This window comes from Patella vulgata, chromosome 7, assembly GCF_932274485.2.
Source record: "Patella vulgata chromosome 7, xgPatVulg1.2, whole genome shotgun sequence".
NCBI lineage: Eukaryota > Metazoa > Mollusca > Gastropoda > Patellidae > Patella > Patella vulgata.
The window spans coordinates 7,363,224-7,434,944 of record NC_065885.2 but is presented as its reverse complement, the minus strand read 5'-3'; the positions used below and the strand labels follow the sequence as shown (position 1 = coordinate 7,434,944).

The window sequence follows — 71,721 nt, the reverse complement described above, 5'->3', positions numbered from 1 at the left end:
TTTCATGCACCAAGACTTAGGTCTATTTGCCGTGATAGAATATACTGGAATGTTTTGGGTTTTTTTTTATGAAATAACAGATCGGTTAGTTTAAGTTAAAAAATGAATTCAAGTATAATTTATTTCTTGCTAAAATCCGTAAAATTATATAAATATTAGTGTGTTTGTTATATTTCAGGCAATGTGGGGACGATATAACATCTGTTTCCACTTGTTGATCGCGATGTTGGCAGAGAACGTTCATCTCCCAGGCCAGGGAACGCTTCTACTGGTTCGGAAGGGACGAAAAACCGAGGTTCGTTGTACACAATAGCGTGTACGGCAAAGAACCATTGGCAGTTGGAATTCGATATTAGACTCTTAGAGTAGGCTGCTCGGACATTTCCCCCATATCACACTGTCATCATTATACCAATCGGAGCAGAGAGAGAGAGAGAGAGAGAGAGAGAGATAGAGAAAGATGGGGTTTAACGTCCACTCGACACAAACTAGGTCATTTCGGGACCAACACGTGGTTCAATTTTTTTTCAATAATTCGCTTGCGCGTATGGGTCTTTAGCAGTGGGAGGAAACCGGAGGATCCGGAGAAAACTCACGATGGTTGGACAGGCAACCCTACTCCTTGTCACGTACAACCGCGGAATCGAAACCCCGCCAGTTGACTCAATGACAGACCAACCGCTAACCATTCGACCATAAAACGCCCCCATTTGAAAACAAAATAAATATCGTTTAAGCCAATTCTACTGGAATGGTAGTTCCTGTTCCTGGCAATAAACGAGAATGAGCGGTGCATTTGTTGGCCCACCAAACATACAATTAAGTTGTACAACAGCTACATTTTATTTACAATTGAAAGTCCTGTATGTTTCGAAAATAAAACAAAAACACTTCTTTTTTCTTTTTTTTTACAAAAAAAAACATCTACATTTAACTGATTTATGCGTGATACGGATAAAAGTTTCGAAGTCTAAAATTTTTTTACCCGCTAATAAGTTTTTGGTAGACAAAGACTAACTAAACACGATCAATTAACAAGTCCTTTGTTCCTATTTGACCAGTTAAATATGTTGACGTGCTAATAAGTCACTGGTTGAAGGCGACTACACGTCAATTAACAAGTCATTTGTTCTAGAAAGTCCATTGTATTAAAACCAATTATCATTAAGTAACTGGTTGAACGAGTCTATATACGTTAATTAACAGGTCGATTGTTCCAATAAGACCATTGTGTTCATATCAATCAATTGGCAGATTAATCCTCGGGATATCGATGACCACATGCGGGTTAGATTAACAGATTAAACATCAAACAATAGCGATACCTGCCAGGTGAGAAGAGCCACCCAGGTAACGTCAACAGTCTGCTCTAGTTAAAACAAGGCTCGCAGTACGGTGAGAAAATAAATGATTACTTTAGATACGATATGTAAAGAAGTTGTAATAATAATTCAGGAAATGTATTTGGCAAATAAATGGCGGATGGGAACAAAGACCGATGACCTTGGATAATTTGATGTAAGGATTTGTCAGTATTAATCTGCTTATTTTTTAATTGCTAAAAAACAATTAAAACTGAAAGGTAGCCAGAATTTTGTTTTACGCTAGGATTTTGTGTTCCTTCCAGAGAGAGAGAGAGAGAGAGGGGGCGGGGAGGGAGAGAGAGGGGGTTTACCGTCCACTCGACACAAACCATGTCATTTCGGGACTAACATATTGTTCAGTTTTATCTCAATAATTCTCATGCACAGTGGGGGGACCGCAGGACCCGAAGAAAACCCACGAGGTTGGACAGGCGACCTTACTCCCTGTCACCTACAACCGGGGAATCAAAACCACGCCAGTTGACTCAATGACAGACCTTATGCTACAGAGTGCACGCGCTTTTTATTTCTTGTAAAAATGTTTATTTATGAAATATTTAGCATAATACATACACGCGCTAACCATTCGGCCATAAAACGCCCCCAGCGACAAAGGAAAACGGGAGTAGTAATTTATTTAAATAAAGTGGAATTATAACAAAATACAATAATATTAAAGATACATTATGGGAGATAAGATAAAGAGATGACAGTTCTCGCCAACATAGTTAAAAACTAGATAGTGTAAAGGTAATTTGCTGAAAATTTCAGTCAAATTGATCCACTATGAGCCGAGAACGAATCGGGTGAAATTTTCGCATAGTCTCGGTCATCATTACTAAAATCATTAATATTAAAAGCATCGTCTCGATTATCCACTGTTTTGATTCAATTATCAATGGCCGTTAAGCGGCATATAGGAATCTAATCCAGCCAACATCGAAGGCTAGCCTTGACATCGAGAGTTCATTATGGTCTGGATAAGTTAATTCATGTCTAATTGATAATTTAGATAACATTTCAGGCCTAAAAAAAGACTTGTAATAAGCAGATTTTGCTCTTGCATAATGTATGTTTAAGTTTCTGTACTTTTTGCTGTCTAATAGTTGCATTAGTTGCAACAGACCCTCTCTCTTCACGTGGTTCCCAGGTTGACTAGTCTCCATTCTACCCTCTCTCTTCACATGGTTCCCAGGTTGACTAGTCTCCACCCCACCACCTCTCTTCACATGGTTCCCAGGTTGACTAGTCTCCCCCCCACCACCTCTCTTCACATGGTTCCCAGGTTGATTAGTCTCCATTCTACCCTCTCTCTTCACATGGTTCCCAGGTTGACTAGTCTCCATTCTACCCTCTCTATTCACATGGTTCCCAAGTTGACTAGTCTCCACTCCACCGTCTCTCTTCACATGGTTCCCAGGTTGACTAGTCTCCACCCCACCACCTCTCTTCACATGGTTCCCAGGTTGATTAGTCTCCATTCTACCCTCTCTCTTCACATGGTTCCCAGGTTGACTAGTCTCCATTCTACCCTCTCTATTCACATGGTTCCCAAGTTGACTAGTCTCCACTCCACCGTCTCTCTTCACATGGTTCCCAGGTTGACTAGTCTCCACCCCACCACCTCTCTTCACATGGTTCCCAGGTTGATTAGTCTTCACTCCAACGTCTCTCTTCACGTGGTTCCTAGGTTGAATAGTCTCCACTCCACCCTCTCTCTTCACATGGTTCCCAGGTTGACTTGTCTTAACTCCAATCTCTCTCTTCACATGGTTCCCAAGTTGAATAGTCTCGACTCCACCCTCTCTCTTCACATGGTTCCCAGGTTGACTTGTCTTAACTCCAATCTCTCACTTCACATGGTTCCCAAGTTGACTAGTCTCCACTCCAATCTCTCCCTTCACATGGTTCCCAAGTTGACTAGTCTCCACTCCACCCTCTCCCAGGTTGACTAGTCTCCAGCTCATCATAATGGAAGTACGTGTACAGACAAATGTGAATATGGCGATGATTGATCTGCTATCTCTCACGGCATTCAGACATTGGAAGGAGGCAAGGGTGGCTAAGTGAGTAAGTCGTTGGCTTACTAACCTGGAGGCCGCGGGTTCGCTCCTGGTGCTGGTCGAGATTGTTCATCGGGATTTTCCGGCGTGGTCTCCCTTTGACTGTGGTGCATTACGGAGGGTCTGAACAGGACAACTGTCGAGTCTTTCGGATGGGACGAAAAACCACGGCCCCGTGTTCACATTGGCGTCTATATAAAAGATCCCTTGGCAGTTGTAATCCGAAATAAGAGTAGGCATGTAGTGCCGCTGCCCGGGTAAAATGTCCCTCACAGCACACTGTATAGCGCATGCCCGTCTTCATTATCCCAGTCGGACCAGAAAAGTAGGAAGTTAAACCCCATTTCATTTCATTTCCGCCATTAAGAACGATTAGTCAACAACACCTGTTGCTAATTGTAATCTTAACCCAATGATCTCCTTCAGGTGTATTATTACAGGTAAACTACTACAGAGCTAGAATTAGCCATTTACCTGTAAACGAAATACTAGCAGATGGAAGTTGAAATATATTACTTGTATGGTGTTTAATGAACGTTAAATCAAAATTTCTAATATAAAGTTTGGCAGCAAATGTTATATAAACAAAATGAAAATTCCTACTCTTCTATTTTTTTTCTTTACGACGTGGTTTCCCCTTGTCAGTGGTGCAGGACGGAGGGCATGGCAAGGACAGTTGTCTAGTCGTTCGGATGGAACGAAAAATCGAGGTCTCGTGCATACATTAGTATGCACGTAAATGATCCCTTGGCAGTTGGAATTCGATATAAGAGTAGGCCATAGTGCCGCTGCCCGGGCAAAATTTCCCTCATGGTGTACGCCCGTCTTCATTAGCCCAGTCCAAGCAGAACAGTAGGACGTTAAACCCCATTTCATTTCATTTCTTTTTTTTTTTCAATATACGAAATGAGATGAATGGGGTTTAACGTCCTACTGTTCTGCTCCTACTGGGATATTAAAGACAGACATACGCCATGCAATGTGCTATGAGAGGAAATATTGACTACTGTCTTATCGGATTCCATATGTCTTTGGTTCTTGTACGTGCATGCCAATGTATACACGGGATCTCTATTTGTCGTCCCAGTGTGCTAATTTGCCCGCACAGCGGATCTACGACGTGCGCTTGTGTATCGGATTCAAACTGTCAGGGTTCTTTACGTGCACGCGAATGTGTACACGGGACCTCCGTTTTTCGTGCCATCCGAACGACTAAACAGTTTCCCTTGCCAGGCCATGGGTCCTGCACCACTGACAACGAGGAACCACACCGGAAAACCTGATGAACGTTCTTGGCCAACCCAGCGATCGAACACGGCACCTCCAGGTTAGCGCGCCAGCGTCTTACTCACCGAGCCACTGTGGCCCCCTTTAATGCTGTGGGAGATAGCAGATCAATCATCGCAATATCTAAATCCAGACTTCTTTATCGACTACATTCGTGTTTGTCTGTACACGTACTTCCATTATGATAAGCTGGAGACTAGTCAACCTGGGCGAGGGTGGAGTGGAGACTAGTCAACCTGGGAATCATGTGAAGAGAGGGGGTGGGGTGGAGACTAGTCAACCTGGGAAGCTTGTACAATGTCTGTTGAGATTGTGTTGTTTAATGGTCGAGAGCAAATATATTGAAACAACACGATTGACGTAGTCACGAGTTGTTGATTCAATATATTACGCAACGTCTTAAGCTCGAGAGCATTAAACAACTTAAAATACAGACACTCGCTCATGCTTTGCAAAGAAATACATCACGCGGATCCACAATTTCAACTAGTCTAAATAATGTACGCTTGGCACATTGCCCGTACCATTATTTGCAATAATGGCACGCTAACATCAAATGGCACTGAAACGCATTATGGTACACGATTCGTGTACCAATGGTAAAATGTTTATTTTGTCTTAAATATTGGATATCAGAAGCCCATCTTTTCCAGGTAAGATCAAAACACCAATGCTGATTTAAATTGCAAAAAAAATCATGTTTTCAATGTCGAAGATTTTGGATGATATTGAGTTACGGACTTAGACATATTAGACATATTCCACAAGCTATTTCAAACGGTGACGTCATATTCTGATCTTAAGATTATGCTCAATAAATGCTATTGGTGTAAACTGGACTAACCAGACTCTAGAGATTGCCATTCGATTAAGACTTCTGACGTATTTCGCCGAACATAGCTAATTAGAAATTAGGGTATAAACAGAAACGATTGAATGTAAATCAGTTTATATACATCCATATTACATTATTATATGCATTGCGACCCATTTGTGTCATTTGCTAGATCCCAAATATTAGCTCCTTTATAAGTGGCTTGTTTTTCGTATAATTATGTCATATGATATTATTATTCAAGGGCGGGTAGATGGCCGAATGGTTAACGAGTGCTTGTTGGAGTCTAAGATCTGTCATTGAGTCAAGTGGCGTGGTTTCGATTACCTGCTTGTACGTGACAAGGAATATGATCACCTGTCCAACCTAGTGGGTTTTCTCAGCCCCCCCCCCCCCAGTTTCCTCCCAATGCTAAAGATGCCTACGCGCAAGCGTATTAATGAAATTAAATTGAACCATATGTCAGCCTCGAAATGACCTAGTTTAGATCGAATGGACATTAAACGTATTTATTTTATTTTATAAGAAAAGTATAAAGGATGTGGTTAATTTCTCTACAAGGTATATCTAGTTAGCTATTATAATTCCCTTTCTGATTGTTCAATTTCCGTTTACGTCAGTTAGGAAGCCACGTGAAGACAGTTATGGTTTCTGTGATTGGCTGACGATATAAAGTTAAATTAATCACTGTCTACGATCTAACTACATTGTGGATGTTTAAATTATCTGGTTATTATCTGACTGTTCCAACATAAAATACATCGATAACATGTTGACATGCAACGGAAACATATAATCCGTGTTTATCTCGCGGGTTTCAACACGACCAACTCTTTATAAGAGAGAGAGAAATTAAAGGGGGTTTAACGTCCTACTGGTCTGCTTCGGCTGGGCTAATGAAGACGGGCATACACTATACAGTGTGCTATGAGGGAAATTTGGCCCGGACAGCGGCGCAATGGCCTTCTCTTATATATCGAAGTCCAATTGACGAGAGATATTTTACGCGCACGTCAATGTGTACTCAGAACCTCGGGTTTTCGTCCCATCCGAGCGACTAGACAGCTGTTCTTGTCAGCCCCCCTCCCCCCGCTCATACTGCACCACTGACAAGGGGAAACAATGCCGGAAAATTCCGATGAACTTTCTCGGCCAACACCGAGAGTGTACCCGCGACCTCCAGGCTAGTGAGCCAGCGTCTTTCTCACTTAGCTACCATGGCTCAAGAGAGAGAGAGAGAGAGAGAGTTAGTTGTTGTACCCCTTGTTTACAACCAATCGTTATAAAGTTTACAAACAAACTTCCACTAGGTAATTTCGAGACTAACATTTGCGGGTATGAGTCTGTATGTATGTAGCAGTGTGTGTGTGTGTGTGTGTGGGGGGGGGGGGGTCCTGTAAAAGACATACCCGCTTGGGAATTCCTGAACAAGTTTTATGTCAAAATATAAAGTAATAATTATACTGTTTTATTTTTAATACGCTCTAGTAACCGCAGCACTTGTTTAGGTTGGTGTGAGGATTTAGCTCGGTGCTTAGTACCTTTCGTTTTCAAGAGATATAAACTTCGCCATTTTTTTTTCAAGTGAACTGACCGGTCTACATGTACTTACGATCAAACTAATCATAAACATTTGCAGTTGTAGGCAAGCTGTTTAGTAACGCGAAGCTTCGGTTGTCGAAGAAACTAAATAGATACGTAACTGATTCTCCATCATATGAGTCTTTATTATCTTGTGATGGCGGTTAATGACAATTCCATCATCACCATCATCATCATCATCATCGATTAACGTAGTCTTCTACAAGAGTGATATTCTGTATAATAGATTATGACAATTGCGACCCCGAATCAAATGTTCCATCATCATCATCATCATCATCATCATCAATCATTCGGCCATCCACCCCGCCCATATCCCGTGCACCATATACTTATTACATGTCGAGACAAGTGCGTAGCCTACCCGGTGCACCACACACTTATTACACGTCGATGGCAATAACATATAGCATACCCCACCCTGTGCACTATACAATTATTACACGTCGAGTCTACTGTAATAACATAAAGCATACCCCACCCCGTGCACTACACAATTATATCAAGTCTTGTGCAATAACATATAGATTACCGTACCCTGCGCACCACACAATTATTATACGTCAAGTGTAGTGCTAAAAAATATAGAATACCCTACCCCGTGCACCACACAATTATAACAAGTCTAGTGCAATAACATATAGTCTACCGTACCCTGTGCACCACACAATTATTATACGTCAAGTTTAGTGCTAAACTATAAAGCATACCCCACCCTGTGCACCACACAATTATTATACGTCAAGTTTAGTGCTAAAACATATAGCATACCCTACCCCGAGCACCACACAATTATAACAAGTCTAGTGCAATAACATATAGTCTACCGTACCCTGTGCACCACACAATTATTATACGTCAAGTTTAGTGCTAAACTATAAAGCATACCCCACCCTGTGCACCACACAATTATTATACGTCAAGTTTAGCGCTAAAACATATAGCATACCCTACCCCGTGCACCACACAATTATAACAAGTCTAGTGCAACCTGTGCACCACACAATTATTATACGTCAAGTTTAGTGCTAAACTATAAAGCATACCCCACCCTGTGCACCACACATATATATCTGAATGTTTTTTGCACGAGATACGACATATGTTCGTTATTGATTATATTTGACGACAGATAATGAAAACAGATGACTTGTATGTATGTAAATTAGACATTGTACATGTTAGTAAAATTAGCACGAATACATGACGTCATTAAATCAATAACACCTGTCATCCTTAATGAACGTATATAGGTTTGTGCTTCCAATTGAATTACGTCATCAGTTGACATGTAACAAATGTAATCCTACTCCATGTCTGATAAACATAAGAGATACAAGACTGACATATCTCACGTCAAATGTCAAGACCTAGTAACTCACTTTTTTATATCAAAATTGAGTTAGGGCCAAATTTGTAGTTAAAAACTAGGGTATGTGCTTCTGTTGTTGTACTAGATATTCCAATCTTTTGATTTTGTAAGCAGTAACACGTATGACACAACCTAGCAACTTCCTTCATTTGCCTAGTATGCTACAGAAAAACCTAGTAACTCAATAGTCAAATCAATGGATATATATATAATCTGGGGTTTAATATTCATTCATTATGTTTTCCTTTGTTTACTCAAAATAAGAAAAAGGTGAGTTACTAGGTGTTGCCTTTTGACGGGAGATATAGACATAAACTGGAGATATCCCTTGCGTTATATAAAGAGCACGAAATGAAATGAAATGAAATTGGATTTAGCTCCGACTGGTCTAATGTAGACTGGCGTACAGCATACAGTGTGCTATGAGGGATATTTTGCCCGGACAACGGCGCTAAAGCCTACTCTTATTTCGAATTCCAACTGCCAAGGGATCTTTTATGTGCACGCTAATATGTACACGGGATCTCGATTTGTCGTCCCATCCGAACGACTAGACACTGACACTGACACGACACACAAAGAGAGAGAGAGAGAGAGAGAGAGGGAGGGAGGGACCACACAAACTAGAGAGAGGAAAGAGAGAGGGGTTCTGGGCGGGGGGAACCACGATGAACTTTCTCGGCCTACGCCGGTAGCGAACCCCCGACCTCCACTCTTACCCACTTAGCAACTCAAAATCAGTGGTTATATTAATGATTTTAAGAAGGGTTGAAGATTAGGCTTTAAATTTAATGGTCTTTCTAACACCCTTCCCTTCATTGAAACTATAACACAAAAGATATAGCGTGATAACACACCATAAAAATTTACAATAGAGAGAAAAATAATACTAGAAAGTATGGATACATATAGATATAACATGTATTAACAAATATACAATATGTACATGCTTGTAATATGGAGATACACCAGAATATATTATAATAAGATATATTGAAGAAATGTTACAAAAAAGATACAAGGTAAGTTATTAGAGTAGATTTAAAGTAGAGAAGAAGTTTTTTTCGGAAAAGATTCAAGTTATTTAAAGTTTTTTAAATAGAGTGGCAATGAATTCCAGAGTTTGGGTCCTTTAAAGCGTATATAACTGCTTTTACTATATTGATATTTGGCTTGAGAGTGGTAAGTTTATTGTTACGATGTAAGGAGTTTGATAACAAGGTGAGAGGTCAAATAAGTAATCAGGGCTTTGTTTTAGCAGAATTTTATAGATAAATATACATTGATTAGAGATATGTCGATTTACTATTGTTAGACTTTTTAATTTCTCTAGTCATGTGTAAACGTCGGCGGAATGTTTAAAGCCATTAGAGAGAAATGTAGTTTAACGTCCACTCGACACAAACTAGGTCATTTCGGGACTAACACATGGCTCAATTTTATTTCAATAATTCGCTTGCGCGTAGAGGTCTTTAGCAGTGGGAGGAAACCGGAGGACCCGGAGAAAACCCACGTTGTCACGTACAACCGGGGAATCGAAACCACGCCAGTTGACTTAGTGACAGACCTTGTGATACAGCGCGCATGTGCTAATCATTCGCCACCCCCCCCCCCTATTTGCTGTCGAGAAAGACGGCCAAGAGATATGGATTCATAACGGTATCATATTGAGGAAGAATAATCTATATGTGGTTGAAAGTGAGCATTATAGAAAAGGATATTTTTTAATTAGTTGGAGTTGAAATAGTTTCTTGCTTGAAGTTTTAGAAATGGATTCGATATGATCTTTTCAAGTTAGATTAAGGTTGAGAAAAACACCAAATAGTTTTACCGGGGAAGTGGTTCATTACGTAATTTAATATTCAAAGCAGCAGGAACGATATTTCCGTTTTGTTGCTTCGTGATTAGCATAGTTTTTGTTTTCGATATATTTAATCTCATATTGTTTTTATCACACCAGGCTAATACTATATTGGCATTGTGTTCCAATAATTTAACATTAGACCCAGAAGTGTAAACTGTTGTGTCATCCACAAAGAGTCAGTTTTAGAGAATAGGTATAAAGGTGAACCATTTATAAAACTATTAAATAATATGGGCCCCAATATTGATCCTTGGGGTACACCGTGAAAAATAGGATCGCCTGTCCAACCTCGTGGGTTTTCTCTGGGTCCTACGGTTTCCTCGCACTGCCAAAGACCCATAAACCCTAACCGCCCTAAACGATTATTGAATTCAAATTGAACCATATGTTAGTCCCGAAATAACCTAGTTGGTATCGAGTAGACGTAAAACTCCATTTCCCTCTCTTTTGTTTTGCGTGTAGTGCGATTTTCCTGTAGTTACGTTTTGATGAAATCTAAAGTATTTAAAGATACATTATGTTAGATTTTGATAAAGAGCTCAAAGTTTGTGACGAGGGGACGTTACCCCCCCCCCTTCTCCCCCCCCCCCCTTCTCTCTACCTTATTAAATGACCACGAGTCGTTGACGAATAGTTTATCCATATTTAACTTTCCCGTCTTTAAAACTATTTGAGATATTTTTGATAATCGTCTTTCTCAATAAGCCTTGTTCTCGTCGGCCATTTTCTCAATACGCCTTGTTCCCGTCGTCCATTCTTCATATTTAACAAAGAAATTATTTAATGTTGAACCCATGACGAGGCTTAGTGTAAATCCTACTAAAGATTTCCATGTTGACCAGAAACTTTAGAAAGAAAAACTGACGTCTATTTTTATATTGTTTTAAAACTTAAGTTTTATCTTCGTGTCAGTTGTCCTACAGATTGTCTGATAATCGACAGTCAACATCTTCTACATATTATCCGATTGTTCTTAGCAAAGGTCACTTCCGGTAAAACAAACAAACAAACGCCGTGCTAATATTATTACATAAACGTGAACTCTCCACGTGTATCGTACAAATGAAATAAAATGAAATGGGATTTAACGTCCTACTGTTCTGCTCTGATCGGGCTAATGAATACGGGCATACGCCATACAGGGACTTCATCCAGATTTTCCGGCGTTGTTCCCCCTTGTCATTGATGCAGGACGGGGGGTCTGACAAGGACAGCTGTCTAGTCGTTCGAATGGGACGAAAAACCGAGGTCCCGTGTACACATTGGCGTGCACGTTAAAGATCCCTTGGCAGTTGGAATTGGATATAAGTGTAGGTCGTAGTGCCGCTGTCCGGGCAAAATTTCCCTCATAGCACACTGTATGGCGTATGACCGTCTTCATTAGCTCACTTCGGAGCAGAAAAGTATTTGTCAATTTAAATCAATAATGATGTTGTGATCTTACCTGGAAAAGATGGGCTTTTGAATTCCAATATTTAAGACAAAATAAACATTTTACCATTGGTACACGAATGCCTTTCCACGCCATTTGTAACAAAAGAACTCGAAGAACGAGGCTAGACATATTCCAAACGGTGACGCCATATTCTTATCTGGGAGCATGCGCAATACATACTACCGGTGTAGACTGGAATAACCAGACGCAAGAGATTGCCACTCGATTGAGATTTCTGGCGTATTTCGCCGAACATAACTGATTTTAAATTAGAGTAAAAACGGAAACGATTGAATGTAAATCAGTTTATATACATTCATATTACATAATTATATGCTTTGCGACCCATTTGTGTCAATTTCTAGGTCCAAAATATCAGCGATTTAGCTCCTTTAAACATAATTTCATTTCTTCTGATCTTCTGTTTGTTTATGCCTCGTGGGTTTTCTCCGGGTCCTCCGGTTTCCTCCCACTGCTAAAGACCCCTACGCGCAAGCGAATTATAGAAATAAAATTAAACCATTATGTTAGTCACGAAATGACCTAGTTTGTGTCGAGTGGACGTTAAACCCCATTTCTCTCTCTCTCTCTGTTTGTTTATCTGTGGCGCGGTTGTACTACACTTGTTATTGCCATGTATTGCCATGTATTTCTGTAACTTAATAGTAAGTACAGGAGGACCCCATCACACACCTACAATTACACAAGGCAGTCCTAAGGTCAGGACACACTATACACAACAATACACAAATCAGATCGGTGTATATAATCTATAGTAAGTGCATGGGGACCACACCACACATAAGCAATTAGACATGGCAAACCTAAAGACGAGAGAGAGAGAGAGAGAGAGAGGGGGGAGAGAGTGAGAAGGGGGGGTTAAAGTCCACTCGATACAAACTAGGTCATTTCGGGACTAACATATGGTTCAATTTTAATTCAATAATTCGCTTGGGCGTAGGGGTCTTTAGCAGTGGGGGAAAATCGGAGTAACCGGAAAAAACCCACGAGGTTGGACAGGCGACCCTACTCCTTGTCACGTATAACTGGGGAATCGAAACCACGCCAGTTGACTCAATAACAGACTTTATAATACAACGCGCACGTGCTAACCATTCGGCCATCCACCCCCCACCCCCACTTACAGAAGGAAACAATATACAATCTCATCTCCTTTACACTACTTCGGCTTTACTTGACAACACAAATATATCAAAATGTCTAATGTATTGTATCGTCATAGATCATTTAGAAGTCTCGCAATATATTAAGAGTGATTTTGGTCTAATTTGGAAGTTTTTGAGGGAATTGGGTCTGACCTAGCAATAATTTAAATGATTTCGGTCTGATTTCTGTACTTGGGTCTGTACTTCGGAAACATTTCGTGTATAGAATATTGCTTATTGACCTCTTCCAGACAAACCAACAAGCTATTATAATATAATACATCAGTCCAATGGAAGAATTCGCCAATATATCACCAGCCACATGAGAAAATGCCCATGAAATGCAATATTTAACAACCTTACATATTTCTTGTGAGTGAATTAATATTACCCAGGGCCTAGACAGTGGAGGGCTCGATTTCAACATAATATATTATGCTTTTTATAGACTTTACCTTGACAAAGAATCAATATTGATTGAACGGTAAGAAAGGATGTATGTGTCTTGTCTAGGTTCAAATAACACCTGCACTATCAATATTTATTTATTAATGAAAGTTTCTTCTATCTAAAAAGTAACGGCGATTGTTGCTAAAATATCAAATTTCCCACGGCTTAATCCATGCTAAAATGCATTCAGAATGATTATTTGTTTTTAATTTTAAAAACAAAATCAAAATAGTTAATGTTCCGGGTTGGAGTCAATCGGATTTAAAGCATGCCTATCGTTAACAACAAACAGGATTATTACATAGCGAGCCGTATAGACCGATGAAATTTTAATTCCACACATCTGTGTACACACCGAACGGATATAAATCATTCTTGGACTGTTATTCATATTAGAGTTTCATCTTTCACACGAGATTCATATGGCTTACAATTACAAACATGATCTTTAACATATCAGATAAACAATCTGTTATTCTAGGGTCACTCCAACTGACTACAGGACATTTTTCAAACGTCCCGCCCTCCCCCACCCCCATCTCAAGCTGAATGTATTCTTGATTTATTCATTCTTGAGATGTTTAACTTCAATAATCTTCAGAAGTTAAATCTACCCACCAATAGTAAGTACAGTATTATACGTAAACAAAGTAAGATAAATCGATGATCAACCAACACAAACTATGTATGGAGAGAGAGAGAGAGAGAGAGAGAGAGAGAGAGTATTGTCTGGGTTCTAAGTGGGTTGTGACTGTAATAAACAATCTACTCTACATGTTGTCGAAATTTCAAACGAGAGAGAGAGAGAGAAATGGGGTTTACCGTCCAATAGACACAAACTAGGTCATTTCGGGACTAACAAATGGTTCAATTTTATTTCAATAATTCGCTTGCGCGTAGGGTTCTTTAGCAGTTGGAGGAAACCGGAGGAACCATGTCCACTCGACACAAACTAGTTCATTTTGGGACAACATATGGTTCAATTTTATTTCAATAATTCGCATGCGCGTAGGGTTCTTTAGCAGTCGGAGGAAACTGGAGGAACCGGGAAAAACCGCGAGGTTGGACGGGCGACCCTACCCCTTGTCACGTAGGCTACAACTGGGGAATTGAAACTACGCCAGTTGACTCAATGACAGACCATATGATACAACGGCACACGCTAACCATTCGGCCATCCAACCCCACTCTATCAGTTCTGGTAGCTGCATTCATCTTGAATAATATCCTTTGTTTATATTTCTATACTATTACTTACTGTTAACAAACTATGGACACGCCCCTTCATCCTCAAAATCTCGACCTTTTGCTTTCTTGCGTTTAATAATCCTTACCTTTTCGACTATAAAATGGCTACAATTGGCTTCCATAGTACCACAGCAAACAAACGTTAGTTTGATTGCCTACCAATTGAAGAATTTTTTGAAACGTTGTATTTGAGAAATGGGGAGGTTTATCAGATTCAATAAGTTTATCGAATAAAACGTTTGAAAACTCTAACCATTCAGCCATCCAACCCCTGGGCTAAGGAAGACTGGTGCTGTATATATAAAATACAATTAATGGATGTTATAATACTGCTGATTTCAATCGAAGTATTTTGCTGAATATCTTCTTCGGATTTCAGAATTATACCACATCCGGTTCAAAGCCTTGTCAGATTACCGTTAAATGTTTTGTATAACTCCTTAAATAGAAAGTAGAACCTGGAAGTTTCATAATTTTTGGACACTCACATTACATGATCTATGGTTGCAGGTATTGTTATGGTATTCTATTGCTATTCCACGGGACCAGAGAGAATCTGGCCAACTGCGGACATGGCCGCCATTTTGTTACCTAATCTGTTACCATGCGATGTTTAGTCCCGGCCCTGTGATGAATGATACAGGCATCACTCAAACAGAATAACAAATATCCGATTTACATGAAAGACGTAACTGCCATAATGCCACCGGTCTTGACGGTGGTAGTCTAAGATATATTGGGTGGGTCAGAGATGGGAACTGTGTAAGAATATTTAATTATATAACACTAATAAGATTACACAAAGATTACACAAAAAAATACAAAATTTATTATCCGGGTAATCTATTGCTGTCTGGAAAATCAGAGGACGTATTCTGAAATACCCTGCACGTTTATTACTACTAATGAAAAAATATCAAATAATTCGATTGGCACTGATTCCATAAAAAAAAACATGTCTGAGTGTCGAGTTGTCACGTGACAGGAATCCTGTATAGTTGAGTTACGTGATAAATTTGGTGTAAAAGCGATTACAAGTAGTGTTTAACTTGATTTAGAGAAAATAGTTTTAATATTGGAGATAACAAATCAATGTCTGTTTAACCTGAGGCCTGGGAATATCAAGTTCTCCGATCATATCTACGTAATCACGGAAAGTCAAACACAAATATGATTATTTAATTCGATATAGAAAGTTTACAATGGTTGTATTGTTCTCCATATCTGGAAGATATACTAATTAAAGGGATACTACGCCAGATGGTTGCAAGTAAGTACACCATACACAATTACACACGACAAACCTACGGACAGGACACAATATACAGACAACACAAACAACATACACACGACAAACCTACGGACAGGACAATATATATAGACACCATAAACAGCAACCGCGCCTATCAGATCCGGTGAATTAACCGGTGGTCATAATATATGGAATATATATTATATGGTTCATATATATATCTTCAATAATTCGCGTGCGCGTAGGGATCCTTAGCTGTGGGTGGAAACCGGAGGACCCAGAGAAAACCCACGAGGTTTGACAAGCGACCCTACTCCACGTACAAGCGGGGAATTAAAATCACGCTACTTGACTTAATGACAGACCTTATGATTCATTCAACGCGCATGCGTTAACCATACAGCCACCCAACCCCCATGCTATGAAGGAAACTTTGCCCGGATAGCAAATTTTGCTTTCAACGCCAACCTCGTTTTTTGGCGGGTTCTTTTGCCATCCGAACACGACTGCAAAGTCTCAAACTCTGTAGGCTATTTGATGAACATGCTTTACTTGGCTCACTGTCCCTTTAACAGAATAAAAGGATATCAATGAGTTTGCAGTTCTAGTGATAAAAACTAATTACGTCATATTTTTCTTTGAGTACTAATATCTTTGGCGTTTATTGAATAACACTTAATAATACTGACTGTTCAGTCGTTTTAATAACAGTTATAATTTCTCCTGCTTTCTAATCAATTTCAATGCTACAGTTTTGTATTGACCCCGTGATCGAATCACCCTTCGCGTTCTCTTCTCTCTGCCTGTATGCTTGATTATCAGTCCGGACCGTCCCGATTTGACAGAATTGCCATCGAGTGATTTGGAATTCGGCCATGTCCCAGTTCTGCCAGCCCCGACAACTCAGGTGGCCATGAGTAGTATCGTGTGACGTAATTAAACAACAAATATAGTTCAGCTGTCATGGTTGGTTGAGACATTTCTTATGCATTCGGCACATGCGTTGTATCCTGAAATTCTCCTTTTCACCTGTTTGAGACTATTTTTGGAATTTAGAGAATATAGGTTTTCCTGCTTACTAAACACGACCGGAAGTCAGGGGTGAGCGGCAGGCCAGTTAGAGCAAGAAGCGCGACACTTTAGACCATTAGGCCATCCCCATAATAATATGAATATTTATAATGCACTACACTCCATAAAATGCATGTTCACAGCACAAAGACAAAGAGAAATATACGAGTTGGAAAGTCAAATATCGCCCCATTGCATGACTCATTACGTCTACGTGGATTTAATGCCGAATGATATCGCACCACGTCTGTAGAAAATTAAATATATACACAGTATATAAACATCAAAACACTTCTAATCTTGGATGATGTCATCAAACCGCAATGTCGTGTATCTCGGATGTCAGAAACTTTCCCATCAAACCGTAATGTCGTCTATTCCTTATGCTAGACACTTTCCCATCATACAGACTAGTTCTATCATTTATTTTAAATGGAGAGAGGGAGAGAGATGGGGGCGATGGGGTTTACCTTCGACTGTACACTGCGCGACTCGGTGTCTGACTATATGAATTAAAAATTGTACCATAATATGTTAGTCAAGATACGCCCGCCCACCTTTTGCAAGAGATGGATAGAGAACAAGCTAAAAACAAGTCACTTTTCCTTCAATCAGGGGCCATAATCTATAAAGTTATGGTCTGAAATGCGCAAATATCAAAAGGGACTGAGATTCTTGGAATATAAAGATATGTTTTAAGTTTTATCAAAATCGGATAAAAATTGTGACCTCTAGAGTGTCCACAACCTTCGTATTACATACTTTTAAACAATTTGCGTACAAAGAGCGGCCAGGCAGTTTTGATCCGATTTTCACGAAACTGGAGCTCAATCGTCATGAGGGTGTAACGGTGATCAATTTATACGGTTTTTTTTAAACTTAGATAAAAATTGTGACGTCTAGAGAGTGGCCATAATCCAGGAAGTTACGGTCCGATATCTAATCTTTAGATTATAAACATACATTTCAAATTTCGTTAAATTCGGAAAAAAATTGTGACTTCTAGAGTGTCCACAACCCTGTGTACAAGGAGCGTCCATTTTGTCTGGCAGTTTCGGTAAGATTTCTATACGAAATTTGAACTCAACCTTCATTAATGTGTAACGGTGATATATTTAAATGGTTTTTAAAATTTAATACAAATGGTGACTTCTAGGGGTCCACAAGCTAAACGTGCGATTTTACGAACAATCAGTGGTCATAATCTAGGAAGTTATATTCGGATATGCGCGATTATCAACAGGAACAAAGATCTTTGTGATATTAACATAAATTTAAAGTTTCATCAAAATCGGATAAACATTGTGGCCTCTAGAAGGTCCACAACCTTGATATGCCATATTTTTTTTACATTATTTGCACACGAGGGGCGGTCATTTTATCCGACAGTTTTGGTCCGATTTACACGAAATTGGAACTCAACCGTCATGAGGGTGTAACGGTGATCAATTTATACGTTTTTTTAAAATATTGGACAACAATTGTGACCTCTAGAGAGTCCACAAGCTAAAAACGTGATTTTGCGTACAATCAGGAGCCATAATCCAGAAGTTATGGTCCGATATATGCTAATAATAATATCGAAATGAACCGAGAGCTTAGGGAGACAGACCTATATCCCAAGTTTCGTCACAATCGGATAAAAAGTGTGACCTGTTGAGTTTCCACAAACAAATTGTGGACGGACGGACGTCCAGGGGCGATGGCATAATACATCCACATGGAAATGTGTGATAATAAGAAAAACAGCAAAAGAAAGGCATTTGAGGAAAACTAACCGCTTCCATGAAATTAAGTAACTAGGATCTATGTAGAATTTTGGTAGTCTCAAGCGTTTGTAGGGGGGGGGGGGGTGTTAAATGGATGTTCATCGGAAGCCTAGCGGATGAAAGCGGATGGAAGTGGATGACAGCTCCGAAGGGGTTAGGCAAACTCCAGACATCCTTCAATATACCAGATACATCCCAGATACAAACGCTTTGTCCGTTTTGAAAACTTTATATACGAGATGCATACGCTTACATTTCTATTTCCGTGCTACTAACGATGTATAGACGTTCCATGTACCTTATCTTTTCTCCCTCTTTCCGTTTTCAGCTGGAGCGGATGTGAGTTGCGAGGATGCCCAGAGGATGCAGAGAGGATACAGTGGATTTTAATGGATGATAACGGACATGGAACGTTTGGTGCTCGTATATGTCGCGCATTTACATCGTACACGGCAGAAAGTTCATCCGTTATAAAAGTTTTGTGCGGCTCAAAACTTTTTGCGCGGATGAAATCAAAGTGAACGGATGCTCGATGGATAGAGCGTATGAAACACGTATGCAATGAGTACACAATGGATGCATGGCGTTTTCAAACGGAGGGCACATTTTTCCCCGTAATACATCCTCTTTGCATCCGTAAGTGCACCACCTTAACCCAGGACTTGAATTGACCCAATGACAGACCTTGTGATACAGCGCGCGCGACCCTGCTCCTTGTCACGTACAACCGTTGAATCGAAACCACGCCAGACAAAAAATTGTGCAATAATATGTTAGTCCAGAAATGACCTTGTTCTGCCACGTCGGACAGCAACATTTCCTCCAACTTTATATCGAATTCCGATTAAGAAGGATTCGAGTCCGTGCAATATTGGCTTGTAATTTGTTTAAAATAGAAATCGACTGATTGACCTGGACTAAAAACCTTTATAAATATCTTCCAGCCAATTAAGCTTTATTCTTGTACACTTAAACATGATTACAACTTTTGTAGATCAAATATAAACTTGGCATGTCTCCAAGTCACAGAAATATGGAATAATGTTTTATGGTCATGAGTAGAGTTTATGGGCATACACAGAAAATGAATTACTCTTCACAATTTTCAAATCAATTGGCCGCAAACACAACCCCATTAAATTCGTATTTAGACAGAACGTGACTTCTTTGAAGTTGTTTTCAACTGTGTAAATTGAACATCTCTCAGTCTCCCTGCTTCGAATGTTTTGTCCGAAGTGTCTAAAATCTAAATTTATAGTAGAAATTAATTTTCCCAGTGTATTTCAATCTTTCGTTAATTTTGCCCTGAAGGCTTACATGTAATCATTAAATGAATGTGTGTGAAATATCAATGAAATGAAATGGGGTTTAACGCCCTACTGATCTGCTCCGAACTGGGCCAATGAAGACGGGCATACAACATACAAAGCGCTATGGGGGACATTTTGCCCGGACAGCGGCACTACGGCCTACTCTTACAACGAATTCCAACTGTCAAGGGATCTTTTACGTACAAACTAATGTGTACACGTACTTCGTTTTTTTACCCTTCCGAACGACTACACAGCTGTCCTTGTCAGGCCGTCCGTCCTACATCACTGACAAGGGGGGAAATCAAGATGAACTTTCTCGGCCAATGCAGGGATTGAACACCCGCAGACAAATTAATGAATGTCGAGTACATGGACTTTTATACAGAATCTGTTTGTCATCTCAGGAAAGTGAAACGATGTTTAACTTCACACTTTGCTCCTTCCGTGCTAATGGAGAAGGGGGGGGGGGTAGCAAGTGCGCGCTTTATCACAAGGTCTGTCATTGAGTAAACTGGCGTGGTTTTGTGCTAATCGAGAAGGGCATATGTTGTACAGTGTGCTATGAGGAACGCAGTGGCACTACGGGGGTTGGGTGGCCGAATGGTTAGCACGTGCGCGCTGTATCATAAGGTCTGTCATTGAGTCAACTGGCGTGGTTTTGATTCCCCGGTTGTACGTGACAAGAAGAAGGATCGCCTGTCCAACCTCGTGGGTTTTCTCCGGGTCCCCCTGTTTCCTCCCACTGCTAAAGACCCCTACGCGCAAGCGAATTATTGAAATGAAATTGAACCATGTGTTAGTCCCAAAATTATCTAGTTTGTGTCGAGTGGACGTTAAACCCCATTTCTCTCTCCTACGGTTTGGACAGCAAAGGAGGACGTTAACTCCCATTTCATTTCTAATGTGTGTGGTTTTAAGTATAGATTAGCTGCAATCTTGTTCCACGTGTCTTATATTGATGTAGACTATGTCAGTAGGGTACAAGCAACAGGTGGTTAAGTAGAATATAAAGATGTATTGATCGAGTCTATTAATGGACGATAAAATAAATCGAGATTTTCAAATAAATCATGTTTCATTCTTCATCACATAAAATGTCAAAGTTTGTCTGTATAATGCATCTACTGATTTTCTTGAATCTTAATTCGATTCCTTCATCTGTCATGTTCTACAACTAATATGTCAAATAGAAGTTTCCATGTCACAAGATAAGGCAGGATAACAAGATTTATTGTCTGCCTGTACACATTCTCTCAATATTACTTTTGAACAAATGACTGGATAATCCACTAATTTTTTTCTTGGTTTATTGAGTTTTAATCTTGCATATCCTTTGTCACATAAACTGTCCAAGATTGACAGGATAATCTAACCACCCATATTTTTTGGTTTATTGAGTCTTACCCGAATTCCAATGTCTGTCAACATTTTTTTGTTAAACAAATGACTTGATAATCTACTTATCGTATTTTATGATAGTCTGGATAATCTACCTGCTCAAATCTAATAATTATGTAATACGCGGAAAATAAATGGGAGTAATTTTGGTCGAGACAACGTTTTCCAGGATAATCCTTTGTACATCATTTAAAGTTACAATTTCATATTTTTAAGTTATATTTTTAAAATTTATTAAAATAAAGCCTTAAAATAGGTGGTATCTATAAACAGTCCTACCTTGTTAAAGAATAATCCTATTAATCCTATAATTCACTATTGCCAGTTGAGAAATTGGCAAAAATATCATTTTCAAACTTCAAATTCAAACGTTTGAAGATAGCTATTCCATGGTGGGGAATAGGAAAACAAGGTAAGTAATTGGGAGGTAATTATGTTATAATTTCCGATGTAAAGATTTTTAAGTGTGAGAAAGATAACCTATGATCGTATAAAAGTGAGTTGGCAATCTATTGAGCAAAAGACATAGAAATAATTATGTTTTGACTTTCTTAGAAAATATGAAATTGTAACTTTAAGTCTAGTGCAGACGATTGAACATTTATGTCGATGAACAAAAACACAGAACAATTATTTTTGTTTCTGTGGTCCCGCAGACGAACGAATGTTTTAGCTCGAAGTCGAACAATACACGGTTAGTTCTAAATGATAAGTTTTAGTCATAGGTCATCCTAGGTCAGTGCTACATGGAGACCTAACCTCTCCCCAAATTTCTTATCCTAACCCTGGATTTAACCCCAATGCTTATCCTAACTCTAACCACAATCTCGCCAACAATCACGTGTCCTAACCTCATTTACATCTCAATGACCTTAAGCTGGCCTTTAATAGATTTCGCAAACAATACATTACCGCCCAATGACGTGTATAAATACTAACATACGCCATTGCTACCGCTACATTAAATCACGTGATTTCAAAATGGCATACGTATCACATGATTTCACGAACATTTTATCGACACATTTTTGTTCGTGTTTTTTTAACCACAGACGGTGAACAAATGATCGGATAAAATGCTCCAAAGTCATTTCGGGACTAACAACATATGGTTCAATATATCTTTATAATTCACTTGCAGTGGGAGGAAACCGCGGAGGACCCGGGAAAAACAAACGAGGTTTTACAGGCAACGCTACTTCTTGTAGCATAAAAGCTTGGTAATCGAAACCACGCCATATTACTCAATGACAGACCTTTTAATCTAAAGTGCACGCGCTAGACCTCCACCCCCACCCTACTCCAATTGTACCTGGAAATAGAAGATGAAACATTGATAAGATCAGTGCTGAATTTGATGTTTTGTCTAGGGAGTTACGGTGGCTCGGCGATGAAGTAGCGGGCCTGCTATCTCGGAGAGAGAGAGAAAGAAAGAGAGAGAGAGAGAGGGTTTAACGTCCACTCGACACAAACTAGGTCATTTCGGGACTAGCATATAGTTCAATTTTATTTCAATAATTCGCTTGCGCGTAGGGGTCTTTAGCAGTGGGAGGAAAAGGAAAGACCCGGAGAAAACCCACGGGGGCTGGACAGGCGAACCTAAACTTTGTCACGTACAACCGGTAAATAGAAAGCACGCCAGTTGACTCAATGACAGACCTTATGATACAGCGCGCACGTGCTAACTATTCGCCCCCCCCCCCCTTGTCGTTCGGAAGTTACGACAAACCACGGTGCACGTAAAAGAACACTTTACACTTACAAAAATGCAACCTTGTGGTGAGGAATTTATTTATTTTTTTACTTTTAAAATTACTTATCTAATTATTTGTACCGTACCTAAAATACTAAAGAATACAGGTGACAGTTCTATGGAATACAATTACTGCTTATAACTCAGCGACGTTTCGACCGGGCTTCCGTAGTCATTATCAAGCTATGATAAAATATGAAAATATAACAAGACAGTTTATATACATGTACACAAGAATACTTGATTAATGCTGACCAACCAGAGATACCCCTTAATTACATGTACCCAAAGGGAATCTAATTTAATTAAAGTTACAATTTAATTTTTTTAAGTTATATTTTTAAAATGTATTAAAATAAAGCCCTAAAATAGATGGTATTTATAAACAGTCCTACCTTGTTAAAGAATAATCCTATTAATCCTATAATTCACTATTGCCAGTTGATAATGCTTGATAATGACTAGAGAAGCCCAGTCGAAACGTCGCTCAGTAATAAGCAGTAATTGTATTCCATAGCATTATCGGGGGGTTGGATGGCTGAATGGTTAGCGTCGCGCGCTGTATCATAAAGTCTGTCATTGAGTCGACAGGCGTGGTTTCGAATCCCCGGTTTTACGTGGCAAGGAATAGGGTCGCCTGTCCAACCTCGTGGGTTTTCTCCGGGTCCTCCGGTTTCCTCCCACTGCTTCCTCCCCATTTCTCGCTCTCGTTCCATAGAATTATCACCTGTATATTCCAGTTCAATTACTAAATCTATACTGTTACAAAATGACATGTTATGCCCCCTGCCATCTTGACATGTGAAAGTAATTTGAATATCAAATCCACCTGCCGACCCCTATAGATCTTGGTAGCATTATGTAACTTATGTAACTTTAACTTGTTGATGGCATGTCTTATCTTACTTCTTTGTCTGATAAACTATACTGAACGTTAACTGATATGAAACATGATACATTATAGCCAGATGCCTAATGAGATTCCTTTGTGTGAGGAAAGGTTTATAAACCCAGATTAAGAAACAAATAGGCAGAGAGGTCCAGCCAGGACAGGAGAGCAGGCGGAGGCTAGGCGACGTCTGGTAGTTAACTCCAGGCCAGGCAGGTTTGGAGTTAAGACCGGACAACGGCCAACTAATGTAATTTAGTCCTGGGTGTCTTTAACATTACGATGTTTGTACATAATATGTTAGAAGCAGAATAAAAGTATTAATAGAAGCTGAAACTAGTCTTGTCATCCGAACCTGATTAAAGAACTAATACTGTCACATATTAATTGGCGCCGCTGACCAGAGCAACGTTTGAAGTCCACCACTAGAAGACCACAGGCCACAGATATTAGTCTACACGGGTAAGTCTTTTTCTAATCCTACCATGGCCGGTTAATAATGACATTGTGCTATAATGTTTTATAATTTAACTGGGAAATCAGCAGTTTATCATCACGCTTTATTAAATATCATGGTGTAGTTACTTAATTTAATTTAACGTTCAAGCTAGTAGTGGAACAGTCCTTAACTATTTGTAGGAAAATGACTAAAACAAAATTGTATATTGTTTGTTTTACAATGGGTCATGTTGTTTTTAAAAGATTATAAATTATAATTGTTTGTTTTTGAACACATATTTTGGCATTTAAAATTAGTATTAATAGGTTAATATCGAAAAGTAAAATGTTTTGTGATTGTTTAACTAGAATTGGGTTAACAGTATCGTAATTTGAAATTTAACCCAATAACATTCACACAGTATTACCGCGTTTATCTCTAAGGTTTTTTATTTGTTTTGTCTATACGTGTATATTACCCCAAGTGTTAATGGGATGGCCCGATATTTACGGGAAAGATTTTATTCGTGTTTAACGTAGTACCCCAAATGTTAATGGGATGACCCGATATGTACGGGAGAGATTTTTTTATTATTTTTATTTTGTGATACCCCAATAATATAGATTGGGAGGTCCCGATATGTTACGGGAAAAGGTTTATGTGAAACCCCAGTCAGGTGGGATTGGTTTAACCCCAGGAGAGGGTCGTGCTCAGAATTAGGAGCGAACGTATTGTCTTGTTTTGTGTTGTGTTTAAAAATTATAGAGATAAACCGTTATTAATGTTGATAAGTTCTTTCAAAATATCTTATTGAAGATTGGTAAAATGTGTTCAGAAAAAAACAAAACAATATGACATCCTAATTTCAATTCTATCCATGTAAATAATAATGTAAATATCGTTAGATAGCTAATTAAAGTCTGTTCCACTTGCTAATTTGATTAACTATTAATTAAGTTCACTCCATGATATGATAAACAGATGATAAAACTTGGGCACGGGTGACAATTATAATACTCTTCATAGCACATGTCATAACGCCCCGTTCCGGCCAGGTGGTATGGAAGAGATAAGACTAACGGAAAACACTGACCCCTTGATATTACGGAAAACTTATACAGTTGACCACAACGACGATGTACAGAAGAAGAACATGGATATAATTGCTCCATTACGCGTGTGACTATTATAATAATTTATATTATATATTCGCGTGTGTTACCATGAAAATAATTTATATAGATGTGATTTCGGTTATTCGCGTGTGTACAAATTAAAATAGTGTGTGTGATATATGCGATTCCAAGAACTCGTGTGTGTGAACATTAAAATTATCTGCGACATAATGTATGAACATTCTAGTATATTTTCAACCAGTGTTTTATTCTTTGCCATTTAAATTTTTATTTTTGTTTATTTAACTTTTAATCAGTATATTGTAATTTTTCGTATTTTTGTTTATATTTTAATTAGGGTAGTTATTCTCGACTCCATTTATATTTAAGTTTGTAACTGTCTTAAAATAAGTTATTTCATATAATTCATAACTTTATTGAAAAAAAAGGGAAGGTATGTTACAAAATGACATGTTATGCCCCCTGCCATCTTGACATGTGAAAGTAATTTGAATATCAAATCCACCTGCCGACCCCTATAGATCTTGGTAGCATTATGTAACTTATGTAACTTTAACTTGTTGATGGCATGTCTTATCTTACTTCTTTGTCTGATAAACTATACTGAACGTTAACTGATATGAAACATGATACATTATAGCCAGATGCCTAATGAGATTCCTTTGTGTGAGGAAAGGTTTATAAACCCAGATTAAGAAACAAATAGGCAGAGAGGTCCAGCCAGGACAGGAGAGCAGGCGGAGGCTAGGCGACGTCTGGTAGTTAACTCCAGGCCAGGCAGGTTTGGAGTTAAGACCGGACAACGGCCAACTAATGTAATTTAGTCCTGGGTGTCTTTAACATTACGATGTTTGTACATAATATGTTAGAAGCAGAATAAAAGTATTAATAGAAGCTGAAACTAGTCTTGTCATCCGAACCTGATTAAAGAACTAATACTGTCACAATACATTGAACAATTTAAAATACTGTAATTAGGTTGTGTCTGTATCATATATATTATTTGAAATTGTACATATATTATACAGAAGGAAGCAAATTAATATAAGCCAACTTGACTTATGTTTGTATCCTATTCTTTATGCCCTTAAATTGTGAAATATTTTTGAAATAAAAACTGTTTAAACCAAAAGAACACTTGACACATGGAATTTAATTGCTACCAGGCTAATATGCCCTTCATTACCCTCGGTTTGTGCAGAACAGTATGTGGGGAAAACATTATTTTATTACAGTTAAAGGAATCGATTTAAGACTGCAGGACACGAGTCGTCGAATGATCACGGATAATCATTGCCCTCGTTATACAAAACGAGGAATATTGGTTAATATAATATAACTATGGAAGTATAACGTTCCCAATATTATTTCATTGTTCACGGTGCAAACTGCAAATGTCAGTAGTTCAAAATACGTATTTTAGTTTTACAATTTGCAATTTCCATTGTTCAACAATACCAATGCCACGGTGTTAAAATACAGAATACACTTTTCAATAATACAAAATACAGTAGAATAGTTATTTTGCACATTACACTTCTGCATTCTGCATTTTGCATAATAGACAAATGCATAATAGAACCTTACATAGTAGAACATATACCTTATATGGGATCTACGACGAATGTCATTTGCATACGGAAAAAAGTCCAGACTATGACGGAAATTAATGATTTACGCGATAACGCCATAAGGTCACCTGGATACGAAATGAAGTTAGCACACATATTCCTAGCGCCAATAAAAACCTAGATATAATAATCACGAAAATAATTGTTACCTTTACATTAGAAAACGACATATTAATGCAAAGTATATATGTAATGGATCCCCCCCCCCCTCCCTCATGAAAAAAAATATACTATTACCGTAAACTACTAGAATACAAATTTTCAGAAACTTCCTTAGCTGGCTTTTAGAGAAATATCTCCGTAAACATGCTAAAACCATGGGGGGATCGGGTAAGGGTAGGCTCATCGCGCACGCAATAACTTATAAAATAGCTTTGGTGGCTCCAAGATCTTTATTTCACCAAATCAACAGATGGATAAGATATGAACAGGCCAATTTTCATTTACTTTCTGTGTTGGCGTATCGAGTTATACCACAGCAAAGTTCCTAGGATCAGGATTCGAGGCGAGGTTCGTGGGTGCAATAAACAAGGGGTACGCCCACGCTGCATCAAAAAGCACCCAAACCCGCTTTAGTGGCAAAATGTTTTTTTTTTTTGTTTCACAGAATCAAGGGATGAATAAACTACTAGACTGCACAGTTTCAGAAGCCTCCTATGTTGGCTTTTCGAGATATATTACCGTAAACGTACTAAATATGTGGGGGAATCGGGTTAGGGTAGGCTCACTGCGCACGCAATGACTTCTAAACAAGTTTTGGTGGCTCCAAGATCTTTATTTCACCGAATCGACAGATGCATAAGGTATAAAGATGCCAAATTTCATTAACTTTCTATGTTGGGCTATCGAGTTATACCACCGAAAAGTTCCCAGCACCGGATTCGAGGCGGGGTTCGTGGGTACAATAAACAAGGAGTACGCCCACGTTTCATCAAAAAGCACCCGAACCAGCTTTGGTGGCAACATGTTTTGTATTTCACAGAGTGAAGGGATGAATAAACTACTAGAATACAAAAATCCAGAAGCCTTCTATATTGGCTTTTGGAGATATATTACCGTAAACGTACTAAATATGTGGGGAATCGAGTTAGGGTAGGCTCACCGCGCACACAATAACTTCTAAAGTAGCTTTTGTGGCTCCAAGATCTTTATTTCAGCAAATTTTCTTGGGGGGGGGGGGATCTATTATATATTATTATATACTTTGCATTAATATGTCTTAAAATGTTATTTTCTAATATAAAGGTAACAATTATTTTCGTGATAATTATATCTAGGTTTTTATTGGCGCTAGGAATATGTGTGCTAACTTTATTTCGAATCCGGGTGCTGGAATACAGGTGACACATTCCGCTCGGTTACTATAAGATTCTTTAACCTTACCCAAAAAAGGGTTTTAGAGAGCTGTTAATTAAATAAACCAGACTATTCAATCTGTTTCACAGAGAATTACGAGTAGTAATATCTCTGTCAAACATGACTGCCTTAACACGTGCCGTCACAGCACGCGGGGTCAATCATTGGCTGAATGGCGCGTGCATTGTTTACATAAGACGTTACTTCGGGCGGAATGCTGCCTTTTAGTCATTTTAATACCCATTTACACTACATAGGAAATAATTTTTACCTATAAATACGTCAAACGCCTTTATTTATTTTCCCAATACATAAAAAAAATGTTTTAGAATTTAATTTGTCGCAGGAAAAAAGTTAATATTTCTGGCTCATTAAGTCGCATCGATGTCATCCTTATCAGTGATTGTAGCGGCCTAGCGAAAAATCACTGCTGATCAGTGTGCAGACTATTATCTTTCAGAATCCTCTAATCGTCGAACTGATTACATTATAGAGCCTGGGAGTTGAAGACTAACAAAATCGAGTACTGTCCCCTTCTAATGACCTCGGCCTTATGGCTTTATCGCGTAAATCATTAATTTCCGTCATAGCCCGGATTTTTTTCCGTATGCAAATGACGTACGTCGTAGATCCCATATAAGGTATATGTTCTACTATGCAAGGTTCTATTATGCATTTGTCTATTATGCAAAATGCAGAATGCAGAAGTGTAATGTGCAAAATAACTATTATACTGTATTTTGTATTATTGAAAAGTGTATTCTGTATTTTAACACCGTGACATTGGTATTGTTGAGCAATGGAAATTGTAAATTGTAAAACTAAAATACGTATTTTGAACTACTGACATTTGCAGTTTGCACCGTGAACAATGAAATAATATTGGCAACGTTATCCTTCAATATATAACATTTATATGGCATCAGTCAACTTATTCTGGTAATGGAAATGAAATGAAATGGGGTTTAACGGCCTACTGTTCTGCTCCGAACTGGGCTAATATATATCGAATTCCAACACTCAAGGGATAAAGGCGGGCATACGCCATACAGTGTGCTATGAGGGAAATTTTGCCCGGGCAGCGGCGCTACGGTCTACTCTTATATCGAATTCCAACTGCCAAGGGATCTTTTACGTCTACGCCAATGTGTACACGGGACCTCGGTTTTTCGTCTCATCCGAACGACTAGACAGCTGTGCTTGTCAGGCCCTTCGTCCTGTATCACTGACAAGGGGGAACCACGCTGGAAAATCTGGATGAACTTTCTCGGCCAATGCAGGGATCGAACACCCGACCTCCAGGCTAGCGAGCCAGCGTCCTACCAACTTAGCCACGTGATCCCCTGCTAAAAAGAAATCACACGACTTGGTGTTGCAAACTTTGTTGTATATAAACATACAGAGGTCGTTCAGAATATTTTGGTCCTCTGATGAATATTGCTTATAGTATTCCGTATGTTCCAAAACTTCCTGCAAAAGCAAGTTGCACAGCTCACTAGTTGACTTGTAGACGTTGTAGTATTCCATACAAAGTTTGACGGCATGTTGCATACAGTGTCCGTCTACCGATACGTTAACGATTTCCCCAGGTATGTCAGAGTACGTCATTACAATTGAATTGTCTGAGTTAGTGGCTTGTGTAGTCACAGATTTGTCATTAAGGTTTGTGTTCACGGATTCAACATGAAAACTATCAGCCAGATCACTGATGGAAGTATCAACCGGAACTGAGACATTAGTTGGGGATTCTAACTGAGTTGCACTTTCAGCTGGTAAACTAATATCGTTAGGATTTGGGCGATTTGTCACACTTGCTGGGTCAAAATCTGCTTCCTGAAATATATCAGGTTTTACGGTATATATTCCTGCTTTGGCAAAACCGGCCACAACATTTTGTATGGTGAAAGATTTATTCCATGAATTACAGACTATTTCTGGTAGATCGTAAATTTGCATTGGTCTTCCTGGGTGGCTGCGAAGCCAATTAGCTTGAGACTGTGCTGTCCTCTTCTTAAAACCACCAAATACCGACAAATCCAAAGGCTGCATTCTATGTGAGCAGTGTGGAGGGAACGAAAGCATGATTATGCCGTTGCGTTTTGCAAAATTCAGAACATCGATAGACAAATGATTAAGATAGGTTTATCTAAGGATGGGTTAGTATACTCTTTAAAGTGGTGCATAAACTTAAAAAAATTGTCCGCAGTCATCCACCCAGACTTGTGTGAACTGCCTCTTGAGCCAGTTGGCGCCCCTCTTAAAAGATGCTCCTTAAAATTGAACCTAGGAAAAGCGAAAAAGGGTGGAATCGCTTGACCAATGGCACCGATTCCAGCACACACGGTTACTAATGTGCCCCTTTCACCTGAGGTTAATGAGCCAATTTGCTTTACACCTTTTGTAGCTACAACTTTCTGAGGCTTTTGAACAGTCGTCTCACCAGTTTAATCTATGTTCCAAATGTCTTTAGCATGGAATTGATATCTGTCTACCAAAGAAACTAATTTGGAGAAGAATCGTTTTACATTTTCAGGGTTAAATGCAGATGCTCTTCCGATACTGGTTGCCTCGGGTGTCCTTATGGATAGCGAGGGATTTCTTTTCATAAAACCAGTAAACCAATCAGGACCTGCCCGTTTTTGTCTTCCCATAAAGCTGGGGTAACAATTGCAAACTTTTTAGCACATTGAAATGCCAATACACGTATATCCTTGGGGCTAAGTCCAAAATATATCCCTGCAGCTCGTTTTATATACTTTGAGGGTATTTGTTCCTGGTCAGGGGAGAAAATCTGGTTATGCCTTGAAAATCCAATTTGCAGGTTATCTACAGACCAATCACCCGGTTGTTGCTGCTGAATCCGTTTGATATTATCACGTAATGTTGTTCTGGGGATATTAAACATTTCTGAAGTTGTTCGAGTACCAGCATTAGTAGAAAAATAATATTCAATGGCTTTCTTTATCTTCTCTTTATCTTCAACCGTCTTGGCCGCTCGATCCGTTTTCCGAACGTAATTTCTTACCATTATTCCTGTCTAAAGCTAAAATAAACAAAACAACATAATTATGTTTCTGTCAGATTTAGAGCCAACAACAACATAGGCCTACCTATTTGACATTATTCTCAGGGGCACGTTCGATTTATTAAAGGGGTAAATTCGCCCAGGGGACACCATGACCTCATGGTCAATGGGCTAACTTGCCCCAACTCATGAATCAGCATGCCAAGCTACGTTGCAGGGGAGTCATTAATTTAAGCCATGTAAAGCTTCTTTTGATGAATAATAGAATGGTTACGGTTTTATTTCTGACTAAGGCAATAAAATATTAGGCACAGTCAATTTTGTAGAAGAGAAATTATAAAAACAATCAAAATATACTTACAAAGAGCAAAATAGGATTTTCCTGAATAAAAACGCACGCTAGGCTAAATGGCGGAGGCGTGATAACGTCGTGGGTCTGGAATATGCTTGTCTACAAAAAAAAAAAGATAACTCTAATAGACTGTTTTTTACAAGTTTTTTTAATTGATTTTATCGCATGTGCCCCAAGGGTTACTTAGCCCCAGTCTCCCCTAACCACATCGGTTAAATGTATAAAAAAAACAGGTAGTCTAAAATTAAATGCTCTAAGTCAATTAAGAAACGTTTAGGTATTCAATAGAATCGAGGCATATTGAATACAGTTAGAATAAGCTTGTCTACAAAAAAAAAAAGATAACTCTAATAGACTGTTTTTTACAAGTTTTTTTAATTGATTTTATCGCATGTGCCCCAAGGGCTACTTAGCCCCAGTCTCCCCATACCACATCGGTGAAATGTATAAAAAAACAGGTAGTCTAAAACTAAATGCTCTAAGTCAATTAATAAACGTTTAGGTATTCAATAGAATATAAGTGTATTTATAAAGGCATAAAATAAGGGCGATAATCCAGATAGGATTAGGTAACTACAGAAAATTTAAAATAAATATTACATTGGATCATTATCCAATATGTAGTCAGTTACATACTTATAAAAAATGTCAAACTTGGTATGTTGAAGCAATGGAGGTTTCGAAATTTCTTTTAAAATGCGTACTTCTGTACCGCCTTTGACAGTGCACTTAAAATAAAGAGATTTTATTCGGGAAAGAAATAGTTCTTTATCGTTACAGATTGTCAAAAATCGTAATGCCTATGAATAGAAAACATTATATAGCGTGGTATCTGGTATAATACTATAGACTGACGGGTATTTTACTACTTCAAAACCAAATTTGTCCCTTTTGTCGAAAATACCGACATTAAATTTATTGTTAATTATATTAATGTCCAGGTCAAGAACATGCATTTATAGTGCCGGAATTTGCTTTATTTAATATTAGTTCTGGGGGGATATATTTCACTTTTATATTTGTTGAAATTTCTGTTATCATTGATGGGTGTTATGTCATCAATGTATCGGAAGGTATAGTTTAGACTTGTAGCTACTTTGTAATCTGTTTTTCGTTTATGATCCTGAAAGCAACACGTGTTTTGGTCACTCGCATCGTAGCTTACGTTGAGAGTACATCGTCTCAAAACTTTATTTCATTTTCACTTCAGTTGATTTTCATTATGTTTTTTAAGAAACAAATATATAATTTAGGGAGTAACAGCCGGTGTAGGTACACCCTTGAACAACACCAGCATCTGTCCCGATCTCGGGCAGTTAGGCTCTTCCGGGAAAGTAGGGTGTCCGTGGATGGGGCAGAATACCTGTCAGCTATAGGCGATCAAGAACGGTCACACCAACAGGTCCATGGCGATCTGGTAGCCTATATAGGAATTGGCTGCTTGCTTCATTGCAGGCAGCGACGTCTGGGTCTTGTGACACGATGTCCGTTCTGGATCTGTCCAACGCCACACCCAGGGACAACCACAACATAGTTTCGGTGGCTAGTAACGGGCCTCTTCCAACAGCCCAGCTTTGTGTGATAGACGTACTATATGGCCCCTAATTGTCAGATCAGGGGTCGTTGTGGGGGCAGGGAGGGTCATCTCACGCATCACAGACGAGGAGAACGCCGAGGGGACGATCATGGGAAGTCAGTCCCTGCTGCCAGCACCGACCCCCCTGCACTCAATTGCACCGACCCCCCCCCCCCCAGACCCACACACTCCCACCTGTACTGGTCGTCCCCGCACTGCCTCTGGCACCGGCCGTCTCTGTCCCGCAGCTTTCCAGGGACATCCCGGTGGGTACCGCCGCTCGTTTTCACCAGCGTTTAGAGTGGCAACTGAGCGGGTATTTCACCGGAACATCTCTGGGGAACTGTCGAACCGCCAGTCGGTAATACGCCGCGTCCCGGAGAGAACGCCGAGGGGACGGCCCCGGGAAGACAGTCCCTGCTGCTAGCACCGACCCCCCCCCCCCCCAACACACACACACTTGTAGCGGTCGTGCCCGCACTGTCTCTGGCACCGGGGCCCTCCCTGTCCCGCAGCTTTCCAGGGACATCCGGGTGGGTACCCGCCGCCCCTTTTTACCAGAGTCTAGAGTGGCAACTGAGCGGTTATTTCACCGGATCATCTCTGGGCAGCTGCCAATCGGTAATACGCCGCGTATTACGGCTGGCCCCAGACACCCGACGCTGAAAAACTATATGACCGGTTATGCAATTTCCGGGATAGGGCCGGTGCCCGAGATTATTTTTTTTTTTTAAATGCTGAAAGAAAGAAAAAAAGGTGTTTTGTTTTATTTAACTGTCTCCTACTAGTGGTTAATTAGTTACATATATTAAGCAGTTCACCTGGAGTAACAGGCCAGGTGGCGTTAGTCTACCACTTCCGGTTTCGGGGTTATGACCCCCGAGCGAAGCCGGGCATTCTTCTAGTAGTGACATAAAAACGTATAGAAAAAACTTTTGTTGTTTCTGTTACATATTTGATTTCGGTATCGTCAGAAAACACAACGATGGGGTCCGTAAGAAAAGAACAACAACAATATTCGAGCCAGAGACAAAACTAGATGATCACAGGCTAACAAAGAACACATGTTAAAAGGATCACTTAAATCCGTCTACACAGGGCAATCCCCAACAGCCAGCGCCCAGCTACTCTCTCCCAAATTGGCCAATGTCTATTTTTGTCTGCTCAGTAAGTAGAGGAAAGTAGAACTTGGACCCCCATTTAATCTCCACCCCTTTATTTAACATACATTATGCATGGAGCTAAATCTGCCTATTGCAGGTCTTTTTGTAGGCCTTAAAAATGTTATCTAAATTATTAATTAGACATTAATTAACTTATCCACATCATAATCAACTCTAGATGGCATCGCTAGCCTACGATGTTTATTGGATTAGGTTCCAATTTGCTGTTCGACTTCCATTCATGATTTAATCATGAAATGGATAATCGAGACTGTTTGTTATAGTACCGAATTTAGTAATGATGATCGAGGCAAGGCCGAAAATTCAATCGCTAAAATCTCGGTTCAAACTGAATCAATTTGACTGAAATTGTTTTTAACTATTATAGTGAGAACTGTCAGCTCTTATCTAATCTCCCATAATGTATCTTTAAAGATGGGTTCCCGCGTATAAACTGGGTGATTTAAATGGTATATATGGACCAAAAACATATTCAAACTAATTGTCATAATTATGCTTTAAATCCTTCCCAAACATGGTAATTGCGAAGAAATGCCCTGCTATTAAAATTCGATCAAACCAGGTCATGTTTACTTGACGTCTTGGGAGTCAGGAGAATTCATTGCAAACATAAGACGATGTTGTCTTTAATCGCTTACTATTACAAATATCGAATCCTAATTAAATTCTCGGATTATCCACTACCCGCTTTTTTCCCCCGTCATTTTTATCTCAGAAAGTATTGTACGTGTCTAATGCTTCATAAAGTTTATCAACTTGTACATCAAGCGCTCAATGTTCGCTTGTGACCTTTGACATCACACGTGCAGAAGTTCCTAATCGTCGGGCTGTTGATTAGGGGAACCCTTACATTTGTCCTGTATACGCTCCATGAATGTTTTTTCGGGGAAACCAGTATTTTTCTAGTAGATTGGATATCTCTACTTTCCATATATATACCAAAATTGCCATACCTTTATTGGAAATAACTGTCACAGGATGGGCGAGGCGTGACCGTTTTGGGGAAATGAAGAAACTAAATACAAAAGAATTCATTTTATATAACTCAAAATACAATATAACACTTTAAAGTGCGCGCACTATATAAATTATGAAGCTAGGGAAAAATGTCCATCCGTCAGCATCACCATATATCGACACCATTTAACAAATACCATATATCGACACCATTTAACAAATATACTATTCAAAAAAAGTAGGGGATATTTGATTTTTTAGTGTTATTAAAGTCACCTAATGAAACTGACGAAGAAACAAATGACAAAATGAAATGAAGTTCACATTCATCGATTTATTCCAAATGATCGTTAGACTAAGTAAGGCACAGACTGACCATTATAAGGGTAAAATGATACCCGGGGTCAAACAGCAAAGTTACCACAGCATCACAACCAAGTCAGTAACGGGTAAATCCTCCTCTGTTTGCCAAACAAGCATTGATCCGACGTGGCATACTCCTAATGAGACGTCTAAGGTCATTTTGGTCCAGATTGTCCCATTCCTGTTGCAACGCAGCAGCAAGTTCTTGGACATTGGCAGGATGTTGTTGACGTTGACGTAACCTCTGTCCAAGCATGTCCCAGACATGCTCGATGGGGGAGAGGTCGGGACTCAGTGATGGCCAAGGTAATGTGGTGATGTTCTGTTGTTGGTAACCTGTAACGATCCTGGCCCTGTGACATCTTGCGTTGTCATCCTGGAAGATGAAACGGCGGCCATGACGTCGTGCGAACGGCACAACATGGACTGCCAAGATGTTGTCCCGGTAGTACTGGCCTGTAACACGCCCTGCAACAACATGTAAAGCCGTTCTTCCAGCAACAGTGATGCCTCCCCACGCCATAACAGAACCACCCCCAAATCGATCATGTCTGATGACGTTAACGTCTTGGAAGCGCTCGTTTCGACGACGCCACACCCTCCTACGTCTGTCAAAAAAATCAACAGTGAACCTTAACTCATCTGAAAACATCACATTGCTCCAGCGTCGATTATCCCAGTGTTGACGATCCCTACACCAACGACGTCTTGCCTGAATGTGATGATCTCTCAAACAAGGGATCACGCGAGGACGTCGGGCGCGAAGGTGACCCCTATGCAGTCGATTCCGAATCGTCTGGCCACTCACTCTCACACCAGTGTCTGTTTGAAGACGAGCGCTGATCTGATTTGCTGTGATGACACGATTTCTCAAGGCCAAGGTACGGATAAATCGATCCTGGGCTTGAGTTGTCGCCCTTGGTCGACCTGAGCGTGGTCTGTCCTGTACAGATTGTGTATCACGGTATCTGGACCATAGCCTGCTTATGACAGACTGAGAAACATTCATCGTCCGCGCCACAACCGCCTGTGTTGTGCCGATCTGTAGCATGCCAAGGGCACGTAACCTTTCATTTTGGGTAAGCCGACGCATATCAAAATTTGTTTTCTGGTCACTAAAACAATTAAACTGATGTTTCCACCCTGGAATTCAATGCCACAATGACTGTAACATTCAAAGTCAGAGTCGTGCAAATCTTGGGTTGGACCCCCATGATGATCCCAAGCATCACCTGCATTCCATGCGGTAGCTATTGGTGCGTTTGGGCGTCACATGTAACTGGAAATGTTTCTTCTGTTAGGTTCTATAGTGACTTTTTTCGTAGTCATTTGCATATTTTAGTATTATGCCCCCAAAATCAAATATCCCCTACTTTTTTTGAATAGTATACATGAAATATTTACTCATACTAACAAAATATACAACGATGAGTAAAATATACGAAACCTGCACATCGGAACCAAGACACCAAAATTAATAGCATAACGATTTCACTCACCCAAGTACCCGATGGCAATATCGAGTCCTCCAATCCAACTGTCATAATCCCTCTCCTAAACCTGCCCGATTGTCAGTTTATATACTACCTGTATGCACGTGCATTGAAGGTAGACAGTTTGGGCGAGCCTTAATATTACAGGTAAATAGTTTGGGCGAGCCACGCGGCAGAGTTTGGGCGACCCATAGTGACACTAATGAAATGAAATGAAATGGGGTTTAACGTCCTACTGTTCTGCTCCTAAACTGGGCTAATGAAGACGGGCATACGCCATACAGTGTGCTATGAGGGAAATTTTGCCCGGGCAGCGGCACTATCGCCTACTCTTATATCGAATTCCAACTGCCAAGGGATCTTTTACGTGCACGCCAATGTATACACGGGACCTCGGTTTTTCGTCTCATCCGAAGGACTAGACAGCTGTCCTTGTCAGGCCCTCCGTTCTGCACGTGACACTAATGAAATACGACTGTGACAATAACCACCCGATAAATACTTTTCTGGAACCCATCTTTAATTTTGTTTTAAAATGATATATTTTAAAGAAGATAATATGATACTAGCAAACAAGTACCATGACTATCACTGAACACTGTTCACTGTTTAAAAAATAGCCACACATTTGTATTTTATAAACAGTGTTCAGTGACCGTCAAGTCACTGTTCACTTGTATCATCTTTATCTTCTGTATTATTATGTACATCAACATACCTGTATTATACAAGTCGTGCGTTCACATGAATTAACATTATCTCAACGCTTTTTATGTTCAGATCACAGACACTGAACCATATACGACGGTTGTGTTCAGACTGAAGGTGACACGAAAGGCCGACTGTGAACGTTATTGTGTTCAGATAAAACTGTTTTGTGGACTTTTCAAGAGGTACCAGGCGTTTAAGAAAGAAGAATTTGAACGTTTCTACAAATTGTAAGTAAAGTCCTACATAATAATGAACCCATGGCGCATGCGCATTAGATCTGAATCGTGTTCATAGGAAACGATTGTAAATTCTGAACAGTCACAAAACAAAAGAAAACTGAAAATATTACAATTATAAGCCTCGTTAATAGATTACAATTATAAGCCCGTGTACTATTCGTGATGGGCTGTTGTATGGCCGAATGGTTAGCGAGTGTGCGTTGTATCATAAGGTCTGTCATGAGTCAACTGGCGTGGTTTCGATTCGCCGGTTTTAGAAGTAAGATCCAACCTAGTGGGTTTTCTCCGGGTCCTCGCACTGCAAAAGACCCGAATTATTGAAATAAAATTGAGCCATATGTTAGTGCCAAAATGACCTAGTTTGTCTCGAGTGGACGTTAAACCCCATTTCTCTTACTATTCGTAACACTGATCCTGCGCTTAATAGGTGTTTTAACGCCCAGGTACTGTTCGTAACACTGATCCTGCCTGCGCCCCTTGGGTGTTTAACGCCCATGTACTGTTCGTAATACTGATCGTAGTTTATACCACATGGTCTTTAACACTTTATACAACTTTATGTAGGGCTAGTGTCGAGTGGTCTAACCTTTATATCATAGGGTATATCACCGTGTTGGGGGTGGGGGTATAGCAGAATGGTTAGCGCGTGCGCGTTGTATCGTAAGTCCTGTCATTGAGTCAACTGGTGTGGTTTCGATTCCCCGGTTGTACGTGACAAGGAATAGGGTCGCCAGTCCAACCTCGTGGGTTTTCTTCGGGTCCTCCGGTTTCCTCCCACTGCTCGAGATCTTACGAGCAAGCGAATTATTGAAATAAAATTGAACCATATGTTAGTCCTGAAATGACCTAGTTTGTGTCGAGTGATCGTTAAACCCCATATCTCTCTCTCTCTCTCTCTCTCTCTCACTGACTATGATGCGTGATATTACACTTGCTATGAATTTAAACGCGTGAATGAATTTATACGTGACGCAATAATATTATTAATAGATTAGATGGTAATCTTATCTACATGTAACCTGATATTGGTTCATGAGACATGTACGTGATTTAGGACAGTAAACAAGAAACCCGCTCCTATTTTATGGAAGACGCAATTAGTCTTAAAGCGACACCGAATGGCTAAAAGACAAACACTGACACTGTTAATGCCTGATACAAACTATGAGACTTTTAGGATTAATGGTATATTTAAAGATCTACTTCAGGATCCATGGCACTGTTTAGGATATATCACACCCTTTAGGATATACGGTAGACTTTAGAATATATGGTACGCTTTAGGATATTTTAGACTTTAGGATATATGGTATATTTTAGGATATATGGTATGATCTGTGGTATGTTTTCGAAAATATGGTATGCTTTAGGATATATGGTACCCTTTAGTATATATGGTATACATTAGGATATATCGTACTGTTTAGGATATATGGTATACTTTAGGATAATAATAAGGTACCCTTTAGGATATATGTTATATTTTAGGATCTATGGTACGCTTTAGGATATATGATATACTTTAGGATATATGATATACTTTAGGATATATGATATACTTTAGGATATATGATATACTTTAGGACATATGGTACCCTTTAGGATATATGGTATACTTTAGAATATAGCGTCCTCTTTGGGATATATGGTATACTTTAGGATATATGGTATATTTTAGGGTATATCGTATATTTTAGGATATATCGTACCCTTTATGATATATGGTATACTCTAGGATATATGGTATACTTTAGGATATATGGTATACTTTAGGATATATCGTACTCTTTGGATACCTTTTAGGGTCGAAGGTACTATATGCTTTCTTTTTATTTATAGTATTTAGGGATTTGAATCTTGGAGAAATTTTACGAATAAATGATCCAGCATGAACAATCTACATGACATGCACCAACATAGCGGTGACGTCAAACCTGGTATGATGATGAGCCCATCAACGGTACGTACATCATGCATTCTTCATTGTTATCATTTACATCATCACCTTCATCGCCATCCGTCGAGAGTTAGACATTGGGTAACATGTGACTGGAATTTATTTGAAAGCATGAGACTCGGTGGTTCAGCGAGTAGGGCACCGACTCGTTAACATAGGGGTCCGGAGTTCGAGGTTCGAGGCCTCGATATTATTATCAATTACACCATCACCTTCGTCTCCATCCGTGGTTTAATGGTCGAGACATTGGGTAACATGTGACTGGAATTTATTTAAAAGCATGAGACTAGGTGGCTCAGTGAGTAAGGCACCGGCTCGTTAACATAGGGGTCCGGAGTTCGAGGTTCGAGCCCTCATATTATCAATTACACCATCACCTTCGTCGCCATCCGTGGTTTAATGGTCGAGACATTGAGTAACAGGTGACTGGAATTTATATGAAAGCATGTGACATGGTGGCTCAGTAAGTAAGGAGATGGCTCGCTAACCTGGGGGGCCGGGGTTCGAGCCCGGTGTTAATTCCTCTTCTCAGCTGTGGATTCGCAAAACATAGCGTCTAGTTGTACAAGAACTCCTTACAGTTGGAGTTCAATTGCTGTCCGAGAAACATTTCTCTCGTGGCACACTGTACATCCTCGGTATCCCCAGTATATCGTTCCGTTCTACTCTACTTAACCCAGGGTTTATTCACCGGGAAGACACAGTCAAATTACCTGCCCTTGGTTGTAGGTTGATTTTACGAACCAATCAAAAAACCGTTTACATACCGGACTTGGCGTCATTGTTTACGTTCACCACAATAATCTTAGTTGCAATAAAATGCGAGTTACTTCCCTTCTCCCACTCGATTGGTCTTTAAAAACAGCACAAATATATTTTCACTTTTGTATCTTCCCCGTGAATGAACCCATGGTATAGTGGAATAGAACGGATAACGACGATGATCACTGTATAGCGTATGTCCGACTTCATTAGACGGATTAATATAAGCTTTATAGCTTGTTTCCCAATCCAAATAAATTATTATGTATTGTATATAGTATGTAATATATGGTAAATAAATATTGTTTAAACTATTAGCTCCGTTGGTGCAGAAATGTAGGATGTTCAACCCGATCTCTTTTTATGAAAACAACTCGTGAGTACAATTTATTCCGTCGTCTGGTATACATAATATACGATTGACACAGTGCCCGTGTGGTTATTTGAAATACGTCGTCACATGTAGCAGGGGGTGTGAGAGAAACGGTGTCGCCTTTTCATCTCATTCAACCAGAAATAAAGTGAACTGAAAGCGGTTAATGTAGACCGGAAATTCAATAAGAGCTTTGCCTTCAATACTGTGTCTATCTTCCGCGTAACCGAGACTATATCACGGTTCTAGCTTCCGGTAGACATCGGAAGTTATCAAGAGAATGTGTTGTAAAGATCTAGCGATTTATACGCGGTGTTTTAATTGCTGACGAGGGAACATATGTCGTCATAGCGACAACCTGGCGTTTGCTCGTCTTCACTAGCCCAATTGGTGGAGAAGAGTAGGGCGTTAAATTCAGTTTTGATTGCTACTGTTCAGATGGGGTGGTGGTGGGGGGGGGGTAACGTGTCCGCGTTGCATCATAAGATATTTCATTGAGTCAAGTGGCGTGGTTTCGATTCCTCGCTTGTACGTCCCCGTTTTCTCTCACTGCTAAAGACCAAGATACAAAAGCGAATGATCGAAATAAAACTGAACCATATGTTAGTCCCGATATGGCCAAATTTGACGTTAAACCCCATTTCTATCCGTCGCTCTCTGTTGTTCAGGTTATCATTTAGAAAGATTATTTTTAGTTGACCCGATACGTATGGTGGCTGATAGTGGCCATGTTAAATCTCGCCCTTTTCATAGCGCGACAACACGACATCACGACAGTATTGACGCAATCATACGACACTTAACTCTGTCGTATCATCGTGTTATTTTTATCGTAACGTCGAGATGTCGACTTATTGTCCTAGTCTCTTTCTACAAGTCACAAAAATACAGCTGTACTCATTACATCAGATACATATAAAAAGATACATATAAATAAGACTCGTCAAAAGAGATAATAGGAAAACGTTGATTCGTTTTCTAAAAAAAAATGAAACATTTTGCGCCCAAAATTGAATTATATTTGGTATTATATTCAAAAAATCTAGAATTATAATAGCAGGACAAAAGTGAGTCAGCTATGTTAATTCCTTGAATAAGAAGTGGTGTCGGTAGGTATCGAACAAGTATGCATTGCCTCGTGTACGACACCCACCAATACTTATAGATTACTGAAGCGATAGTTTAGAAGCGATTTCAGAAGATTTCCAATTTATTTTATTAGAGTGGGAAGGGGATTATATAAAACCTCAAATCAGACCACATAAAATCACCGCATTGGTGTAGCACGCCATCCCAATAAGTGCAGGGGAGGTTTTTTATGAGGTGAAGAAAGCGATTTGCAGCTGTTATTGACCTTATCGCATATTCATCCGTTTGGCATCACTAATGGGATCGGGGCCTAGATGATTAAAAATAGGCCCAGTATTGCCTTCAGCTATGAACACACTCCGAAAGTCCCCTACGCACCCCCCCCCCCCCTTATTTTGTTTAACAAATAATTTCGGAATCAATAAAATGGTAGGTCCCTATCAATGATGTTTGACACGACTGGAAATTAATGTGTCTAAAATTGATTAAACAACATAGGGTAGTAAATATTACATTTTGAATCCGTATCAATGATACATTTAGGGTAGTAAATATTACATTTTGAATCCGTATCAATGATACATTTACTCAAAATGTTCCTTCCAATGGATCACCATTTAACTTGAAAACAAGGGAACCAGCCGATCGAAGAAAAAAAGATTTTAAAAAACAAGTTTCAATATGATAGTAGTGGTTCGGTCATGCATTTACATCTGTGGGTGTCATCCTTTCTTTGAAAGTAATGATTGTGCCAGATTTGAACAAAGTCCATCTAGATTCGCGGCCTGTAGGTAAAGTGTTGACAGATAAAACGTAAAAAAAAAACCAGACCTATAAAAATATATTTTCTAAAACTATTTTAATTTTGAAATTGTATTATTTTCACATGTGCTAAGTGTTTTAGTGAATAGTTATAGAAAGGGTCTTGTAGATTAAGACTATAGCGCATGTGCACTGTGCAGTTTTAAACTTCCGAGACGACAAGTCGATGATACGACAGTTTCGCTTTTTGTCGTGCCGTCGTATCATCGACTTGTCGTGGCGATAAGTCGATGATACGACGGCACGACAAAATCGGGTCGATGACACGACAAAATCACGCGATCTTACGACAGTTTGTTCTGTCGTAAGATCGCGTGATTTTGTCGTAAGATCGTGTGATTTTGTCGTGTCGTCGTATCATCGACTTACAGTGGCGATAAGTCGATGATACGACGGCACGACAAAATCACACGATCTTACGATAAAATCGGGCGATCTTACGACAGAACAAACTGTCGTAAGATCGTCTGATTTTGTCGTATCATCGACCTTATTTTGTCGTGCTGTCGTATCATCGACTTATCGCCACAAGTCGATGATACGACGGTACGACAAAACACTACACTGTCGTATCATCGACTTGTCGTCTCGGAAGTTTAAAACTGCACATGCGCTATAGTCTTTATCTACAAGACCCTTCTATAAATATTCGCTAAAACACTTAGCACATGTGAAAACAATATAATTTCAAAGTTAAAAGAGTTTAAGAAAATATATTTTTATAGGTCTGGGGTTTTTTTTTTTTTTTTTTTTTTTACATTTGATCTGTCAACACTCTACCTACAGGCCGCGAATCTAGATGGAATTTGTTCAAATTTGGCACAATCATTACTTTCAAAGAAAGGATGGCACTCTCGGAGGTAAATGCATGACCGAAGCACTACTGTCACATTGAAACCTGTTTTTTTTTTTTTAAAAAATCTGTTTTCTTCGATCGACTGTTTCCCTTGTTTCAAGTTAAATGATGATCTATTGGAAAGAACGTATTGAGTAAATGTACGTTATCACTAATATGGATTCAATATGTAATATTTCTCATGTTGTTTAATCAATTTTTGACATATTATTTTCCAGTTGTATCAAACATCATTGATACCATTTTATTGATTCTGGAATTATTTGTAAAACCAAATAAGAGACGTGGGGGTGGGGGGTATGAGGCTTTTAGAGTGTATTTATAGTTGAAGATATTACTGGGCCTATTTTTACTCATCTAGGCCTCAATCCCATTAGTGATGTCAAACGGATGCAAGCCTATATGCGATAAGGTCAATAACGGCTGCGAATCGTTTTCTCCACCTCATAAAAAAAAAACTCCTGCATCTATTGGGGTGACGTGGGGGGGGGGGGGGTATGAGGCTTTTAGAGTGTGTTCATAGTTGAAGATATTACTGGGCCTATTTTTACTCATCTAGGCCTCAATCCCATTAGTGATTTCAAACGGGAGAGAGAGAGAGAGAGAGAGGGGGGGAGAGAGTGAGAGTGAGAAGGGGGGGGGGAAATGGGGTTAAACGTCCACTCGACACAAATTAGGTCATTTCGGGACTAACATGGTTTAATTTTATTTCAATAAATCGTTTGCGCGTAGGGGTCTTTAGCAGTGGGAGGAAACCGGAGGACCCGGAGAAAACCCACGAGGTTGGACAGGCGACCCTACTCCTTGTCACGTACAACCGGGGATTCGAAACCACGCCAGTTGACTCAATGACAGGCTGCGAATCGTTTTCTCCATCTCATTCAAAAAAACTCCTGCAACTATTGGGGTGACGTGCTGCACTATGATAAAAATAATGCTGTGATTTTAAAGAATGTGGCCCGATTTGGTTTTTCTACAATCACCTTCCCACCCTGTCTTCTGATATCACTTTTAAACTATCGCTCCAGTCATCTATAAATATTGGTGGGTGTCGTACACATGGCAATGAATGCTTACTTGTTCGATACCTCCCGACACCACTTTTTCTTCAAGGAATTAACTTAGCTAACTCACTTTGGTCCTGCTATTGTAATTCTAGATTTTTTAATATAATACCAAATATAATTCACTTGTGGGCACAAAATGTTTCATTATTTTGAGAAAACAAATAATTAATCAACGTTTTCCTACTATCTCTTTTATATTTATCAAATCTGCTACTTAGGCCTATATATGATGTAATGAGTACAGCTGTATTTTTGTGACTTGTAGAAAGAGACTAGGACAATAAGTCGACATCTCGACGTTACGATAAAAATAACACGATGATACGACAGAATGAAGTGTCGTATGATTGCGTCAATACTGTCGTGATGTCGTGTTGTCGCGTTATGAAAAGGGCGAAATTTAACATGGCCACTATCAGCCACCATAGATACGTGTTATTTTTGCTATTAAAATGACAACGTTTTTGATTTACAGGTGTTGAGTCACAGAACGTTTTCTTACATGTTGACCAACACGTGGCTGACGTCAGATATCACAGGTAATTACAGATCATCAGTTTGTGTATACTTGTCACGTGATGTAGTTCTAGGCCAGTGTGGAACTTGACTCAGCGTACACTTGTCACGTGATGTAGTTCTAGGTCAGTGTTGAACTGAGTCGGCGTACACCTGTCACGTGATGTAGTTCTAGGTCAGTGTTGAACTGATTCGGCGTACACTTGTCACGTGATGTAGTGCTATGTCAGTGTCAAAATATAATGAAATTATATGGGGTTGAGCACCGAGCGGGCAACTATGTGGGTGAAATGTTGCTCGCTACGGGCCTACGTTTATTTCGATTTCTGTCGGGCTGTCAATAGTTTAAGAGAGACCTCTGTTTTTAAGTGTCATCCGGGTTACTAGACGCTGTCCAATGTCAAGGCATGACAACACTGATAAGAGGATTCCATACAGTGATTTTCTCTAGTGCAATATTCACAGTATCACCATGGCAACTGTATTGAATTGGAACTAAACCGTTTAGCCTACTTCCAAAATAACCTAATGACATGTTAGCTATGCCCACACTGATCAGCAGTGAATATTCGCTAGGCCGCTACAATCACTGATAAGGATGACATCGGTGCAGCGTAATGACCCCTAAATATTAACCCTTTCCCTTTTTTAAGTATTAGAAAAATAAAAAAGCCGGACCAGTAACGTCTTATGTAAACAATACACGCACCATTGAGCCAATGATTGACGCACGTGATGTGACGTCGCATGTTAAAAGCTGTCATCTTTACAGAGATATAAGAAGACTATTCGCAATACCTCTGTAAAACAGATTGCTGAGTTGTTCGCATCCGTCACTACAAGTACACCACACGTGTTTTGTTAATTGCGAAGGGAAGGGGTGTCCAAAGTTGGTTAACAAAATGTGATCCAAGGGAGATAATTCATTTCTAAACAAAGTTAAAGGTTGGAAGAAGACCGCATTTATTTTCGATGTTTATTCCACGAACTTTGACAAGCAGTTTAAAAAAACACGTTAAAAAATATGGATTGCACTACAGCTACTACTAACTACCACAGGAGCTCAGTTGAATCATTCATAGTAGGAAGCAATCCGTCGGTCCCATAAACTTGTGGGGTTTAACATCCAATCCCACTTAGGGTGATATCGCAGACATGTTGCTCTTCACGTGGGAGGAAACCGGAATACCCGAAGTGTAAACCCATAAGGTTGAGAAGGCGTTCGCATCTCCAAGCCATACCGCGCACATCAATTATCGAAACCACAACCGCACATGGGAAGATATAGGTAGGAATGCTATAAAGGGAAGTAACTGTTGTCTAGTTCATGTTACAGTACATCTCCCTGAAACAAAATTAAAATCATGCTATGTATTAATTTCTTCAGGTATTGGCACTGCCTTGGTGTTTTCCTTCAGCTTGGCATTATTTCTAGAATGTATTAAGTTTTACCTGCATCTCTCAGATTATTACAAATCAGACAGACATATAGATAATAGGTAAGCTGGTGTTCATCTCTCTATTTATAGTAGCTGTCGACGGCCTTATTCAATGATGTCATTGCTATAATACCAGGTCCGCTTTATTTATAATAAATGCCAATGGCATTATTCAATGATGCCATTGCTGAATTTTTAAAGGATATGTTTGTTTGAATGCCGGGATCTTAAACATGGTTTCGAGATTCTACGTGTCTATCAAAACCAAAAGTAAAAATGGTATTTGCTGCTGAACAAAAAGCATAATCCGAGCTATGAATTGGAGTAAACAACGGTGGCTCAGTGAGTAAGGCAGTGGCTTGCTGACTAGGACGTCCTGGGTTTGCTCCTGCAGTTGTTCCAAAATGTTCACGGGGATTTTACTGCGTGGTTCCCCCCCCCCCCTTGACAGTGGTGCACTACGATGGGCCTGGCAAGGGCATCATGGTTACCCTTTACAGGGGTGCATGGCGGAGGGCTTGACAAATACAACTTCTAGTCTTTCGAATGAGACGAACAGCCGGATTACCTTCCGGCAACATTGCATATGGTATGCAAATTATCCCACTCTGTGCACCACAGTAGAACGTTACACCTCATTTCATCTCTATGAATTAGAAACCCTATATAAAAATATCACCATTAAAACTGTCACCGCGATTAGTATAGCTGATATCCACTGATTGATAAAATTAATAATATTTGATTTGACTTAACAGTAAACTAGTAAAAGTTTGTATTATATTCGTGACAACCGAGTCTACTCAATTTGTAATCTCTGCTGTGCGTGTTTTACGAACTTAAACCACAGTTTGATTGGTTGAACATTAAAAAGGCAAAAGCTTTATTTCTGGTTAACTGAGTTGTTTTATCCACCCTTCAAAAGAATCCAAACTTGGTGTATTTCATATATTAAAACAACAAATGTTTCATCAAGGGCTGTGTTTTAGTGAAAATAAGGCGAACATTTTGAGTAAATTCTTAAAGATACATTATGGGAGATATTTATAGAGAGTTGGCCATTCTTGCTATAACAGTTCAAAAGTAGATGATGAAAGAAGAATATATTGAAAAATTCAGTCAAATTACTTTATTCTAAACATAATTATCATCGTTGTAATATTTGCCTAGAAATGGTAGCGAAATGTGTCTTCACCTTTGCCGAACGTTTGATTGACAGGCGTTAACTCCACCTACATATCTCGATTATCAAGTATAGTTTTCAATGACATACGGAAACGCTTTACAGCGGCCTCGCTAAGTACACTCTATCATTTAGCCTCGATCTAACTGGCGTATTTTCATCAGGTTACCCCTTATCTGATTTAATCAATTAGTGAAATCCTATTTAAATCCGAGCTGTAGCCGAGCCATCCGTGGGTCTACAGAGTTGATTTTGGTCTTGTTGTTTAAATAAAGATCTAATTTATAATTTCTATAACATCTGAAGCCTAAATTAAGACTTGCAATAATCAGATTTAGCTCTTGCATAATGCATGTTTAACTCAAGTCTGGGGATGGTTTGTGAACGCGGTACTAGGCTACAACACCATTTCAAACATCAATGCCACTCGCATTAAATGTTTAATTAACGAATGGATGTATCTTCATAAGATAGTCCCGCATATGTAAATATCCTACTTTAATCTGGTTGACAAGCTGGGAGTATGTTGCCTTCGCTGCTTCTTATGGACTCCAAATTCACTGATAAAATACTGAACGCATTTACAGAGCTAATTCGGCTTCAATTACTTGCTGTTTCAGATCAGATGTAAGAGGAAGAATAAGGAAATTAATGGATCATTTTATCCGCGGTTGTTGGCACGGAGGACAAGTTTTACTCGCTAATGTCATCATGCTGTGTGTTATGACCTACAATATCTGGATTTTAGCTTGTGTGTGTCTTGGAACTGGCGTAGGTTTTTTTCTAGCGAGGCCTATTATATACGACATTTATTACACCCGTGTATCAAGCTGTCGCGGGGGTGAAGACGTTAGTTCTGTTCGCTTGACATCTTGTCAACAGAAAGAATATTGGTCTGATGAGCGTCAAATTAATAAAGGAGATGCAGGTCCCGTTACAGGATTGGGAGATCAAAATCAAGAGACTGCAGTGTAAATAAAATATACTATAAACAGTGGCAGACTGAAGCTTAGGGCCTCACGATTTAAAGAGCAGGGGGCGGCTTTGGACAAGGTGTATATTATTTGTTACACGTCATAAGCCTACGTACTTATTATAGTCTTATGTTGTGTATGAATAATAAGACGCAAACAATCGCAACAAACTGTATATATAACAGTGTCTACTCACTGGTCCGTGTTCGGGAAGTACAAGTGATATCTTATTGAGTTCTGCTTGAGGAACGATAGAAATCGTAGGGTCACAAGGTCTAGGCATTTCCGTGTAGATGGTGTAATGGAGGTGGCATCAAATTCAAGGCGGCATCATATTAATTTTATAAATTAAACATCCCCCACCCTCATATTTTTGAGTATTGTGCTCTCTACTGGAGTCTTTGGGGGTGGGGGCATGCCTTCGAGAGGTTGACCACATGATTGTAGATTGCTATTAACGTTATTAGGGTAGTTTTAGACCATGAGAACAGATGTGGTGGGATATTTTTCTAAGAAATATCTTCTTGGTGAATAGAGAGATGGATCCGACCATGGACAAATTCATTTATGTGAACCCTTATCTGGCATAAAAATTCCATATCGTTTTTTTAATTTTACTAACTTTTGTCTGAGAATAATTAATCAATCATTGGTAATATTATGAAAGAGCACCAGTAAAATACTCAAGACAAAGAGGGTAAATTGTTTTGTGAAGATAGGAATATGTTTTTATAAAATGGCAGGACATAAATCTTTCGAATGCTTAGCATGTACATACAGAAAGTCTGTCTTGGCGGTGTCAGTGATTACCCCTTTTGTTCTTGTAACACATTTACTGTGTGTTCTCGCTCTAACAATTTCTTAATTTAGTATCTGTGTGCGAGAGGGGGGATATTGTACTAACATATCGTTTAATTTTATCTCAATAATTCGCTAGGGTTCTTTAGCAGTGGGAGGAAACCGGAGAAAACTTATATGTTTGGACAGGCTCTCCGATTCCTGGCCACGTACAAGCGGAAATCGACACCATGCCATTTGACTCAACGACCAACCCCCTATTAGTGTTTGTAATTACATCTTTAATAAACGAGAGGGAGGGGTGGATGGCCTAATGGTTAGTACGTGCACGTTGTATCATAAGGTCTGTCATTGAGTCAACTGGCGTGGTTTCGATTCCCCGGGTGTACGTGACAAGGAGAAGGTCGCCTGTCCAACCTCGTGGGTTTTCTTTGAGTCCTCTGGTTTCCTCCCACTGCTAAGGACTCCTACGCGCAAGCGAATTATTGAAATGAAATTGGACCATATGTTAGTCCCGAAATGACCTAGTTTTGTCAAGTGGACGGTAATCCCCCTCTCTCTCTCTCAAAACCAGGCGGAGTAATACAATAATACAATTTATTGGACCTTACATTTGTAATAAACAACTGCAACCGGGATTAAAGTTACCGTCCCACCCCGAGCAATGGGCTATGGGTGCACGGTGCAGGCGATTGAAACCACAAACCCCAAATCAAATCCACCTAAAGTAACGTTGTTGGGTCCATGGCCGGGATACATGCTTATGTATAATGGGAGATAACTCCATTAAGACACCTTTTATCGGAAACAAATTATTTATTTACTAAAATGACTGTACATATTTAGTTACATCAATCTGTGAGTGTTGACATATAGCCGTTTGGAACAAATCGAATTTATTATGAAACATGGACATGTGAGTTATAAACGTCTAATAGAAAACCGGGACAACAAAGTTGTTTGTATTTACATTGAAAACTGGAAAATTTAAAAATGAATGTACAAACTATTTGTTGTTTTTTTACTACGTATAATAACAAACATTTATTATATGGCAATTATAAAATTAAACCTTTCATTGCTGACTCAAATTCTTAGTTCTACTCAGATTGCGGGTGGCTGTAAAATGCCGACTACCATTATTGACTGAAATTACTCAGATTAATGGTGGCTGTAAAATGCCGACTACCTTAAACATGCGTGAAGATCCAGTCATTCATTGACTTTAAATATGGAATTTCAAGGATTAAAGGACACGCGACTGGATGGCACACCTGACCAACCCTAAATCTAAGCACGTGCGTTCTCCATAACCAGTAGGGAAATCAGAGCAGGAAACCCACCTCTTCATATTTCCCTAGGTATAGTAAATTCTGAATGACGGCCATGTTGTCTTAGGTATCCAAGAACAATAACTCTTGCTAACTACATCCGTGCAGCGCCACCTATTTAGTGAACTCTAAGTCAATATAGTTGACGATTCCTAGACCACCTAGTGTGCCACTTCTAATTTATACAAAATATCTAACAAAGCTAAAGCGGACCATACACGTTCAAGTTTTTCGTCAATCAATCAATTGACGAAGAAATTGAACGTGTATGGGCCGCTAGCTTTACAGTTGTGTCAACTTTCCAGATTGTATCACGTGATTCCGATTAAGTGTCAATACATGTACGTTTATCTATTTGTTGATTTATATAAAACAGGTTACGTCACGTTAAAAGCAACTTAAGCGATATTCAACAACAGCAATGACATGAAATTATTCATCAAAGCTGTAGGCCTGGGGAACTGGGTGTCCGAGATAGTCTGTCCTATGAATTATATGACCCTGCATCTAAGTAAGCCGTGTGTTAGAACGTTTCCACGACAGTTACAACGAATAGGTTTCTCTAACTCGGTTATCCAGTATCTTCCTACAAATAAGAGCGCTATGGATCAATCCAATTCTAGAAAAAACGAATTACGACAATGGCCTGGTCGTGTTGAGTATCATCTCCATTTGTACACAAATAAAATAAAACCAAGTACGAACAATCCAAACCTTAGACAAAATTCGAAGTCCTAAAGAAACGTTATAGGCAAAATAGTGTAATCAGCAAATGGACTGGTAACCATTCGTCATACCTGGTTGCTGTGTGTCTTTAATACACTAGTTTTATGTCCCAAAAAATATTACCAAACTTTTAGAAAAAATAGTATACAGGCAAGAATTGTCATAAGGAAGATAGTGACCTGACAAATGAATGAAATACGAGAAATTTATGCGTCATAAAATGAATGCGATCTAAAGAAAATTAATATACATCAGGGTTTGCCCATCTTTATCTTCCTGATATAAATCTTAAATTGCTGTTGTTAAAGGCCACCGGAAAAGCTTCATAATTTTTTAAAATATTGCAAGTAATTTTGTCAATATATCCTTTCCATAAGTATCACACGAATCCGAATATCAATATTACCTGCAACAGGTAAATTTCAACGTTAGTAATTTCCGCCATTCTCCGTGGGTAGTCGTAACTTTCCGTCAATAAACAATCCGTGACGTCATCTTATTGCTTCTGCTCATAGAATTAAAAACTATTGGCAGTTGGAATTCGATATAAGAGTAGGCCGTAGCGCCGCTGCCCGGGCAAAATTTCCCTCATCGCACACTGTATGGCGTATGCCCGTCTTGATTAGCCCAGGTTAGAAGCAGAATAGTAGGACGTTAAACCCCCATTTCATTTCAAAATTGTAGTTGAAAATAAAATATGTACAAATCTAAAATAAGCAAAGAAATCGTGTAGATGACATTTATCACGCCTGGTGAAACCCTGATTATAAAACATGGATGCTTTATGAAATCAACATGATCCTTTATGTCAGACTTTCATCCATCGGTAGGACGCATAAATTATTTTGATCGCATTCATTTCATGTCGTCTGGGACTTTACTGGCTATTAAAATGCGGTTTATCGCAGAAACCGATTGTTTGTCCCTTTAGCCGGTCATCACAATCGACCTTACAATTCTTAAACATGGCAGTGTAAAAAGCACAAAAAATAATGTACCTGTCCCTTTAGCCAGTCATCACATCGACCTTAAACTAAGACAATTCTTAAACATGGCAGCGTAAAAAGCACACAAAATAATGTACAAAAAACAAACAACACGATTTACCACAATTTAAACAAAATAAAACTAGATACAAGGACAATTAAAGTTGTACGAGATGTCACACTTGATCCTACATTCTTTGGTTTGCTTTTGTCGTCGGAGACAGTGTCGTAACCGGCAACATCCGTTGATCCTGAGTCCGGTGCCGGTTTACATGGTGGAGGTAGTAGTAATCGGAAGACATCCAGGACGAGCGATTTGAGATTGTCTGGACAGTTCTTCACCAATGGCTTCTTGATACATTTCATTATATTGGTGCTATATCTGAAACACAGACAGTAATAGAGAATGTAAAGCAATCGTTTTCAACCCTTTTTTTTGCCAACGGCACACCTTCGAACACATACAAAAAAAGCAGCATACCGACTAAATATAAATGAAAAATATTTAAATTTTGCAAAATAAAAACATCGTAATGGTAAGTTAAAGACGGCATACAACTGTAGACAGAAACGAGTCATAGACACACAGAATGACACAAACGTGGTAAGTCAGAAGGCATACAACCGTAGACAGAGACTAGTCAGAGACACATATAATGACTCAAACTACATAACGAAAAATCACAGTTTATCAGTAGACACCAGTGAATACGCAATTGGGATCACGTGGTTTGTCGCATTTTCTTACATAGTATGGCCTACTCTTACATCGAATTCTAACTGCCAAGGGATCCTTTACGTCTACGCCAATGTGTACACGGGACCTCGGTTTTTCGTTCCATCCGAACAACTAGACAGCTGCCCTTGCCAGACCCTCCGTCCTGCACCACTGACAAGGGGAAACCACGTCGGAAAATCCCGAAACTGTCAATGGATCATTAACAAGTAGACCAATGTCTATATACGCGGGCCCTGTATTTTTTGACTATCCAAACGACTAGATACTATTCCTTGCCACGTATGCTTTATCCTGCACCAATGACAACGGAAAGCTACACCGAAAAAAATTCCCACAAACGTTTTCAGGTAAATCCTGATAATGAATCGACGCTTTACACGTGTTGAGCGACATCCGGAACATAATATCCCAAATTCAATAGCGGACAAAGCTGTAACTTACGAGCATGCCACGCCCATTAAGGCGTTCATATCATTATGTGACGTCAACACCTTGGCGTTCATTTCTCCTTCAAAGGCTGTTTTTTGGGTGGATACACAAAGCCTGGTCGCTTCTTGATCTTTATTTAAACATTCCCCACTCTCCTTAATAACTACAAAACAAATAGACAAACAATAAATTACCAAGTCAACGCCGCGGTGTACTAGAATTAAAGAGAGCTAAATGGTATTTTTACGTCCACTTGACACAAACTAGGTCATTTCGGGACTAACATGGTTCAATTTTATTTCAATAATTCGCTTGCGCGTAGGAGGTCTTTTAGCAGTAGGAGGACCCGAAAAAAAACACATGGTTGGACAGGCGACCCTACTCTTTGTCACGTACAACCGGGGAATCGAAACCCACGTTAGGTTAATTAATGACAGACCTTATACAACGCGCACCATTCCGCCCCCCCCCCCACTAGAATTAAAATATGTGACAAGGATTAGGTTCACCTGCTTAATCTCGTGGGGTTTCTCCGGGTTCTGCGATAATATCCCACTGCTTACCCCTTATACATGCAAGGGAATTGGTGAATTATTGATATTATACAAAAATGAATGAATGAATATTGAAATGGGGTTTAACGCCCTACTGTTCTGCTCCGACTGGGCTAATGAAGACGGAATGAATGAATGAATGAATGAATGAAGTGCGGTGACCGGGATAATAAAGACGGGCAGCAATAGAATTCCAACTGTCAAGGGTTCTTTTACGCGAACCACTGGAAAAAAAACAGGGAACGTTGTCGCTAATGATTCAGAGCCTTACTGAGCCAAGTGAATCTGCACAAATGAAACAGGACATTAGACGCAAGATCCCTCGATCTCGAATCCAATTACATAAATTGTATCAATGATAAATACACGCATCAGTGTGTGTGAAGATGGGTGATGATGAGTGCGTGCGTGCGTGCTTGCTTGCTGTGGGTTTAGTGGCTAAGTATAACACAGCTTACCATTTACATTATCACACAGTTTTTTGGAGGCCGCTTTCCAATCAGGCACACTTGCTTCCATACTTAGTACATTCATGGCTTCCATGTCATTGGCACAAGCTTTATAAATTTTACCCATACAGTCTACAGCTCTCTGTAACTTCCCAGTACTATAACATAAATATATGACTTATATAAATATCTATAAATTACATCCTAGTAGTATAATATTAATATAAGATATATAAATATCTATAAATTACATCCCAGTAGTATAATATTAATAGAACTTTTATAAATATCTTTAAATTACATCCCAGTACTGTAATATGAATATATATAAAAAATATCTATAAAAAAACATCCCAGCACTATAATATTAATATAGTTGTTCGTTCCTAGATTAATTATTAATTGTTCGACTTGTATAAAACAAAGTGTCCCTTTTTTTTGTTACCGATAAAGTCTTCTGTCGGCACCGGAAGTGACGTAATTTTACTAAAAACTTCAATTTTGATAGTTCAAAGCAAATATTAATGTTTAAAAATTTGATAGATCAAGATGAATGAATGCTCATACTAAAGGAACAAAATATGTCTGGCTCAGTTTTGGGGTGGTTTTTTTTATTTCGGTTTTGTATTTGCGTCATTTCGTTTTAAGGGTGGAAAGAGTGTAAAGATGATCTACTTACAACCCATTCAGGCTTTTCATATTTTAAAATATTTCTTCGTAGCTTTTATAAACTTGTAGTATCAATCGATACGAAGACAATCTATTTCAAAATCAGTTTATAACTTGGTGCGTTGTCGAGAAATTGGCGATTTCACATCAGTCAATGTCCAGGGATTTTTGTCCAAAAAAGTTTCAATTATAAATCGATTTTCAATGTTTGTTTTTACCACTTGATGCCAAATGCCACTTATGACTAGGTCAAACCAATTTAACATTTTTGCTGTCACCGAAAATGGAGTCATTTGGGCAAAAGCTGTTTTGTTATTTGTTTATAATTAAAATATTTGATTCCAATTAACAAATAGAATGAACCCATGTGATCCTATAGATATCACAAAATAGTTTCTAACTTGTTCAGTTGCTGGGAAATAGACAATTTTCTTCAAGTCACTTTACAAGTTTTTAGGTCCATAAAAGTGCCAATAACATTTTCGATTTTCATAAAAAAATTTCACTATGTAATGCCTAATGCCATTTACGATTTCATGAAACTAATTTAGAATTTTCATTATCGCCTTAAGTTACGTCATTTTGGCAAAAACTGTATTTTTAGCCTCCAAAATAAATATTTGTTTAAAATAAAGGAAAATCATTATTCGTATAAAGTTATATTTGATTCCAATCGACAAATAGTATGAATCAGTACGATCATATAGTTATCAAACCAATGTTTCTAACATATTCCCTTGCCGAGAAATAACCAATTTTTGCTCATTTGTTCACATTTTTGCTCAAGTCGGACCCCCCTTTAATCCCGCGTAAAATAGAATAAAAAATATTCATAAATAAAGTTTTTTGTAAAAAAAATTAATTTTCAAACTTTGGCACCTAATATCTGCAAAAATTCGTCGAAAATCAAAAAGCTTAAGCATAGTAGCCATGTGCCCTGTAACCGGCTATGTTTAAATATATCACATGTTAAAATCCGACGATTATTGTAAATATTACGCCAATATTTAATTGATCTAACAAATGGAATATATCTCAAGAATTGTCGGAAAATACACCATGAATTGTTCAGTCGATGGGAATATGATTTAGCCAAAAGAATAGCACATATCCCAGGAAGTGTCCAAAAGGATATTGAAGGCCGCCGCCGCCACATGAAGGTTCTAGAAATTACATCAGCCCAACCAGAACGGACAGGATGTCAAATATATCCAAATGGTTAATATGTCCAAAAGGTTTGTATGTCGAACATCTCAAAACGGTTGACATGTCGAACATCTCCAAACGGGCAGTATTGGCAAATCAATGACATCGACTACCGCAACGAACATGTGAGACGGGACTTTATTTGTCTAGACAAAAAAATAATCTACTAACGACTAACCTGCACAAATCCATTGTAACTTCAGCATCTAGAGCTAGGGCATGTGGTTTACCATCTGTTATACCTAAATTCGTTTCACTCAAACATTGCTTAACTTGATCCGCACTGTTCTTGGGACATTCCTCGGTTTCCCCGCCTTGACACACACCCAAAACAAACACTGTAATAACAATAATAATCAAATCATAATAATTATCATAATTTTAAAACGTACATAAAAAAAAGTACGATCAATGACGATGACGATGGTGATAAATGATGATGATGATTACGATGATGATAATGGGGATGATCTTAATGTTGATGGTGATAATGATGATTTGGATGATTAAGATGATGATAATGGGGATGATGATGACGATGATGATAATGGGGATGATGATAGTGGTGATGATAATAATGGGGATGATGATGATTTGGATGATTAAGATGATGATGATGGGGCAGAGGATGATGACGATGATGGGGATGATGATGATTTGGATAATTACGATGATGATAATGAGGATGATGATGATGATGATTGCGATGATGATAATGAGGATGATGATTACGGTGATGAGGATAATGATAATGGGGATGATGATGATGATGACAATGACGACGATGATGATAATGATGATGATGATTTGGACGATTACGATGATTATGACAATGAGGACGATGATAATGAAAATGAGGATAATTTCTATTTTTATTAATAACACACTACTTGGGGCCGTACGTAACTAACGTATGAAAATTAAATGGTAGCTGGCTTTTTTTTCGCAGGTAGCGTGTCTCTGATGTTCAGAATGTACTTGGGGCATTAGACGACGGTCACTGGTGAGGCTCTTAGAGATTTCGGAAATGATAGCAGTCAACATGGCGGTATGAAATTAATAGATACTAATCTCCGATTGTAGTGGTCTAATTCTAGTTCTTTATTCCCTTAGGCCAAAGACTCATCGGATAAAACACACATACAACACTACATACAATGAAAATATATATAGGATATACAAGGAGAGTATGTTTACAATTTATGTTTGAACGGAATAATTATTGGATGCTATATGATATAATTCAAAATAATTGTGCACTTGGCACCATTCCACGGAATGCAATTACTATTTATTACTGATTTATGTTTAGACTATGATTCTCTAGTTGTTTGCTTGAGGCTTGGGAGCAGGCTATCGCGTGCATAGTAATACCTGTACACCATGAACATCATGGATTCGCTCCAAGGCTGATTGTGACGCAAATCAATTAATAACGTCAAGGTCTTCTAACAACTCTTGTGGGATCTGCAAAAGTACCTCGGAAAACTCCCATTACTACAGAGGGGGGTTGGATGGCCGAACGGTTAGTACGTGCGTGCTGTATCATAAGGTCTGTCATTGAGTCAACTGGCGGGGTTTCGATTCCCCGATTGTATGTGACAAGGATTATAGGGTCGTCTGTCCAACCTCGTGGGTTTTCTCCGTGTCCTCCTGTTCCCTCCCACTGCTAAAGAGTAAGACCCCTACGCGCAAGCGATTAATTGAAATAAAATTGAACTATTTGTTAGTCCCGGAATAACCTAGTTTGTGTCGAGTGGACCTTAAAACTCTCTCTCCTTCTCTCATTACTACAGAAGCACGAGCGTCCCGAATTTAGCAGATTCGAATTGACGATACATGCATTATGCAAACTTTGACAGTTTATGTGATGAAGAATGAAACAATTGATTTAAAAAAAACCGATGTATTTTATCGTCCATTAATAGACTCGATCAATACGTCTTTATATTCTACTTAATCACCTGTTGATTGTACCCTACTGACATAGTCTACATCAATATAAGATTGCAGCTAATCTAGTTTAACTTAAAACCACACGCATAAGAAATAAAACGAGAGCTAACGTCCTCCTTTGCTGTCACAACAGTAGTGCGGCTGTCCAGATTCGAGTTGACGGTAATCTCTCTGTATTTTATTACTGACAGATATGTAATCGTGTATCGATTAAAACGCTATGATGAGTCATCCCACCCGGCACCAGTTACATCGACTTTAGCGCAGGAATTTATCAAGTATATACTATAGTCTATAGAACAGTTATTGCTTGACGACGTAGACATGCATTATTTCTGTTACGTCTTTTTTGTATTCCTGATTGTTTTCAAATTTGAGTGAAGTCTGTGTCACTACAGGCCCGGGACTGTACAGCGCAGTGGTCGCTTACGGCTGGCCCGCGGATCCATTCACTTAATTTGATAATTGTTTATTTGGTGCAATTTCTATTTTCTGTCTTGTCCGCAGGTTTATCTTGTAGATTTTTGTTTTACGTGTGACAAACTTTATTTTAACACTTTAGCCCACAGCTATACATTAACAGTTGCGTACATACATCTGTTTTAATCTCTCAGTTCTCCGATTTTTTCTCACCCTAAAAGACTCCTACGCCCAAGTGAAATGACCTAGCCTGGGTTGAGTCAACGTCAATTAAACCATCTCCCTTCAATGCCTAATAAATTAAAATGTAATGGGGTTTAACGTCCTACTTTTCTTCATTGACTGGGATAATGCATCTTCAATAGAAGGCTTGATCTCGCTTTAACTACGTACATCTAATCAAGGCCTTCCCGTAATACCCTGCATATTTAGGCACTAATTTGATTTGGGTACAAGCCCAGCTTGTGAGCCTATTAGATTCCTCGATCGTCGCGAATACCAAGTCTCGCGCTTTCAAGCTAAAATGTCTACCTGTGATAATCGAGTTGCAAAGTTCAAGGTTCATTCAAGTCAAGGTTTCCGTGGAGGTCGCGATGTAACAACCTCTCATTGGACGCTACTGCTCATTTGTCTGTAGATAACAGAGCTATGAGTTCGGGAATTGTGAAGAAAACAAGCAGCGTCCAGATGTTGTAAAACTCGCAGTCGTTGCTTCGTGAACATGGGGGGGGGGGGTTGGATGGTCGAATGGTTAGCACGTGCGCGCTGTATCATAAGACCCGTCATTGAGTCAACTGGCGTGGTTTCGAATCCCCGGTTGTACGTGACAAGGAGAAGGGTCGCCTGTCCAACCTCGTGGGTTTTCTCCGGGTCCTCAGGTTTCCTCCCATTGCTAAAGACCCCTACGCGCAAGCGAATTATTGAAATAAAATTAAACCATGTGTTAGTCCCGAAATGACCTAGTTTGTGTCGAGGGGACGTTAAACCCCATTTCTCTCTCTCTCTCTTCTGCACCGACTGGGCTAATGTAGACGAGCATACTCCATACAGTATTCTGTTTGGGGCATTTTGACCGGACAGTGGAATTTCACCCCTACTTTTTATCAAATTCCAGCTATCAAAGGTGAACTCATTTTGATGAAACTCGGCATGCTTGTACTTTGGACAATTGCGCATTCATTGACGTCATAATTGGAAGACGGCTTTGAAGTTCCTGGTTTATTATACGGCGCTCGTTCTTGCTCCACGAAAGGACTGCTTAATGTGTATTATCTTCGTGGTGTTTGTCTTTCGTGAGTGTCGGAGGGGGGGGGGGGGGGTGGACCACCCGAGCGGCACTCTCTCTTTCATCTCGCTCTCCTATATTCCACCGTATATACAATTGGCAACACGTTAAAGATGTCATCACAGTTGGAAATCGAAATAAATATTTGTTGTAGTGCCTCTGCCAAGTCAAAACGTCTCTATTATTAGCCTGGTAGTAAGACATTAATTCATATAATTTTATTTGGATGCAATCTACGCCATATTCAACATGTATAGTTGATTACACTGCAAACATTAATAATAAACTAATAGCTCGTCTTTCTGGGTTTAAATCGATATTTGTGATAAAATATCCTCCACACACTATGCCTGTAAACAAAACCAATAACTAGGCGATAATAACTGGAAAGAGTCATGCAGAAAATAAACGTGAATTATTAAAATTGACAAGCCATTACGATCGATGTTTGGGTGAGTAATATTTATGGCTAACAAGCAAGGCATTGACAAGGTTGCATATATTTTATAGATTTACTGCTGACAGATGGAGACCTACACACACGTGACACTTAATAACTTGTACATATTGGTTCAGTGATTAAGGCTCTGAGTTCGATAACGGAGTTGGTCGAGAGTGTTCCTGGTTGCCTCTTGTCAGTGATGTAGGATGGAGAACCTGACGTGGAACTCTCCCTCTCTCTCTCTCTCTCTCTCTCTCTCTCTCTCACGTTAAATAACCATTACCAGCTGGAATCCAATGAAGAGAGAGAAATGAGGTTTAACGTCCACTCGACACAGACTAGGTGATTTCAGGACTAATATATGGTTCAATTTTATTTCAATAATTCGCTTGCGCGCAGGGGTCTTTAGCAGTGGGAGGAAACCTGAGGACCCGGAGATAACCCACGAGGTTGGAAAGGCGACTCTACTCCTTGTCACGTACAACCGGGGAATCCAAATCACGTCTGTTGACGTTGACTCAATGACAGACCTTATGATACAGCGCGCACGTGCTAACCATTTGGCCATCCACCCCCACCTCCGACTGGAATATGATGAAAAGTGAGAGAAATGGGGTTTAACGTCCACTCGACACAGACTAGGTGATTTCAGGACTAATATATGGTTCAATTTTATTTCAATAATTCGCTTGCGTGCAGGGTCTTTAGCAGTGGGAGGAACCGGCGAAAACCCGCGAGGTTGGACTGGCGATCCTACTCCTTGACACGTTCAAGCGGAGAATCGAAACCACGCCACTTGACTCAATGATAGATCTTGTGATTTCACACGGACGCCTTAAACCATTAGACCACCCATTCTCCCCAGTATTCAACGAAGCGAAGACAGCTTTGTTTTGCAGTATATAAAAAAGTGCTCTTAATTCCATACGTGACTGAAAGCCCGGGCGCCTGATAGTCTGGTAGTCATGGTGCCTAACATGGATGTCAAACATAAAATTCATATATTCAATTGTCATATTTGTTTTATTCACCCGAGTCTAATTCCACAAGTGTATGTATTATATTATTTTATATATTATTGGGCTGAATCCCCGGGAGTCTTATATCTCATACATCAGTATCCTCGTGGGTCTAACAGCTCATACATGAGTAAGACAATGTCATTTAATGATTGATTCCTGTTTCTGACTTTTATGTGACAATAAAATATATCCTTTCTTTATTATCAATAAAGAGAGAGGGGGGGGGGGTAACGTCCACTCAACATAGGTCATTTCGGGACTAACATGATTCAATTTATTTCAACAATTCGCTTGCGCGTAGGTTTTTTTTCAATCGGAGAAAACCGAAGGACCCTATTCCGTGTCAAGTACAACCGGGTAAACGAAACCACACTAGTTGACTCAATGATAGACCTTATAATAAAACGCGCACGCGCTAACCATAGATTATATATGTTCTCCTACTGTCTAGCGAGTAGTATATGGTCTTGTCTTGTAAATAAAAGTTTACATAAAATTTTATATAACATTTGAAACCAGAAAAAAGACCAGCAATAGGCTGACTTATCTCTAACATAATGTCTCTTTAAATACTTTACAAACTGTGGCACGATGCCAATTGGTTTCTTAGAAACTCTACATATGCCACTGTTTACAAGACAAATATAGAATTCAAAGATATGACTACAAGTATAATAATGAACAAATCAAAAAGATAAATAAATATCAACAAATAAAAACAAAACAAATAGGAGTGAATAAACGTAATGAGGAACATATCCTACTTTTATGCCCGAACCGGGATATCGAAAATAGGCATACGCCATGCACTGTGCTGTGAAGGATATCGAATTCCGAAATTCAAGGGTTCTTTTACGTGCACACGAAACTAAACTTTATTCTCTGTAACTATATTATTGAACAAGAGAGAGAGAGAGAGGGAGAGAGAGAGAGAGAGAGAGAGCCTACTAGGTTGGACAGGCGACCCTACTCCTTGTCACGTACAACAGGGGAATCGAAACTACGCCAGCAACTACGCCAGGATACTTCAAAACCATTTAAAAATAATTTATTCTTTTTCTTTCTATTAATTATACTTTAAGACGCCATGTTATTGAACAAGTAACACTAGTCATCAACTATCATTCTAATCAACCGACAAATCCTCATTGAATCATTATTATATCATATTAAAATTGATTTTATCCCTTAATTTACAATTTATCCTTTTAGTAGCCATGACTACACGCCGTGCCTAAAGAAAATCGAAAACCTTGACCCGGTCACTATAGCGACTGTACTGAAGGTCAATAAAGTACAGATGTAGACACGATCTATTCTGTCTCGATCAATGAGATTATTTTGCTTGTAGATAAATCCGCGGGAATTTTTCTTTCATCTGTGTCACAATGTTTTCACGAGAATTTATCTAAACCGAGTGTATGGAAATGGAATGAAATGAAATGGGGTTTAACGTCCTACTATTCTGCTCCTATACTGGGCTAATGAAGACGGGCATACGCCATACAGTGTGCTATGAGTGAAATTTTGCCCGGGCAGCGGCACTATCGCCTACTCTTATATCGAATTCCAACTGCCAAGGGATCTTTTACGTGCATTCCAATGTATACACGGGACCTTGGTTTTTCGTCTCATCCGAAAGATTAGACAGCTGTCCTTGTCACGCCCTCCGTCCTAAATCACTGACAAGGGAGAACTGGGCTATTCCTTGACTTTAAACTGTTAAAGGTTTATTTTTTATACACATTAACGAGTACGGGGATGGGCCTTGGTCTTGGGCGCCTTTCTTTGCTGGGTTTGTTACCATGATGACGTGGGCAAGGGAACACCAGGCAGGATAATCCCAACAAGTCTAAGCGAGCGCCATTTCATCTTTGCCTCAAGCTGCTCAAAACACTTCATACCACTAAACGTTTATTTGAGAATTTCGAACTCTTGGGAATGCTCTATTTTTGGACGGAGGTTGGTAGTAGAATAGTGGCGTATTTAAACACTCCGAAAATGTATTAGATGTCGTGGTTGCTTGAGATATTGGGGATACTACATTGAACATTCCGGAAGCGAATATCTCCATCCGGGTGACATTTGAACACGGTGCTATTCCGACTAATCACCGTATCTGTAACGTTCGATTACGTCATGATTTTGCTCACATCACTTCTGGCAAAATTCGACCTTGGCCTCTTCCACCCTGCAGTGTCACTTTTCGTAGTAATGAGACAATTCAGTTCCGGAACATTAACTGGAGTATCCCATTCATCAACAACATGTATAAATATTGATAATTACATGTCAATATAAAGTGAAAAAGTAGATACTCGATAATGACTGATTAGATCTAATCGTGATGTTATTCTAATATAACCAGATCTCGGTAATCAGACCTTTCCGGTCACCAAGGTTTGCTTTTACTACAGAGAGAGACAGAGATGGGGTAGAGAGAAAAGAAGAGAGAGAGAGAGAGAGAGAGTGGGGAGGGGGAGGGGAGAGAGAAGGGAAGAGAGATAGAGAAGTGGAGAAGGGAAGAGAGATAGAGGGGTGGGGGAGACAGAAGGGAAGAGTAGAGAGGCGAGGCAGAGGGTAGGGGAGAGAAGAGAAGAGAGAGAGGGGGGGGGGGGGGGTAACGTCCACTCGACACAAACCAAGTCATTTCTAGACTAAAAAATGCTTTAATTTTATTTCAATAATTCGCTTGAGTGTAGGGGTCTATAGTAATGGGGGAACATTGTAGAGAGAGAGAGAGAGAGAGATGGGGTTTAACGCCCATTCAACACAAACTAGGTCATTTTAGGACTAACATATGGTTCAATTTTATTTCAGTAATTCGCTTGCGCGTATGGGTGTGTAGTAGTAGGAGGAAACCGGATGACCCAGAGAAAAACCACGAGGTTGGACAGGCGACCCCACTCCTTGTCAAGTACAACCGGGGAATCGAAACCACGCCAGTTGACTCAATGACAGACCTTATGATACAGCGTTAATCATTCGCCCCCCCCCCCCCCGCTACATGGTAAGGGCAGAGGATCTGGCACAGTCTGATTAAAACACAGATCCTATTTCGTTTCGTTTTTATAGTTCAAAATTTTGTTATACTTGTCTTTACTACACTAGGATCTGGAAGAGTTGTTATCATTGACGTGTTCTGGATGATGTGAGGGATTAGCCGATGAAACGGTCTGTTATGGCGAGCTTTAGGCATGTATTGAACGGAACTGTCGGTAATCCAGTAGTAACATGAATGTTGAATGGTTTATGAAATGTCTGACGCAATAGGGTCAAAAGCCGCTCGTATAACTTCTGACGCGACCTATCGCTACAACCGGTCAGATCTTCATGTAATGTAGTATAAAAAAAGTATAAAAAGAAAACGAAACGAAATATAGATCTGTATTTTAATCAGACTGGATCTGGCAAGGAAGAGTTGTTTGGATGGGACGAAAAAAACAGGTCTCGTGGACACATTGGAATGCACGTAAAAGATCGCTTGGCAGATGGAATTCGATATAAAAGTAGGCGGTAGTGCCGCTTTCCGGGCACAATTTCCCTCATAACACACTGTATATCGTACACCTAGCAGTTTGCATATTAGCTTAGTCTGTGAAGTAAAGTAGGAAATGAAATGAAATGGGGTTTAAGATCCTACTGTTCTGCTCCGACTGGGATAATGAAGACGGGGGCATACGCCATACAGTGTGCTATAAAGGAAATTTTGCCCGGACAGTGGCACTACGGTCTACTCTTATCGACGCCCCGTTGGTGTACACACGCATGTAAAACAACCACTGACAGTGGTATCAATTGCTGTGCAGGCATAAGTTATGGCGTATACCCGTCTTCATTAGCCCAGTCGGAGAAGAACAGTACAACGTTAAACCCCATTTCATTTCACTATCAATTTGTACTACTTATTACATCTGTGTGTGAGTCAGATTGCTTGTAAATATTGATCAGTAATAAGTAGGTGGTCTATTCTGTTGAACACACCAAATCCTGTTACCAGACATCGGACCGATATCAAGAGAATAAACCCATTATAATAATTGACCTGTATCTCCCGGGATTTCAATAGTTGAACTTTGTGGAGTTCAAGGACATCTAAGGATATTATTTAATCCCCGGGAGACATCTGTGTAGCGTATTACTGTATAACAATAGGCACCCTGTCGACTAGTAGTGATCTGTTGGGCTATTGGAGACAAGTATACACCATACAGAGTGCTATGAAGGAAATTTCGCCCGACCAGAGACGTTACCGCCGCCAAGGGTTCTTTAGCGTCCATGCCAACGTCTACACGACAAAACGAGACGTCGTGGATTCTGTTAGAACTATATGGTGACTCAATGACAGACCTTATGATACAGCGCGCACGTGCTAACCATTCGGCCACCCAACCCCACTACCTAGATAACACTATCTGTTTATTAACTGACGTGTACGTCTGAAGATCGCTAGGGTCTTCTTGTATTTAAATACCCAAATTAAGTCTGAAATCTACGTAAATGTCAAATCGGGTTCTTATGTGTAGGATAAAGTACGAGACTGAGGTTATGCTGGGGAAAGAAAAGCTGAAGAAAATAATCCGAGAAAAAGAAAAACCGATGCCGGCAGGTCGAGGTTTTCTGTCGAGGTTTTTTTTTCTGAAGGCTTTCTTCCCCAGCGTAACCGAAGTCGGGGACTTTATCTTGCTTATAAGTTTACATGTACACAAGATGAAAATATCCCAGGATCCCCACAAGAAAAACCTTACATCATGTTTTCTTATGGAAAAAAACCTACACTGAAAGAATAACCTGTTACAGGTTTAAACAAAAACTTTCAGAAGAATAACCCCAAATTCCCCTGTATATATCCAAAGCCGTCCTTGACTTTCAGAGCGCAAGTTATTCCGGGCATAGAATATACCCCAAAGATCAAAGAGATTTACCGTTACAGGTTTATAAGATACTGCAACGAATGGCCGGTATCCAAACGCAATCTATCAAGGTCAAGGACGCATATGCCAAGAATAACCTGGTGTTTATCTCGTGGTGAAAATACTAATCCTACAGATCAATGTTTAAGATGACTTTCAGCATATTTTGATGAAATGAAATGAAATGGGGTTTAACGTCCTACTGTTCTGCTCCGACTGGGCTAATGAAGACGGGCATACGCCATACAGTGTGCTATGAAGGAAATTTTGCCCGGACAGCGGCACTACGGCCTACTCTTATATCGAATTCCAACTGTCAAGGGATCTTTAACGTGCATTCCAATGTATACACGGGACCTCGGTTTTTCGTCTCATCCGAAGAACTAGACAGCTGTCCTTGTCAGGCCCTCCGTCCTGCATCACTGACAAGGGGGAACCACGCCGGAAAATCTGGATGAACTTTCTCGGCCAATGCAGGGATCGAACACCCGACCTCCAGGCTAGCGAGCCAGCGTCTTACCCACTTAGCCACCTGATCCCCCGCATATTTTGATGATATATTTAGACTAAAAACATGTTCAAATTAATTTATCTATCAAACGTTTGCTTCAAATCCCTCTCAAAACATTTTAATCCCTGAAAAACTACAACCCAAGAATCTATTTTAGCAGTTTTATCCCTGAAAAACTACACCATGCCCCAAAGATCTATTTTAGCAGTTTTGTTTGTCATGTGAAACAATTTTTTATTATTATTATTTTCAAACAACGAATGATTATTGCTATTTATTCCATTTTCACATCGCACACCTCGGTCATATACAGGGGATCACGAGGCTAAGTGGGTAAGACGCTGGCTCGCTAGCCTGGAGGTCGGGTGTTCGATCCCTGGATTGGCTGAGAAAGTTCATTCAGATTTTCCGGCATGGTTTCCCTTTGTCAGTGATGCAGGATGGAGGTCCGGACAAGGACAACTGTCTAGTCGTTCGGATGGGACGAAAAACCGAGGTCCTGTGTACACATTGGCGTGCACGTAAAAGATCCCTTGGCAGTTGGAATTCGATATACGAGTAGGCCGTAGCGCCACTGCCTGGGCAAAATTTCCCTCATAGCACACTGTATGGCGTATGCCCGTCTTCATTAGCCCAGGTTAGGAGCAGAACAGTAGGACGTTAAACCTAAATGAAATGAAATAAAATGAAATGGGGTTTAACGTCCTACGTTACTGTTCGGCTCCTAACCTGGGCTAATGAAGTCGGGATGCTTAGTGATGGCCGGTTGGGGAGGTTTGGGAATATCCGACGGTAGATTGGACCAAAGATGAGTCCACAACGGCCGCTTCATATAAATGTGTATTTTGAGACAACTAACCCTAACCATGACCCTTTTAAGAGGGGTAAAGGGTAAATTGGATCCAAGTTCAGTCTTCCTAAAAGGGTTAGGGTCAGAGTTGGTATTCCCTCAAAACACTCATTTACGAGAATGGATTCGGCAATAATCTGAAATTCCCAATTAGTATCTCCCGATATCTTATACAATCTTCTTGATCATATGCCTCTCCCCTCCCTCGATTCAACGACGACGCCTAACAATCAAAAATACGAGAAAGGGACATCTTCTAAATATAGAAAATTGATTGGACGCCAGCTGTTCTCTACAATAAGGCATGTGATCATTCAACCTGTCACAGGCTGAAACAGACCAGATATCAACCGAAGCGGACCTGACAGACATATCATTTTACGTTGAAAACGGAAGAGGTAACTCCAACAGTCAATAAAAATACGCTGACAGACTGACGTCATACACAAGTGAAAATCGTCGTGTAACTACTGACCGATAATATTAAGACGTTACAAACAATAAAGAACAAAACAAAAGAGCACTCATCCAGAGTAAAGGTAAACGCGTCAGATTTATTTTCACGTTTTTAGCAGCGTTCTCGAAGCTATCTACGGAAACAAATAAAGGATAATCGAAATTAAGATTTAAAATGAATAGGGTTTAACGTCCTACTTTTCTGCGTCGACTGGGCTAATAAAGACGGGCATATGCCATTTACATGAGGGTTAACGTCCACTCCACACAAAACAGGTCATTTCGGGACTAATATGGTTCAATTTTATTTCAATAATTCGCTTACGCGTAGAGATATTTAGCAGTCGGTGGAAACCGGAGGACCCGGAGAAAATACACGAGGTTTGACAAGCGAGCCTACTCCTTGTCACCTACAACCGGGAAATCAAAACCACGCCAGGATAGTTGACTCAATGACAGACCTTAAGATGCAACGGGCACGCTCTAACCATTCGGCCATCCAACCCCCTTCGTATTATTACTAACTATTACTGTTACCAAGGATTTAGGTCCGCTTCCATATAATGTGATATCGCAGACAAATGATGTCGAAGTAAATGAGCAGTACGGATCTAGTTCAATATGATAGCCTCACCCGGGACACGACTGCAACACGCAGACAAAACGGCCATGTGACGCAAGGCATCACACCTCCCCAACATCCCATCAAGTAGGTTAAGTCGCTCACTTGTCAGTTCGTCTAATAACCGAAGTAGAAACGAAATGGACAGAGAGGTGACAATAAAATTTACCCATATCGAATGTGTCTCAATAAATTATTATTCAATAAAATAACCAACATAAACCCCGAAATTAAAATCCGTTTAATTCTAATTCCATCTTTTTTTTCATAATATCATAAGAAAATCTGTGTTACACTGTGGCTTGTCTCTTCCTCCTTCAATTGTTACACTCTCAACAGCAGGACGTTAAAGCGATAATTTTATATTTTTAAGTTATATTTTTAAAATGTATTAAAATAAAGAGATTCCGTTGAGTTATTCCGTTGAGGGGGGGGGGGATACAAAACCAGGGAGGTAATTGTGTTATTATTTCCGGGGTGAATGAATTTTAAGTGTGAGAATGATACCCATGGTCGTATAATAGTGAGTTGACAACCTATTGGGCAAAAGACATAGAAATAATTATATGTTTTGATTCTTTTAGAAAATATGAAATTCTCACTTTAAAACCCATTTCATTTATTAACAATGTTTTTTTTCTATCATTAGTATGAGATTTAAAGGTCACACGCCCCCTGGCTTTAATCTGTTGAGATTTTATTTCATTGACACTTCCTAGCTAATCAATTAAAATTTGATCACTTGTCGTCTGCTTGATGCTGTCTGGCCAAACTAAACGTCAGAAAAAAATGCATTTTGCTATGGCCATCGTTAGTTCTCCGGGATGGGGGCCCATACGAAATTTCTTCTCACGGGGCCCCTTCCTGGTCACTGAGAAAAAGTCAGAGAAATTTTGCATGGGCAGTGGCGTTTCGTCCTAATCGAATTCCAACTGCCGAGGGGTCTTTTACGTGTACTTGGGATCTCGGGTTTTCGGATTATCCAAACGACTAGAGACTGTTCCTTTCCAGGTCATTCACCTTACACCACCGACAAGTGTGAAACCAGGATAGAAAATCTTAAGCAACGTTTTCGGGATCGAACCTGGGACCTCCTGGTTAGTGCACCAGCACCTCAATCACTGCGCCACCATGGTTCCAAGTGGCTAGGCATCGTCTCTGGCAGAACCACAGGATTCTTACTACAACCAGACGTCTGTGATGTTTCAACCGATCAATATTACTGATGAAAGACGAACGATATAAAACAAATATGGACGAGACGGGATTAATAGAACCGGGTTGTAATTTGAACACGCTCGGTTGAAAATCGTGCATGTAATAAAACGAATATAAAATACGTGCAGCCTACCTGTAACCAAAATAAAACCTAGTTCAAATTGTCTTGACTCCATCACGCTGACTGCCCGGGTAATGGTATTCACTTCACACGCCGTAGGCTTGCTCGCTTTCCACCGGTATTATTATTATTACGGCGATTCTTCATAGACTTTTCGTTCAGTCGATTCTACCGCCTGATCGATCGACAATCATAGTCTCGTCTTACCAGACTGTTGATTGGTTCGACATGCACGCGCTCGATGGTGTTGTTTACGGTGATGAGTAGTGGTCTTTGTATTTCTATTGTCTGATTTTCCTGTGAGTCAAATTCGTTTAACAATTGATAGTGGATGCGCCAGATATGCCATTATGTCTGAGAAAATAACTCAATACAAAGCTTCGCGCA

At 39.5% G+C, this 71,721-nt stretch overlaps 2 long non-coding RNA genes across 2 annotated transcripts; one reads left to right on the top strand and one right to left on the bottom strand.

Annotated features, from left to right (window-relative positions):
• Nucleotides 1-38,377: 38,377 nt before the first annotated feature.
• On the top strand, nucleotides 38,378-51,638 carry LOC126826978 (uncharacterized). Its single transcript, XR_007682507.2, has 5 exons — nucleotides 38,378-38,581; nucleotides 40,433-40,553; nucleotides 45,995-46,058; nucleotides 47,423-47,534; nucleotides 49,278-51,638. It is a non-coding gene; the product is annotated as an uncharacterized LOC126826978 (long non-coding RNA).
• A 1,944-nt stretch (nucleotides 51,639-53,582) lies between these two features.
• LOC126826967 (uncharacterized) lies at nucleotides 53,583-71,504 on the bottom strand. Its single transcript, XR_007682494.2, has 5 exons — nucleotides 71,347-71,504; nucleotides 57,697-57,856; nucleotides 55,653-55,801; nucleotides 54,653-54,803; nucleotides 53,583-53,854 (listed from the first exon to the last, which is right to left on the bottom strand). It is a non-coding gene; the product is annotated as an uncharacterized LOC126826967 (long non-coding RNA).
• Between the last annotated feature and the right edge of the window lie 217 nt (nucleotides 71,505-71,721).